Source organism: Tyto alba, unplaced genomic scaffold (genome assembly GCF_018691265.1).
Source record: "Tyto alba isolate M040663 unplaced genomic scaffold, T.alba_DEE_v4.0 Super-Scaffold_6, whole genome shotgun sequence".
In the NCBI taxonomy this organism is placed as follows: domain Eukaryota; kingdom Metazoa; phylum Chordata; class Aves; order Strigiformes; family Tytonidae; genus Tyto; species Tyto alba.
Genome location: NW_024881327.1, coordinates 35,017,172 through 35,089,260, shown reverse-complemented (window position 1 = coordinate 35,089,260; position 72,089 = coordinate 35,017,172).

Sequence of the window (72,089 nt, the reverse complement as noted above, 5' to 3'; positions counted from 1 at the left end):
AATATTATATTATTCTTGTATAATAAGGCATAATAATATAACAGAATAATACGTTATATAATGATAGATATAAAGATATGATAATATAGAACTATATATAATAAAATATGTTTGTTGTATAATAAGATATCAAATAATATATCACAGATTTAACACTGTCACTAGAAATATGACATATTTCTTACTGTTGAAGCCAGGGGTCAGTAAACTAATACATAATATTTTAATGTGTTACAATGTTTTTAATGCAGATTTTTTATTACAGGTCACAAAAAGTACTTTGAGTTAATCAAGAACACAGAAAGCAGAGACTTTCCATAAGAAAGAAAACTTCAAAAAAGAGATGAGAAAACAGAAACTTACTTTCAAAAAGGCATAATATATTTCCTGAACAATATATAGTACCTTATCTTAATTGAATAGTTTTATCCTGCAACCATTTATGGAATAGCAGAGTACAGAATGAGGTAAAAACCTCACATTCAGTTTTCTTGGTCTAATTTGCAAAGCTTAGCAAATTAGATTCTGCAAGAAACAGTCAACCTTTGCTCTTTGCAGACTATTTATTATTTTCATTTTGAGATGAAACTACAATAACTTCTTACTCTTTTCTTCATAGTCAAACTGTTGAACAGTGATTTGTTTAGCATTCAGCAAGAATAATACTGAAAAATAAGAAGAAAAGAAAAAGAAAAACAAGTCCATATTTTGTTTTCTCTGAAGCCAGAAAATAGAGTGAAACTCTGAAGAAAATACAGGATTATTTAATCTGTTGAGAATTTGGCAGACAGTGAGTGAATATCCAGAGACAAGAAAAAATACAATTTCACAATCTTTTCCTTATAAAAAAAAAGCCAGGATTTGCCTGGTGTCACATAGGAAGACATGGGGGCTTTGCTTACAACCCTGTCCATGAGGCACTGGACCAACAGTGCTTAAATTATGAGAACCCCTTTCTTCATCACTCTGAAAGATGGTGGTAGATTTTTAGACTTTGCCTACTGTGAGGACAGGTTCTTCCCCACAGCTTTGCTCTGGGGATTGTTCACAGCTCAGTGTTGCTCCCCCTACTCATACTGTTTTCCATCCTTCACTACTGATTCATCATGAATAATATTTATTATTCAGCATGGTATTAACATTCCATCCCCACATCCCTTCCTATTCCTTTCCATTCCCAATCATTTTAATACTATGGCAAAACTAAAATTCTCCCTCACAATGTAAAACAGACAATAAAATATTAAAATTACTTATGATTAATGTTTTTGAATATTTTTTCTCCTAGAATTATGTTAAAAAAAATGCAAATTCAGTAGCCTATGAGAAGCTGCTCACACATTCACAAAATATGCTGCAGAGGCTAAAAGAATTTTTAAAAAACTCAAAACCAAAAAACTCATTATCTTTTTATCCTGTGGATTATTCTTTATTTTTCCCTTTGTCCAGTTGCCAGTGCATTTTATAAGTCACAGAGCTTCTAATATTTCTCTTAGAGGAGTAACAAGGTAAATATTTCCCCAGTCAGGATGATTTCCACCCTCTGATATTTAGCAAAATAATCAAACCAAACACCCTACTTAATTTTATCTCATTATTCTTCCTGGAGCTATAACCCTTTTTTGTCACTTGGAATAGTGCCTCTCCTTCCATAATGTTTTCCCATGAAAAATTTGTAGGTTATTATTGCTCTCCTTAGTTGTTGCTTAGCTAAGTGATATATGTTTGACAGACTGTAATTGCATGAGCCCCTGGGAAGTGAAACTGCCAAGTTGCACACAGCTCTATTTGGGATACGTATTACAAGGTGTTTCAAATGCAGTCAGATGTAGTGCATAAACAAGAGAAAAAAACCTCAAACTCTGACTAAAAGAAGAGAGAGGGAGGGATATTTAAAGCCAGTTATAAAAATCTCAGTTATTTTCTCAAGTTTTCTAAAGGTCACTAGTGAACATATGCACCACTTTAGATTCACAAGCACTTCTATATTCATGGGTCTCCCCAAGTACCATCACAGGCTCTCTGTCCACCCAATGTCCCTGCCCAGATCCTGGGTCCTCTGACCTATCCCCCAGGTCCCCTACTCACCTACTGGTCCTGCGTGAGGTTTGTTAGTGAATACACACACCCCATACACATGATTTGGGGGAGATACAGACACTTGCCCCCTCAGCAGCTGGCACCAGGCTCACAGGCTGTGATCCACGGTCTTTCTCCAGCTGCTGGTGCTGAACCCCTCACAATCCTCACTCATGCCTGCCCCACTCACCCAGTAGCTGGCTTTTGGGACATGCACCGTTCCCACTCAAGTGGCTGGGGCTGAGACCCCCACTCAATCCAGTGGGTGGCAGAGAGACCCCACTGGCTCCAGCAGCTGACAACTCCAGCTGCTGGCCCCAAATCTACTCACTCTGGGCCCCCCAGCAGCTGGCAGCTAGTCCTTGCAGCACTCACATAGACACAAGATAGAGAATGAGAGTGCACAGAGAGATTGTTAAGAAAGGATTTAATCAAGAGAGAGGACAGACTGTGATGATCAGGCACAAGGCTGAGTCAGACAAGTATGCTGACCAGCTATGGTTTACATATAGCCATCCCCTCGTATACCTGATTCTGTCTAATCCCCTCTTTGTTGCTCACTTATCTCCTTCTCCTAATTTTTTCTTTGTAAATTTTGCATATTCCTACAGAAATATCTTGACTACCCATGTTTCCCTCTTCTTGTAAATTAAAAACTACAGGCTGATCCTCTCCACAGCTGTGCCTGGAATTTCTTAATGGTCCAGCAATCAGTAGCTGGAGATTTTTTGTCTTTGCCATTGTCTCTATTATCCTTTGTCTACCATGTTTTTCTTTGTGTGTTATCCCTTTCTGCTTTCCTTATCTCCTTTTGCATTCAAAAGGTCCTTGATCAGATAATCTTGTGAAGCAGATGTTCTTGCCTTCCACCTACCCTTGCAGAAGTCAATACAGTGAATCTCAGAAAATTAAAAAGCCCTGAAAAGTGAGTGAACTTCAAGGTAGGTGAAGTGAGAGACAAAGAAAGATTTGAAGAGATTATGAAACAGTGTTTAATACCAGTTTCAGATGTTCAAAAATAACGAAAAAACAAAAAAATCCTGGTCAACAAATAGATCAAAGAAATGAAAGACTGAAACTCTTGTAGAGTGTATGCATTTTAAAATAAAATATTTGAGGTTATTCTTATTTGCATATTAATGTTATAGTAATTAGAAGGTCATCTATATTAGACCTTACTTTCTGATTTTTTTCTGCAAAGCCCAGAGGTAAAAATGATTCATCTGACCAAATGTAATCATCTACAGCTGAGCTATTTATCCTGGGCTTCCTCTGTATCAGTGGGGAGAAATAGGCACTTCTTGGGTGCAGCATATCTCATCCTAAAATAGACTTCTAAAATAGATCAGAAGAGCCATGCTTTAAAATTGCCTAATTCTCTTCACTGACTATAAAGTCAGCCTAGGGGGTTAGCTGGGAAGTACATGTCTACATTCCACACATATTACATTAGGTGAGATGAATCCCACCCTTCATTTATTTTTCAAAGAATATAACTTGAGATTGTCACATAATGATATGAATATGAGAGATGGAGCTTCAAGAAAAGTATTAAAGATTACGAGAATGGTGATAAGATTGTGAGAACTGGCAATAACACTTATGCACAGTAGTGACCTGATGTTGCCAGGGTCATATGCATATAATTGTGTGCTACTGGAAATGAGCAAAGGATGTGTGAAAAGTAATGTGTGCTATGTTAAAAAAAAAAAAAAAAAAAAAGATAGTCAAATAAAATGTAGCATCAGACCTAGAGAAATAAACAAGTGCTTTCTTCTCTCTACTGATTCCTTCTCCATTGCTGCTTCAAAGTCCAAACACTGTCCTCAGCATTGAAAGCTTGTGTAACGCCTATCCTCTTCCTCATCTCTGCTTCAAACACTGGAACAAAAAACTAAGAGTGATAAACCGAAGAATGGAAAAATCTCTAATGTAAAGAAGTAATTCAAAGAAGGAAAAAGAAATAGAGAAAAGAGGAGGAGGAGGAGGGAACAAAGGGAGGACAATGAAAGCAGAACAAAGGAAACAAGTGTCCTGTCATTCTCTAGGCAGTATTTTCTATCTACATGTAAACCAGGTTTCTGGTGACTAATACAATAGACTTCCTAGCTTGCTGAAGTTGTCACTTGACCACTTCATTGCCTTTTATGTTTTGCTTTCTCCTGTCCTATATTATTCTCTATTCCATTTTCTTCCTGTCTATAATTCCTGTATGCTTTCTAACACCATAATATTTAAAAGCCTCTGTCAGTCTGTCTACCATTTGCTGCCAGTTGCTATTGTTTTTGCCTCACTCCAGCTAAGCTTGTTGAGTTGCTTTGGAAAGAGCTCAGCCTCCTATCCATACCTCTGGAGGCAGAGCGACAAAACAGAGAGAGCTGCGGAGAGAGGTGGCAGCCAGCAGCAAGTGAAGTCTGGGCCAATGGAAATGTACAAAACCCTATATCATTTAAATGAGGAAGGCACAAGGCAGAGAAGAAGCAAAGCAATTCTTTTGTGATCGGCACAGAAACCATGAGCAGCATGCCAGTTATAACAATGAACTGGAAAAAAGAACACTGACTGGAGATTGGCTCTGTTAATTATCAGAATTGAAAATGAGATGAACAGCCAAAAGTGTGGAAAAAGGGGAAGCTGCTGTGTCTCAGACACCTGCTTTTCTTAATCCACTTTCATTTGGAAACAAAAAAGCTTCCTTTTCAGTCCAATACATATCAACAAGTAGGAGCAGGTGACTGATTTGATGACTGAAACTAAATTTGGGGGCAATCATTCTCACAGAGCCTGTCATGAGTTGCTCTTTCCTTCAGATGCTGATTTTCTAAGTCACGTTGGTGCCCCTTGATGCCCATGAAGTTTGGCTCCCTGTTGTACTATCCTTGCATAAACAGAGAAAAAGAAGCAGTGTCCATGCCAAAGAGCTTGCTCTACGCAAGTCTACGGTGGGAGATAATTTTTCCATAATGAGCATGCGTGTCTTTGTGCTTCTCAGGTTTGTGTTAAGTTACTAAATCATTCTCCCAGTCTCCCACTTTCTCTCTAGATTGCAGCATGGATTTTGGAAAGGAGCTTTACCCTTTATCAGAGTTATACTACTTCTGAAGCGTAGCCAGATCTCTCCTTTAAATGTGAGGAGTTTTGGGGATGAGTGTTTCCATATTGAAGCAATAATGAGTTCCAGCTGAGAGGCCAGAGAGTCAGAAGATGATGGTGGAGACCAAAAAGCTTCAGTGACATCCTGCATCATGGCGACAAACTGAAGTAGTGGGGGACTGGGATGCAGATGAGGAGAACTGAAGAGGTGCAAACTAACAGATACCATTCAAAATTAATGAGATATATTGGGGTAGAAAATGTTCAGGGGGGAGATTATGATGAAAGAAAACAATGAGTGGTTCTAAAAAGATGGAATTCAAGATGAAAACAGAGAAATATTCTTGGCAAGTGGAAATCCATTTAGAACATGTTTATTAAGAGATTGATTTGGAACTTCAATTTTACTTTTTTTTTTTCCCCTTCAGGTCTATTTTTGGTACTCGGGAGGGATAGAATTATAACCTGCTACTTGCTTTTTTTGTGTGTGAGAGAATAATTAGATATCCCAGTTTATGTTTTTATCTCTCTTTTCAAATCAACACTAATTACTTGGGGAAACTGAAAAAAATGTCTCAACAAATGTATGAAATGGAATTTTACTTTTCTGGAGATCTGAGCCTTCCAGAGATTGTTAGCATATATTCTAAGGTATTCAGAGATTTCTGAAGGCTACTGGAGCAAATTACTGACCATATTTTTATTCAAAATCCTTGTGAAAAGATTTTTCTTACCATTGTCAAGGGGAAAATAAATGTTCTCTGAAGACGTGACAAGCCTTATACCATTTGGAATAGTAAATACTTTAGTATTTACTTTATATAAAGGCATTGAAATATGTATAAAACAGTAAAATACCTAAAATTGAAAATATCTAAATACAAGTTTATTCCTGGTATCTGTTATAAACTATTTACTTAATAACTCCCATGATTGTTTTAAAACTTCCCTATGAGTCTGAGAGTCTATTGATGTTTGAGTTAAACTTCAATCTACTCAGCTACACATAATAAAAGAAGTAGGACTTAGGTTCAGAAAAAAAAAATTTGATGATCATTTCTTCAAAGCAATTGATTCTCTTCAGTATATTACTCCATGTGTAAGTTTTCATGCAGCTGTTCTGAATTAAAACCAATGAGAAAAACAAACAGGTTAGAGTTACAAACCATTAAATAAATTACTGACATTAGGAACATTTCTTTTAGAAGGTGAAAAAAAAAAAAAAGCGTGCATTCACTTTCTGTAGAACAGGTCCAATTTGACTCTTTTCATGCTGTTGTACTCAATCATATGCTGTAAATCTGTGGAACAGTAGCTGTAAAACAAATAGTGTTGCAGTACGCCTGTATTTCTTAGCAAGAAATACACTGATTTAATGTAAAGGAAAAAAGAACAAACACTCACAGTTTGTGGTTCTACTCTGACACAAAGCCCTGGAAAGGACCCCTGTATAATTTCTCAGTCCCTTGTATAGTCTGTTCCTTATTTCCTGAATAGAAGGGAATTGCAGTTAGTTCTTTATTCATGGATGATAAGGCATCACCCCTGCTTCCTCTTTTCTCTGCCTTCCTCTTCCTTGCCCCATTTACTGTCTCATATATAGAACCCAGAAATTCCATTTTCTATTGACTAAGATGCTCAGAGTTCTTGCTTGTACATTATAGCTGAATCTGAGTACCTCATGCAAAACAAAGCATTTCTGTGTTGAGTCTTTTGCAGTATCACAGCTCATTCTGTACAGAAGCAGACACAGGATTCTTGGATGTCAGTCAGAGGCTCTTCTGTTCTGCAGTGCTCTTTGAGCTTATTAAACACCTGAATCCAAAAAGTACCGATCTGTAGACTACTGCCTTATGAATAATATGGATACAGTAGTCCTTTGCTGACCTGGATTCCTCTTTTTCAATTTGTACTTTCAGGCACTGTCCATGTAAGTCCCTGTTTCTTCCCATCATTGGAGGGCTACGGTTCTTTTGATAAGCCACTGCACCTCTGCACTTTTTGATAATCTATAACACCAGGCAGTGAGGTGGCCATTGATAAGACATTGCTCTGTGAACTCAGTATTGGCAAGATGGGAGGTACCCTTTTTATAACCCCTAGCTAAAGCAGCACGTGCAGTGGTTTTGTTGTATCTATCATAAAAGAGAATGATTTGAAGGTTACCTCTGTCATCTCTATCAAATCACTCACAATCTACTTCAATTATCGCAGCAATGCACAGCTGAGAGTTACTTTATCTTGCAGTGAAGCAAATGGGTACAGACGACCAATAGAAAAGAATAAGCATGGCTCTCACAAATGCAAAGCATACAGCAGAATAGCAAAATTATATCTTCTCACTCACTTTATATTCAAACACAAGAGATGAGTTCTTAAGCAGTGCAGACAGATATTTTTCTACGATTAACTTCCCCCACCCCCAAATTATGAAGAAACAGATTAAAGATGATCCAGTAGCCACTAGTTTGTGCTCCTTCTTTGCTTTTGCATATACAATTGCCTTTTTTTCTTTTTTCCTTAGGTGCAGAAAAATACAGATGAAAGACGTTCTGTCTCTATTCTTGCACCCTTCACCATTGCCTCTTATCATAACTTTGGAGAATTCAAGACCTGGATAACTGTAAGGTATAATGCAGAGTGGGACCAAGAGACCATCTTTACTGTCAGGTGTAATTTCTCTTTTTATAAAAATAAAATCTTTAAGCTATAGAACTCTTTGACATGTTATACTGTAGCTACTAAATGCTTACTTGGGAGTAAGGGAGGCTGGGGAAAATAATAGAAAAGAGATCCATGGCAGGGGCTATTAAATGCATGGAAAACACCTCTAGCACAGGATGAGCCACAAATGGTTGAAGGTTGGAAATGGTATGTTGGAGAATTTTAATGTATGCTGGTTCTGTTCTTGTATTTTCCCCTAGTCATACATATTTCTTACTGTGAAAGACAGGAGACTAAGAAATGCATAACAGGGAAATTCCAAGTTTTTGTGCCAAATTTTGTTCCTGAGATTGTTCTCAGGAACTTAAGTTGTGAGTGGGGAAACTGCCCTACCAGCACTGATCCTCTGCTCAAAGGGGAATGAGTTAATTCTATTAATGAAGGGAAAAGTCTATTAACATTGTTCCCAGCACATGGGTACTTGAGCTGTTACTGTATAAAAAGTTTTAGTGGCAATGAGGCTTTGGTCTGTATTGATTTAGGTTACCATATATCAAACTACAACATGACAAATCTGTCTGGGTTCAAACCCAGACATCCGGTTCCATCTCTGGCTCCAGCCCCTCCATTTCTAAGGAATTACTTAAGGGCCACCTGACCCCTGAAAGATTGAGACTGGAGATAAAAAAAAAACAGTTTAAGAATGCTTATTTAACTTTATTGCCTATAAAGTGATCCGATTGATGTGTTTCAGTTATAATAGGAAACTATATCATATATAGGAGAGAGGAATCCCTCCCAAATGTGTTCTCACAGCATTACATACATGAAGACAAAGACATTGAACATGAGCTTGTTGTATTTCAAGCAAACTATTTCACTTCTGTGCAAAGCATGTCAGACTTGTCAGATTTAACCTTTCATTGACATTCACCCCAGGATTCTTTCTTTTCATTGTACTGCTGTATGTGCAACTAACTAGATTACTTGAGTCCTGACAAAAATAGATCATTCTGCTTCTGTATGTGCATGATTCACATAACTCAGCACAGGAACAAAGGATTTATGATTGCTAAGATGCAGAGGCACTTGTATATCCTGAGTCCTGGCAACCCACTAAAATATGTATTCTTCACCAGTCAGTACGTTATTGCTACTATAGAGAAAAACAGGTGGAATTCCCATAAGAGGAATGAGAGAGGGCAGTTCTGTGAAGAATACTGCACATCCTAAAATAGTAAATGGTCCTCCTGGCATTTGTTTTTTAGGATAGCCCTGGCTGGAATATGCGTAGAGTATATTCCTAGTGTTTGTCACTCATCCCAGAGGACAGAGGTAGATTTATATGGTAGAAAAAGGTATACACCTTTTATTTTTCTTTTCTATTTTTCAGAGCCATAGTTATTGTACATTCAGGCTTCTGTCAGAAATAGAGTACTCGAGTCACTTTACTTTAAAAATCTTTTATAATAGTTATACATTTAAAGTTATAGAAACAAAATTGTTACAACAATTATTATCAGGAGAGGCTGCCTATTTCTTTCATCAGATCTACTGCATATGTTAAAATGCTGTTCTACATGAAAAGATCAAAATATTTGTTCTCTCTCCAAAGACAGTGTTACAGTCATACATAAATACATCTAAGCAGAATGTGGAATCGGGGCTGCCCTTTGGATGTTACCTACATTTTTATATTGATCTGCTTGATTGCTTTTCATTTTTTGAAACTACAGCAAATATGAAATTTCTAAATCTTTTCAGTCCCCAAAGCTTTTTAACTAAAAAAAGGGAAAAAAATACTGAAAAGACCAGTATTTCTGGATATGGAAAGCTTTTAAAACTGATTATATGTCATTTGCTGCAAAAAGATTTAAAATGAAAAGGTCAGCAGTGCTTGTTTTTTCCCTAAATGCATGAACTCTAACGGGTGTCAGTCTGATTTTACCAATTTCCTATAATATAGTGGTAAAGCAAAGGGAGGAAGCAAGGTTAATTCCAAATAGCACTGTGTTGAATTATATTAATAAAAAGTAAGATTAGGTTGTATCAGAGAAACCATGTCTTTTTAGAATATAGCTTTCTGTTAATTGCAAATGTATTCAGATTGTTCTCTAAAATAGAGCTGGATATAGAGCTCAAAATCACATTATGACCTGAAGTTACATTGGAAGCAAAGAAATTATCCATCTTTTTCAGCTATAAAGAATTTCAATATTCAGTACACCTGTGCTTCCTTTTCTATCCTTTAGGCCTTTGAATCATGAAGGAACGAGTAATGCTACGTAGTATAGGAAGAATTAGAAATGTCACTTCCCGCTAATTCAAGATTGCTATTTATTACTCTTTTTGGTCCCTATTCTTACTGTTCTGTTTGATGTCTGTAAGTTTTCATGAGCAAGAAAGCTGATTAAATCACAAAACACATTTTTTTTTTTTTTTTTTCTGGAATCAGAGAATTTTTGCAGCACATTTTTAGGGAATATTATGTGAATATTTGCATTGTGACAACATGCCAAGTTTGTTGTTCAGTTCACTCTACAGTTGTAAACAGTAGGGTTTCTATACCAGTAGGCTTAGAAACAAATAGAGTATATGATATAGAAATATGAAAAAATTGTTTGCCATTAATTGACCAAAAGCTTTTCTGTCAGGAATAGGATTCTTAATATGTGTCTTGATATCCATCCCAGTTTACTATGTGGTGCTGTGTGCTATGGCTTCTTTGTGCCCTTCGGTGATTGTGTTTCAGTAATAGAAGAATTGTTCTTCATGTGTACTGTATTGAAGTTTGTAAAATGTTTTGAGTTTCTCTGATATGGAAGCTGCTATGTCAGTATAAAGTCCAGACTATTAATGTACAATTAAACTTCAGACCTGGATTTACCAGAAGAATCTAAGACTGAATCCTCCTTCATAAAGTTTCCATTAATCTTGCACTAACAGAGATACATATGCCCTCCAGTGCCTTGATTCATTAACATGATTTCCATAACGACATACCTGGAATGAAAAAGTTCACCTTTCTACTCAGTAAATGAGTTGGAACAAATGTAGAGAACATTGACCTTACAGAGAGGCTTCTGGGTGATTAAATTGTTGAAACCATGTCAGTAAGTGCATTAGCCACTACAGAAACTTCCCCGTGGTGCTAATGAAGGAGAGAAGATAAAGATCTCTGTAAACCAATTGTCCATGTGTTTCCATCTGGCTAAGACAGAATGGAAAAATTAAAAGGAGTTTATCTAATCACAACTCCTTACTTTTTTGCTCCCCTTCTGCTGCTGTGAAACAAAATGAAAAAACATTACCGAGATTGTGAATCAAAAGGCTTTTCAGTCTTACATAAACACTCAGATACACTTAATTCATCTTCTGCATTGATTTTTCAGAGACCAAATCAGTGGAAATTCCAAGGTGTTATGGTGAAGGGAACCATATAAAAGCTTGGCGGATAGATAGGACTGGTAGTTTTCAAGTCTTTGAAAACACTTTACTTTTTAATACATCTGTACCACATATCTTCCCATAGATCTAGTAAAGGACAGAAGACTTTTAGGGGGAGTTAAAGAACAGAGAAAGCAGAACAGTTTTTCACTGGCACTTTTAATACATTATCCTTTCTAAGCTTAGCTTCCTGTTTGCAGATCTACAGTTCTCTGCATAATTCAGTGCCCAGCAAGAAATTCTGCATGCCAGTGCATAGAATATTAAATTACAGTCTAATACAAAAGGGAATCTGTCCCAGTGCACATGAAGACTGGGGTGTTTTCTATGCTGTGCTGCTCTTTCTCAGCTTATAAGCCTACGAAAATCATACAAAGACATGGCAATAGCAAATTCACAGGTTCAGTCTTTTAAAAGCTCACAATGGATATAACAAAATGTTCATGAAAGAGTGCTAACAGAGGTTTTCCAGAATCGATTTTTCTTATTCTCTCTGACCACATCTCAGTCAGAATGATACCCTTGTGACCTACAAAACGTCTGAGAGAATAAAAATGCAGCAGCAGCTGAGCAAAGAGCAGAACTTTCCAAGTCAGGAAAAAAAGGTAAAAAAAAAGCAGGAGAAACAGGACAAAGCATCTAACCTAATCATATTCTACAGTGTAACTTTGCTATGGCTGAAAAGTTTCAGTCTTCCTAATGTTAACATTTCCTCTCTGTCACATAACTTGCACCATGCCAGGTAATTAAACTTCTAGAAAATATATTCTTGTATGAGGCATACTTGCATGATGCAATTCATATGGTCCAAGATTATTGGCTACTCCATGAAGAGCTGAACTAATGAAGTCTTTTTTTCTTATAATTTGTGTCTTTTGTCTCTAACCTTTTCCAGACGAGTTCTCTTTCATGTCATCTATGATATCCCTTACAGGCAAGAGACAGTAATGCTCTACCTGGTCTGGAACTATATGTGCTGATCAGCCAGCCAGGATGCACTTGCTGACTCGCTAGAAAGCTGCTGACAAATGGAGTGTATACAGGCAGAAATCTGTTTGTCTTTCTCTCAGCAGGACAGCAGTTTATGCCCTACCCTTCCCTCTAACTGCTGATTTTCACAATATTTGAAGGAACATATTATCTTCAATCATTCTCTTTCATATATAGTTGAACACAGACAGTAAGGTTCAAATATTATGAAGGGCAAGGGGAGAACAGGCAGATAGCTAGACAGAGTTAAATGTGATATATCACATTTGTTATGTTTGTAGTATCCAATTTGTTTCCTTTAGGAAAACCAGGGAAAAAACCCACAAAAACAACCTGTAACTATTTGTAGAGGATAATAGTCTACAAAGTAATATAGGAAATGTAAATTATAGAAAAAAAAAAAAGGAGAAAGATTTGTATTTCTCCACTTAGTGAAACCATTCCTATTTGCAGATCTGCTTCTTGGCTGTCAGCAGAATGTTTTTCTTTAATTTCTCAAGGCTGCTCTTCACGGGATAATTAAGCTGTAGATTTTAGATACAGGTGTTTTAGGAGCAGTCTTAAAGATCTTTTGATTCCTATCTCTGCTTCAAAATCACACAAATGGCTGAAATAGGATTAGCCTTCTTGTTAAAAAAGGAAAAAGCTGGGTTATTTTGTCCCAGATCAGTTACTGATCCAATTTACTGCAGAACTCCAGAGCAGTTATTCCAGTAGAAGGGGACCACATATCCTGAGTATCTTGTGTGCCATGGGTCAAGGGAGGAAAACAGTGGTTGTGACTGAGGGAAAGGATAAGTCCTCCAATTGGCTTTCCTACTGAGCTCCTTGTACACAGAAATACCTCTGCAAGAGATGTTAAAGTGGTATTATTTTGAACCTAGTAATTTTAGCATTTTGCACATGGAAAGTGAAAGGAAATTCACCTCTGTGTTTTGATTCATCCTGTTTTAGTAGACTTTACATTGCTGGGAAAATCCTGAAGTCTTTGCTGGTGTTAAAAGACAACTTTGTTGTTTATCTAGTAGTATGTGTTGTCGTTCACTAGTCATATGATCATCAAAGAAGTGCTTTGCAGAAGAAACCCCATGGTGGTAAAGAAACTGGGTAAATAAAGCTCATGTGGCCTGAAGGAAAGTGAAATAATAATAGTAAAAGATCAGTATCTTCTTCATTTGGCCCTATAATCTCAGTGTCAAGTGAGAAATTAATCATTATGGCCAAAATAGTAAAAATCAGTTTGTTTAATGTTTTTGTCACTTACTGTTGACAGACAGTGATATTAGGAGTGTGCATCTTAGTATGATCATTCCTAGCTATAGGCTAAGCATTATCTTTTGCATAAAAACTCCACATAACTTCTGGTTCAGAGGGTAGCATAGATAAAGCCCATAAAAATGCTGCTTCAAGCATAAGTGTCTGGTTTAGCAGTAAGCATCAGTGCAAGCGAAAACTGCAAATGGGCAGCTGGGAATAACAGCACAAAAATCACATGCTGTGTAGTTGTCCTCCACATTGTGTCTCTGGCTGGTCCACATCAGTTATACTGTGCAACAGTCCAGAAGTCAAATACGTATAGAAATAAAAAAGGCATTTTTATTGGTGCCTACACACTTATTTTCTATTACAATATTATGCGCAAGTGAGGTGAAGCATTTAATTGCATTCTCTTGCAGCGCCTGTAGACCTACAGCAATATGTTTCACATGAAATAGCCAAGATAGAATCAATACAGCTTATGTTTTGTATATAAATGGTTGATGAAAATATATTGTTTACTTTAACACTAGTTTTGGAATGGGAAACTTTGATCAGGAAAACCAGCTGTACTCACTGTGCCTCAAAACACTAGCTGCCTTAACCAGGTACAGGGCTTTAGGAGGGAAGATCTGCTGAGAGCATGATATCCCAGGAGCTGCAGAGTTCTAAGGCACTGGGAGACCTCTCTCCAGTTTTAGACAGTACCTCCTGTCTGTCTACATTATGTTAGGAATCATTCCTTTGAAATGCTTAATATTGGAAAGATTTAAAAATATGTCTATCTCTGCTCCAAGGCTGCCAGTCGTAAGTTGAGCCTCTTTAAGATTCACCCAATGAGACTACATAATTAAATGCCAGCAAAGTTGCCTAAGGGTAATAAAATCCAGTAGTTTTTTCAATATTATCAAGTACATTGTGTGATTAAAATGAACTTTCTTTTCTTGTGGAGAAAGAAATTTGTGTGTTTACGAATTGTGTGAGATACAGTAAATCTGATGGTCATTACTAGTAAGTATGTGAGTTTATAGTTGAAGTATCTATGGAATTGGATAGCTGAAACAATAGAGGTGCCCACTGAAAACACAGGACTTCTCAGCACAAAGGCAACTTCAGCGCTTTTCTTAGGTGGGCACACTGATGACATTGATTGGTAAAAGCAAATGTGTCTGTCTCCAAGAGAAACAAGAGAAAAGGCAGAGAAGTGGAGAGAAAAGCATTCAAGGATGCAGTGAAAACAAACATTGAGAATGTAGCTTTGTGAAAAGCTTAGAAAGATCTTTTGGGCTAAGTGCTAGCTAGAAGGCATCTTGACCCCATGGGCAAAGGATCTGTATCTCTTGCTCTTTGATTTCTGTTGCGTTCAGGAGAACCAGACTTTGTTCATTCTTTGTAAATAAACAGGATGACACTGAAGAAATATATGACTATTATCAGCTTCACCACCTACCTGAAATAGCCCCTGGGCTAACCACTTAGGTCAAAAAGGGGTCCTTTCTACAATGCTTGAAATGTATTTGATTTCAGAAAAGCTTTGATCATTGATCTCTTTACAAGTGATATGCAGTTCCTACATAGCTGAATTCTTTCCTGTGTAACACATGTATGTCTCCATTAGAATATGCATTTCTCAGAAGGAAAGAACTTGCAGTGTTTGTGTTGTATGTTCAAAAGATCTATGTTTCAAGAAATTTAGTACTGAAGAGTTACGATTAAGACATGAGAAATGTAAGAACTGTGTTTGTCTGAGCAGCATTATTTGCACTTAGCAATAGGATTACTAACTCATCTACTCTACAGCTAAGAATACACAAAGGAAAAATTAATTTTAATGAAAAATATTGGACAATTTCATCTACAAGGTATCTATAACTTGTAAAATTTGAAAAATATTGTATAGAAGCATTGTTCTGAAGAGAATGCCTTTAAGTAATTTGACTCATTTTGTCTTCACTGATCCTTATCCAAATCTTGATTATTTTGCATTACATTCTAATATCTTTGTATTGTACAGAAGTTTGTGATATTTCTATTTAATTCCTAGTAATTTAGATTGAATTATTCTAAGTGTAAAATGCTTCTCATCTGAAATTTGACGCAAAGATAGAAACAGAGATTTTTTAGAAAACTCAGACTGAAATGGAAAGGCTGTCTGAAAACCTTAGGCAGTTCAATAAATTGCTAAGTGTTTAGTGCTGATCAATGTCTGATCACCTTTAATATGGCTAATATCTTAACTGTTCTCTTTTATTTAAACTTACTAAAATAATACAACTGATACAATTCCAGAAAGTGCAAGCTTGGCAAAATAGGGCTGAATATGCCACTAGGCTGCTGCTAGTGATTTCATTTCAATCAGCTTCTGGAGTAAACAGATACCATTTAAATGGACAAGACCATCCCTCTAAAAGCAAGAAACAGAGAATGGGGAAAGGCTTCTTGTGCTTCATGTACTCACTCTGTACCTCTGCCCAGCCTTTTAAGAGTATTGTGTCCTGTTCCCAGGTGACTGTAGATTACCATGTTCTTCAAAATCTTCCAAAAAGAAGAAAAGCAATGGGAGGTTTCCTGGGCAATCCACCAAATTAAAATAATATTAATGGAGCTAGTGGAATTGTCTTGTTTGGATTACCCTCTTGCAACTACTGACAGAATTGAAGAGAACGTGAATTGTGCCCAACACTTCTGCTGCCTTGAGATGAACCACTAGGTAGAATTAAACAATATTTTCTTAATATACTGCCAATATTTCAAGAATCTGAGACTACATGACTTATGATAGACTTGGGCATGTGGCAGTGATGCTGAAAATGGAAACTGACTACTTAATATTTGCACTGGTGTGTAGATCAATGGACTGTAGCCAAAGGTACTCTGTTTTATGAAGAGAGATTCTTTTTCTGTGTTTTCCCAAAACAAAGATATCTTCCATTCTTTTGTCTGCTTAAGTATTTTTTTTTTTTTTGTTTCACAAGGAGATGCGATGGTTGTTAGTAGGGAAAAAAAGATAATTAAAGGAATTTCAAAGAAGGTATTTAGTCATCCAAGAGTGTTGAGGTCAGTGTGGTTTGTTCAATTTAAAAAAGGTCCCTAGCTGCTTTGGGCCAAAGTCTTGTAACAACCAGTACTTGACAGAACATTACTTCATGCCAAAGGAATAATACGGGTATGGCTTACCCTGCTTTGAAGCAAGAAAGCAATCAACAAAAAGAACTTGGCCTCTTGAGCTTGAAGGTTCAGGATTCCATCTCTATGCACTTGTAGTCATGGAGGTGTTGCTCCCTTACAAATGGAAAAAGCCAAATGTTTAAGTGAGAGTATAATAGGTTCTAATATAATGCATTATTGTTTTTATGTATCAAAAAATTCCCTTCAATTTCTTCAGGCTTGATCGGGAATTAAATTGGCCTTTTGCATGTTTGAAATCTGTGTTGTCCTTTATGCTCTCCACTATAATTTCCATATAAACAGAAGTTACCATGTCGTAATGAGGGGGGGAAAAGCCCACACCCCAAAGCCTCTTAACATCCTACAAGATGCTATTTCCTTATTCCTTATCCTTATTCCTATAAGATCCAATTCAGTTTTTACTGAAGTGATTGGGGAGTTTTCTGTTGATTTTAAAGCTTGTCGTATAATGCTACTTAATAGTTTACTGTTGTGAAGTTTTTCACCTCGGTCACTGGTCAGTGCTCACTATGTGGATTTGATGAGAGTGAGACAGTTGCAAGCATAGCAAGGTGCTCTTTTAGATGTACTTGCATATAGTTGCAAGCACAGCATCTCATAAAAACTGTTCTAACCTGTGTTTAGGGACTTTTAGGCAGTGAAGAATATAATTTAATTCCCTTTGAGATTTCTTTAGGAGGAATTGGCAGCCCATCTTGCTTTGGGAAGATATTTGGCATGACAGTATATTGACTTTATAGACTTTCTTTCTCACTTCCAGTGAGACACATTTACCACTGAATGCTCAACATAATGACAATTCTTAAAGCACTAGAATGAGTTTCCCAAAAAAGATGTTTTCACTTTGCAATAAAGTCAAATTGTTTTCTGTAAAATATTTCAGTGAAGATAAGTCAATTAACCCTTTTCCCTAAATGAAATATGTACATGGAATGTATTTGTTAAAGAGAAATACCAAAATATTTCTTATTTAACTTGACAATATGATAACACAATATACTGCTGTATCTTGATAACATGTAAGGCAATAATCTGAACAGTTAGAAAAATGTGTGCAAAATTGCATCTATTATGCTGAAAACCCTTCTGTATAAAACATGTGTTTCCTTAGAATCATTGAAGGAAATCTTATTTAAATTGGCTTAAATTCCAACACTCTGTCATTTAGAATCAGATTTAGTTAGCTAAAATACACTGTAGCTAAAAGACAGATTCATAAATGGGCAAAGGCACTTTTTTTTTTTTTTTTTTTCTGCATAGTATCACTTTTAAAAACTAAGTTCAAAGATAAATACCCCAAACTGCTACTTATCTCTATCTAGTCCTGCAGGTATTTAAATATCCACTAGGAAATCTTCCTGGACAGCAATATGTCTGCCTCTGGCTTTATTAGAAGTGCTGAGCAGAAGAAATATTTGGGAGATTCTTGCTTTGTGTACCAATTATTCACATTAGAATCATAGAATATCTCAAGTTGGAAGGCACCCATAAGGATCATTGTGTCCAACTCCCTGCTCCTTGCAGGACTGTGCAGCTGCTCAAACCCAGTGAGCTGAGATTTGCTTTTCCTGGGTGAATTCCATGATTCCATAGCTAGAGTAATTTCAAGCAAGGTAGAACAGCTTGCAAAAGAGAGACCAAAAGATAATTCCTTTGCCCTGCTCTCCCACTGCTCTATCACACACTCTGATAGCTATGGAATCCTCCTGGTAAGTGAGAATGTACTCTTAATATCTCAGGTAACACAAGCTTGAGTCTTTCATATCTAGTGGGTCTTATGCTCTGTCTGTGCAAACAATGATAACTCATAGTAACTTATACAACTTGAATATTTTAATCCTCATGAGTTTTTTGTTTGTTTGTTTGTTTGGTTTTTTTTTTTTTTTTTTTTTTGTTTTGTTTGGATTTCTCTATTGCTGTTCCAGAAACACTCTTATCTGACAGGGAAGAACTTTGTTCTGAGTTTATTCCATGTCCACTCCTTTTCATCTTTTGTAAACTTTGCGTGCTAACTTAAATAGCTCTTCTATCTGTAATGTATAACTCCGTGATGTGTTTATGTAGAAAAAGCATATCTCCTCTTGGCCTTTCTTCTAAGAGATTCAGGAAGCCAAGCATTCTTTTAGTCTTCCCTGTAAAACAGGCTGTCCAAACTTCTGATCCTATTGGTTGCTTCCCTGTCTACTTGCTCCAGATAGAAAGGTTTTGTTCTTGATCATGAATGACCAGAACTGTGATGAGCTATTTAAAAGAAAATTTTGAAAGTATCTTATATAAAATTAATGAATACTTATCTGTCAAAAATATTTCACATAATCCCTTTCTAAGATGACTTTGCCTTTCTATGCGGTCACATTGTACTACTGATTATTAGTCATGACAAATTTATCTTCCATCTTCCCTTTCCATCTCAGAGGTTCTCATGCATAATGTAAATTCATGGAATGTAAGTAATGTAAGTTCCTGCATGTATAACCTTGCATTTTTGCATTACTTATTTTCACCCAATTTCTATTCCTAGAGTTCTCAGGGTGTGGTACTGAGATTCTCCTTTCTGGCCTTTTGTGGGACCTACCTCAACCAAATTTCAGTAGTGCAATTTCAAAGAAGACAGGGTGAAACCTCTTTTAAACTATGCTGGACCTGATTTGTCATTATTTTATTCCTTTTCTGAGTCCCTGCAACTCCATGGAGTTCAACTGAGTTATGGGAGTATAAATTTGGATTAGCAGATGAAGACCTTGCAATATCCATCTCCCTAATGGCTAGTCTTGCTTATTTTCTCTTAAAAGGCAATTTTTTCATTAAGTTGGAGAGTGTACATTTATTATTTGAACAAAGAGAAGCTAACATACTAAAATAATGAGATTCTGCATTTTTCCAGGATTAAATTCCAAGTGAATGTTGTTTCTAGTCTAGATATAGTGCAGTTAACCTAAAGGATAATTTCTGTTGTTTGTAGTCTAGGGTTAGCACAGAATAAGGGTCCTATGATAACTGTTCATAACTGTATCAAAGATATTTAATCATTCTGAAGTAATTTACTGAAAATTAGAAGCCTGATTAGACTATTCTCTGATTTAAGTACCATGTATAGAGAGAATAGAAATCTTGTGATATTATGAAAATTTCCCTTTGTTTGCAATGACAATTTTGAGAAAGATGGTTTGAGTGAGAGCTTGTTAGAAGAAATGACTGACCTTGATGCTCATGAAAGAACATGCAATTGGTTAATCAAAGGTTAATGCAAAAAATAAGTTGCAATTAGAGATCTCTGAAACTATACCACAGAAAAATACAACATTTCAACAAGATGATAATGATCTTAAGATAACATAGATTTAAAATCCTTTTCAGTCATGGAATTTTAAATCAGATCTCATAATTTCAGAATGTCATGTCATTCCAAAATGCTTCTGAGGTCCCAAGCCGCCTAGAGTCCTAAGAATCTATGGGGCAGCTCCAGATGGAATCTAGGGGCAGCAGCTCCTCACACTTCTGAGACAAGAAGATTTTTTTTTTTTGTAAGAAGTCTGCTGATGTACGTGCAGTGATACAATCAGTTATAATAAGATAACTTTACTGTCTGGTCTCTGTACCCTTTCCTGCTGCTAGTGTACGAGTTAGTTCTCATTCCAGTGTAAAGTTCTACTAACAGTAGCTGTGTTTAGAGCTGCTGCAAGTAGTCCTGCACTTGCATTCATTGTCCAAAACCTGACCAGCTGCAGATGGAAATTCTAATGCTAGTTACTGCTCAGGAGTGTAGTTATGTAGATTTAAGCATAGATGCAAATTTTTAGTAAATATCTAGATTTTTATAAGTGTAATTTTCAGAATCAGAATTTGTTGTAAAAAATGAGTGTAACCTGTAAAATATCAAGTAGGGCAGTGGCAAATTCTGGACAAAAACCATACAGCTTGTTTTAAAACAAGGTAATATACAAAATATAACCAAGTGATTCAGCTTAATGATTGTTTTCATGTCTGTTAGCATTGAGAAAGTTCTTTACATTCCTAGGTAGAAATTCATGCTGTAGTCCTTTCTGGAGTTTAAAACCTTTGTTTTCATGTGATATACCATTTATCTGACAATTAATAGCCCAATTTTAAGACAACCATCTGGCCACCGTTTATCTCTGATCACATGCTCCAACAAGGAAAACTGTAAGTAACAAATTTTATCAAACCAGCTGGAGTAAGCATGATTGATGGAGATAGTATCACATCCAATGTCTTAATTTAAGACTGGGAGGACTGTCGTATTCTGCAGTACATAAGACAGCTTCCATAAATAGATAGAGCTGGGCATCCTCAAAGATACTAGGGAGGGATCTGGTGGTTGGAAACAGGGTGTAAGCCCTCTGCAAATCTTAGCATTTTTGCTTATCCAAGGGCAAGTACTTCAAAAAGCACCAGTAAATATTTTTTGTGAAGTCTATAAGCACCTGGACAGATGTACCATATGTAAAGTTTGATATGGTTTTCAAAACTTGCATTGTGGTAAATGGCATGAGAATTTCACCAAAAATGGCAAAAGCACTAAGGAGCAAGCAGACTGACTGTAAATAAATGGCATGAGAATTTCACCAAAAATGGCAAAGGCACTAAGGAGCAAACAGACTGACTGTAAAGGTATTTAGACACTGTGCAATGAAACACAAGGCAATAGGCCATCCTTCCTTCTTGAGAAGGTAAGCAATCTTGGTGAGACAGATTATTCTTGAATCTCATGCTGGAGCATGCTGGGTATGTTGGTTGGAAAACCCTCCTCATTCTCCCACCCATCCAGGCAGAATGCCACGTGGTGGCACTTGCCAGCTCCATAGACACCCCTGGGGGCTGTTGCAGAAACTCCCAAACCAATTAACAATAAAAAAAAAGAGCAAAATTTATTTTTATATAGAATTAATCAACATTCTGCAAACATACAAATAACAGGTCCAAATGTCTGTGAGAGGAGAACAAACTATCACCACACAAACTTCTGGGGTTTAACAATGACCCAAAACACCCACAAGGAGTTTAACAATAACCCAAAATGCTCAGTCACTCACCTAATAAAAGGTGAGGACTCTCAACCTTGGGGGACATCTCAGGGCAGCCTCCCAACCCGTAGGAGGCCCAAGGAGTCTCCTTGGGTGGTGTCCCAACTCAAGGGGGGAGTCCTTACCCACAGCACACAGCTCCAGGCAGGACTAGCTCCAAATGGCTCCCCCCGGGACTCCATTTATACCCGAGCCGAATCTGACCTGTGGTCAATACCAGCCCCTATTGGCCAAAGACCCCAGCTCCCATAAAACCCTGAGAACAAGGGCACAGGAAAGGTTCAACAGCCAGGGAGCCACAATTTCATCGGGCGGGTGCACCTGCCACAGGGTCAGTGGGTGCTGTTAGGTTCGCTCTGCCAAGGGTTCCCCTCTGCTCCCCCTCATGTTTTCTCACATTTTTCATTGTTCCCTAGAAGTAATTGTTTTCCCTCTCTTTCTATTTCTTGTTGCACTTTGCTTTCCAGGAAGGCTTGAAGATTTGGCTAGGGCTGGACTAGCACCCAGGCCTCAGAGGGAAAATGAGAAAACAAGTGCAATGCAGAGATTCCATTTAAATAATCAGAATTTAGGCATCAGACCCATCCGAAAGAGAATTAACATGGAGAAATGGTGTAAACTGTTTTTCTTTAGTTTTCTTTGGGTATAATACTGGGGAGAGAGGAGACTGTAACAATAATAGCTACCAATTTTATATGCAAAACTGATTTTCAGAATTACATTATATTTCTTCTAAGAAATATACCTGAAGTTTGTAGCAGTGTCCTATGAGAGCAGAGACAACTAATTCTCAGCATTCTAGATTAAAATAGAACCTTCCACCCTGTTTATATTAAATTTAAAAATAGAGCTTTTAAATAATTTGAAGGTGAGATAACAAAACAGAGGAAATAGAGTCCTCACCCCTTTTTATATTAAATGTTAAAATAAAGCTTTTAAATAATTTTAGTGACAATTCAGAGGAAGAGCTAAGCTCAGAAACATCAATTATGTGTGAGATTCCTAAGCAGCAGAGAAGATGCCTCTAGAAATATGCAGCTGTTTGGATAAAATACAAGGAGAGCCCTGACTCCAGGAGCACTGAATACCAGCGCCTGCTGTGCAGCTGGCAGCAGGAAGCAATGAGGCCAGAGTTTCAATCACCACATGGTAGACAAAGTTAGATAGAGGAACTGAGGCTTCACTTGCCAAGGAAATTCAGGTATTCTCTGTAGGGAAGGTCACAACAGAGCTAGGAGGGTAAGAAAGAGGAACAGAGACAATATAACAGAAATCACTGCAAAATGATGACTCTAATATACTGAAATAAAATCAGTTTAATAAAGATGATTGTTTAAAAGAAGTTCCTCAGAAGTTTCCATGTTTAAATTTCTCAGTAAAAAAAGAGTAATACTATATAACCAATTAAAATCTACTTTTTGTTGCTTGAATCAATATAATTTCACATTTCTGCCCCTACATCATCTAAAATGAATGAGTCTGTAAATATTAGATTTCCATATTATTGATAGGAACTGTCAAGGCCTCTAAGAAAGTTCAGCAGTAAATATGACTTGAAAATAGTAATTCAAACTGATTACATCTGAGATACCTCTCATATCACAGAATGCATAAGTAAACATTGTAAATTTACTCATCGTATCAACTGTCTGTGTCAAAATATTTTCTCTCCAAAGAAGAGAACTATTTCTTTCCCAGGTATCAGAGGTGAAACCCTGGTGTCGTGGTTTGATCCCGGTTGGCAGCTAAATGCCACGCAGTCGCTGACCCGCCCTCCCCCCACTTGGGAATGAGGAGGGAATCTGAGGGGCAAAGGGAGACTCACGGGTTGAGAAAAAAACAGTTTAATAACAGTAACAGAATAATACACTGACAGCAGTACCAACAGGTAACGTACAATACAGCTGCACACCACCCACCTACTCCCAGATGGAGATCCCAAACACAAAGACACCACAGCAACACTCCCAGAAATGAGAGCCCCTCCTGACCCACTCCTGCCTTTATATAGTGAGCACAGTGTCACATGACATGGACTATCGGCCAATCTGGGCCCAGCCCTCCAGCTGTGCTCCCCCCGCCCCCGCACACAGGTGAGGGCACTGCGACCTGGGGAGCCCCTGGGGTCTCAGGGTGCTGCAGCACTCCTCCAGCTACTAAAACCAACGGGAACTCTAGTCCAGCCCCAACCAGGACACTGGTCCCACCACCACCAGTAGCAAAATACTCCTTGGCTTCAAAGGAGCAAAAATATTGTGTGTGTTACCCTGATCAACAAAATTTCAGAATTAAAACCATGAAAGACTGACATTTGATTAAACAGCTTTTATTCTATTATTACAAGACAAAAACAATAATTTTGTCTGACATGGACATCGTACAGACAGTGACACTATTTAATTTCTGACATCCCTGTATAGCAGAGACTTGGATACCTCAGTAGTGCTCTGCACAAGTAAGGGGAACTATGTGGAACTGACAGCACCGCCTGGACCACAGTCTAGTGTACCTCCTGACCTGTGATAAAGCTTAAGTTTCTGAGGGTTATTCCTGAGTAGGCTAAATAATCAGACTATCTAATGCCCCCTAAACCTTAGACCTGCCCCTGGAAAGGGTGGTATTCTGAAATCAACAGTAATAAAAAAATGAGGGAACATAAGTCCAAATGTATCAAGTAATATAATTTATTGGTTTTCAAAAACATATATAACCTGCTGGATGATAGATACTCTGATTTAGACTTTTTTCTTCCTATTAGAAAAACTTTTTAGGAGAACATAAATGAAATTACATATTTTCAGAAGTACCCCTTCCCCCCAATATTTTTTTTCCATTACAAGTGTTTGAAACTCTAACATTGGCTGTATAACTCATTTGCATTAATGTTGTGTATAAATCCTTTGAATCTGCACAAAATTATCTTGAAACATTCTTAATTCTAACACTTAAGCATCAACATAAGATTTTCTCAAAGTTCTCAAGCTACTTATATTTCTTCATATGCATCTATAAATTTAATAACACAGGGCTGATTTCATAACCTACAGAACTTTTTAGACTCCAGAATATAAGTACTGCTGTACTGGGTCAAACTGAAGATCCATCTAAACCAGAAGTCTGTCATTAACGGCGACCAATGTTGGAAACATAGAGAAAAAGTTTAAAAATCCTAGGAAGACAAAATCTTTCCCAGGTTTTCTCTCCCAGCTTATATCGAACAAATACAGATAATTTTTTAAGCCAATATTGGAACAAAAGCACCATGTTTACTAGTCATTGTTGGCTCTGTCTCCTGTGAATTTCCTCAGTCCTTTCTAGAAATCACTTTTACTTTCAGCTTTCACATCAGTATGTGGCACCATCCCACAATTTAAAAATGTAGTAATAATCATTGTAATAAGTGCCTATAATTAATAGTTATGGTGCAGTTATATATATAACTAATTGGTATATATATTGTTAATTGTTATTTCTAATTGTTATAATTAATATATATAAACTGCCATAGTAATTTCCTATTAATCCTCTTCATACTATTCATGATTCGATGATCAGAGTAATATGTACTGTTTTTGTAACTATTTATTCCTTGCAAAACAGTTTTCCAAAACATCTTAAATCATCCTTTCTTCAGGGACTCTTTTCCAAGCTGAAAAATCTTAGTTTGCTTATTCTCTTCTCATACAGAAGGATTCCAACCCCTGACCATCCATCGTAGCCTTTTCCCACTTATGCTTTCTACTATGCCATGGCCAAAACTGTATATGTTGTTCAAGGAGTGGGCGTACTCCATATTTACATGGTGGCATTGTTTTTGTTCTTTTTGTTCCTCTCTTATTGCACGTTTTTTTTTTTTACCTTTCTGACTACTTCTAACTATAGTGGTTATATTTTCAGAAAACTATCCACAATGACTCCAAGATCTCTTTCTTGAGTGGTAGCTCATTCAGAGACCATTATGTTATGGGCACACTCAGGATTTTCTCCCCATGTACAATTCTCTTCATTTATTGTCAAATAATTTTATCTGCCATATTCCATCCATTTATTCAGTATCTTCAGATCTGATTCTCTGCAGTTTGAAATTTAAATGTTATGAGTAATTTTCTGTCATCTAAAGACTTTGTTACCTCATTACTAATCCTTTTTTTCCTTACCCTTTATTTCATATTCATGTTGAACAGCATGCAACCCAGCGTAAATCTGTGTGCACTCTGTTAGTAACCTCCTTCAAAAAAGTAGTTAATTCTGCTTATTGAGAAGCTGAAATGAGCACAGATCACCCACAGCTTCTAATAATTAGGCTCCTAGGCAAAAGTAGGATAGAATCTTCTTCAGTTCGGCGAATCTGGTCCTTTATCTAGTTTGCTTTTGTACAAGTAGAAGAAAATCAAACACCAAATTTAATTTCAGACAGGACATTCCATAAGTAACTTGTTTTTTAATTTTGTAAAGAAAAAAAAGAATTTTAAAAATCTAATTTGATTATCCATATGGAATTCTTTGTTTTTCCCAGCCAGACCCAGGAAGGTGTTTATTACCTATCCCCAGTCTTAAAACCTGTCAACCTTTTTTTTTTTTTTTTTCTTTTTTAACAGGCATTTCATGGCAGAAATTTCCATTCCCTATGTCACTCAGAGCTAACTGCTTACTCTATTCTACAGCTACATCTCCATCAGTGATAGATGGTAAGTCAATTAGTGCCGTAAAAAGTTTTCTCTGTTTGTCCTTAATATCTGATACAGAAGTCAGAGAAGAGCTACCCAGAAAACAATTGGACCACGTTTTCTCTGATGTTCTTTCCCTGTTAACTGTGGTTTGGAGAATCAATAAACAAATTCTGTTTGACTCAAAGTGCTTGGTGCTCTGGGCCCATAAGCACATCGGAAAAAATAAAGATGATATGATTTCTAGGAGGTTCAGTAAAGTAGGTCCAGAAATATAGTACTGGAAGTAAGATTTCATAATGAAGCTTCATATATTGGCAAAGTATTTGCATTAAAGTATTCCTTTTTCAAACTTTAAGCACTAATTTGTCCAGAAATTGTCATGTTTAGAGGAATGGAAGTCTTAAGTTCTAGAAAGAATGTGACATGTTCCTTCCTGAAGCACTTCAGTGAAGGTGTGAAACTATTCTGTGGGCTTTAAAGATGTATCCACAAACCTTTTCCACAACTAGTGCTCTGCTTTAGGTAAGTTTGAAAAAGCTGTGAGTGTAATTTTATTAATTCTAGTTTTGGTTTTGCTCTCTGCATGTGATAAACACAAACTTTACTCGTTTATTTAAAAATCAATATCATATAGAGAGCAAATTGCTTTTATGTCTTACTTTGCAGTGTTATGTCTCACAGTATTATTGCAGTAAATGCAAAAATGTTAGCACTGTTTAAATCAAAAGTGAGCATTATAAGTTGTCTATAGACAGCAAGCTCAGCAAATAAAAATAATATTATGGAAAAGAAAAATACACTGATAAAGTACTTTGTCATCTAATCATTCTCTGCAGTTTGTTCAAAATTAGATTTAAAGGTGTTGGCTAATTAGGTGGACAACACATTTTTACCATACATGACTTTAAATAAGGCATATTCTGCTTTTCTCATATAGAAACAGTTATCTATCAATACATCTAGAAACAGTGATGGTGCCCAATTTTCATTAAAAATAATAATACCCATCTATTCGAGATTGTCCCTTGCACTTTATGTGGTTTGCAGAATTGTTTTTTATTGTTCTGAGTCAGTGACCACAAAACAGTTTCCAGGCTTACCAAGAGTAGTGGCTAGGAGAGTCTAGCTCTGTAGATATGACATATTAATGCCTAAATGTATTTATATTACATTCCTCCAACAAGTCATGTGGAATTCGATTACATTGTGAGTAAAGGGTAGCCTGTAGATTTAATGCTTCAGCAACGTACAGGATTTAGTGGACATAGGCCACCACTGATTCTTACTTGCTGTGAGAGGGATGGGAGATAATGAAGGAAGGCGACCTTTTTCTGTATATTGGTTGCACCTCTTCTTATTCCATGTGCTTACTCCCTGTGACATGTGGATTTAGCAGCCCCCCAAGGGCTGCTTTCTTTGGCATGCTGAGATCTGACCAGAAAATGATACAAAGGTTTTCCTTTCACAACGGTATCCGTCAAGGACATATGCTTTAGGCCTTGATTATCAAGGAGAAAATTCCACGTACTCCTCAGCTGGACTAGCACCTTTCCTCTCCCATTAACACTGCTCAGCACAGCAAATGCACAGCAGGTTTTAATCCAGTCTGGCCCAGGGCTTAAAATAACTGTCTGCTACAATGACAATAAGGTGTGCTGCAGAGCAGGGCAATTGCTTAGCTGTGTGTTTACACAGAACATAATTTAATCTTTAACCACATCCCATCTGAAGTGAGGTCAGTGCTGGTCCTGCTGCACTTGCGGCTGACATAACCTTAAGGAGCAAATATATTTATGAGAGCTTCAGAGCTCCATTCAACCATTTGGCACGATTAGCTCTGCACTACCTTGTGAATGGCACATGTTCCCATAAAGTTAAGGCCTTCTGTAGAATTCACCAGAAGTACTGCCAGTGATCAGATTTTTACAGAACCTGTTATTTATTGTGTTTGATATGGCTTGTAAAATGAAATCTTACAGCAGTTTTGACCACTAGTAAAAAAGGTTAGGATTCACAAAACATAATAGAGTTAAAGGTTCAGCTATCACAGACTCTTGGAGTTATATTAAAAAATATTTATATAAAATTTTTATATAAAAATTTAAAATTATTTAATATTCTTTTATGTCCATTTATTTTAGAATATCTAAATGAATAACAAAAGCCGTTTCATTCAAGTATAGTATCATCATGCCTCAATGTACTTAAGTATATGCATAATCTCAGGATAGGACTAATTCAGTTTAGTTTAAAGGGACTATGTGCTTAGCTTTAAGCATTTTGTTATGTAGAGGGTGATACTGCAAGAAAAATATCAGCTTCCGTGCATAAAATAAATGTTAAGATATCATATAATGTACAATCTACATTCTACTAGTAAAAATATTCACTATGAAAAAAAAGTCGTGTCATTAGACTATGAGTTTCTCGCTACAAGAAATTTTTAAAAATGTGTTCAATTATCTGGAGGTGTCATTTTATATTCCCAGTCAAAACTTTGTCCAGGGGATTGTTATGGACATTGACAAACTTCTTGCTTTACAACTTGACTGATATTTCTTCAATGACATAGACAACTGGTAGTTGAAGTAAAACACCTGTGAGTGTGTACCAGGAAGTCCAGTAATTTCCTTAGAAAATAATTTCTTATTCTTCATATGGAAAAAGTATAATTAATATGCTGTAAGATTTAAATTTTGTGTATTGGTATTGTAGAGAAAATTATAGAAATGATGATCAATGGACAAAAAAGAAAAAGATACCTCAGGAGAGATAGAAGGTTGACAAGAGCAGAGAATAGGGAGAAGTAGACGGTGAGAAAGCACACGTGGAACAGAGCAAAAATTTTGTAGCCTAGCAGTGACAGAATTCAGCTTGAAGTAAGGTATAACTAAATTCGATCTTAAATATCATGTTAGGTTTAGTGAGATGCCATTTTAAATAGTTCATTACGTAATTAATATTGGCATTTCGGTAAGTAATTAATGCTGAATTTCATATAGAATGGTTTAAGTATTAGGATTTTATTCTTACAGATAAGATGGCATAGACATGAAATGTTTTCTCCTCTATTAATTCCTCTGATTTGGAAAATCAGAAAAAAAATAAATGTGTTTTATAGAAAATGGGGGCAGAGATGCACTCCATTTTATGTTTCTCATTCTTATATAATTCAGTTAAGGACTGAAAAATAAGTTGTCACAGAAGTCACTGGAGAGGGATGGTGGCTTGCTGAAGACAACTGTACTGCAGTGGTGTAATTTATATTGTACTGAGCTGATTCTTGTTGAAAAATAAGAAAAGAGAGAACCAATTTTCAGTGATGCTGAATAGTTTCAAGCTGAGTATGAATAAATAACTAAAGTCTCTCCTGTTCAGAATTGTAAACCTAGGTCTTCAAGGTAATACTCCTTACAGCAAAAAATATTTTTTTTCTTTTTTTCATATTCCTGCATGAGCAGGAATATGAGAAATGTGTAGTATCACTTGTATTAAGTTGTAAGAAATTAAGGGAGGGAAATAGTTATATAAACAGTTGTGTTTTCCAAGGTTCTAATCCACCAAAACTTGTACATAAATAGTAAGCATTAAGCAATTCCTTTATCTGCATTCGCTGTAGCCCTTCAGACTTTGCACAGGCCTGTGAAGTGAACAAAATATAAGCATGCATTCAGAATAAATATTTATGAAGTTTTGAATATTCAATATCACCAATCCCAAATTAAAAAACAGATTGAGACCATAAATATGACTTTTGTCACTCAATTCCTCCTCCTCTCTACACAGAGAAAAGAAAAAAAATAAAGAAGAAATTCACATTTGTCTCATTCACATTTACCCTTAGAGCCTTGAACATCCCCTTTGTTCACAGACCCTCTGCAGCTCTGTTCCCAAAGACATTATTATCAGACTGGATGGAAACACTGAAGCAGCTTGTAGCAGCAAAGAGCCCCAGTCCTTCCAAAAGTGGCAACTCATCTGTTTTCATATCAAGCTATGGGGAGCAGGGACAAAAGGCAGTCAAAACTTGCCAACCTGGTGGCTTACTCCTTACATCTATTTTTAGATTGAGGCGGAGGTTACTCTATACTCTGATCAGATTCTGGAAAGCCAATTGTTTTGTGTCAATCTATCCAGCAATTATACAGGTTATTAGCTTTAGCAAGAGATAAAGTTTGTGGGTTATGTTCTTATTTCCTGTTGAGGCCTAAAAATAATGTCCAACTTTGATAATCCTTTTCTTTACAGCACTTATTCTAGCATTTAATTGTACTGTGGAATTTTTAAACCTCAGGCATCTCCTTCCTGAACTTCATAAATTGCTATTATTAGCCCATCTACCTTTCCTTATTTCCTGCAATATATTTGCCCAAACTGCCTTATCTCTCTCTATGTGACCATTTCAAAATCATCTGATGTACCTTGAGTCAAAGACAATGAGATGTTCCTTCAGTGAAACAAGTCATTTTGGCTATTTGCAAGACTGGCAGGCTCCCAGGATTTCCTTTTTTTTTTTTTTTTTTTTCTCCACTTGAGATGTAGTACCTCCAAGAAAGATGAAACCTGCCAACATAACATTCCAGAGTAAGATTCTCCATGAAATGAAGTTAGCAGTCTCTTTTTCCTGTATCTCCCCTATATTTTTTCATGAATTTGTCTTGTCATCATAGCTCCTTTTTAAATCAGAAAAAGAGGCCGGGGAGATAAGGAAGAGAGATTATTCCATAAATTCTGTGATATTCTATTTGCTCCCTCCCCACAACACTACACCTACTACAGTCCTTCTGTTGTTAATGGAGAAGACTTGATGTCCTTCTAGTATGCTAGGTCTGGTGGCTAACAGTCTCCACTAATACCCTTTCTGGAGCAGCTCCACTAAAGTGTCTATTATTGTTAGAACACTGAGATTTTAAGCCCTGGGTGACTGAATATGTCAAGATTTGGGAGCAAAAATGTGCATTCTTTTCTTTCTATGTCATTGTTTCAAATATGTGATATCACAAGTTTAATTCCCGATCCATCAAACATGGATAAAACCCCTCAAATGACCCTAACCTAATGTTGACAGGATGAATTTGTGATATGTAAAATGACTGTCATAATGAAAGAGACTGTGTTAGTGCTGAGATAGACTGACCCATTAAAACCTCCAAATTTAAAAGTATGTGTCCTCTGTCATACTGAAAATAGGTAATTAAGTCCTCTGTGTCATGATTTGATTTTTAGATTTGAAGAGGACTCTTCTAAAAAGAACTCCATTTTACCTAGATTGGTACTGATGATGACAATCTTCTCAAAGAATTCAGCAGTGTAGTTGAAGTTTCTATCATTTATCTTTTATCCTTTGCTACCTATTTCATTATAGATGTTGAGAAACATATCTTTGCTTGTTTCAAAGGTTTTTTTCCTTGGTCAGATTCTTCTTCTATTTTTTACCAAAATTGTAATAGGTGTTACTAGTTTTCAGTCATTTATGTTTCATGCTGAAGGAAAATAATAATCCTGAGTAATAAGTAAACTACATGTACTCTAATACGCAAAATAGCAGGTTTCAATCATCTTTAATTATATTTAATCAAGTGTATCTTTATCTACAAATTGTTTAAAAATCATATTGCACAAAAGTTGCTTCACAGTTCTGGTATTCTTGTTACTCTATTGAGTTCAACCTGTCTCATGGTTTATGTGTATTCTGTTTTCTGTCTGGAAAAGGGAGAGTTCATTCTTGTCTTTTATAGCTACATGCTATTATAATGTAAATAATAAATCATGTAAGAGCTTCAAGCATTTCTCTTATGAAAGGCAAAAGTGTTTTTCTGAAAAAAACCTCCAAAACAGCAGAGAGACAGAATTAAATTATGAACATGTTTTAAAACCAATTTATTTCAAAATCTGATTGTTGCTAAATAACAAGAAGTGCAACTACATTCCACATTAAAGACCAGCAGTTCATTAAAATGATTTAAACTTTTCTTGGGTAAAAGTAAAATGAAATGGCAAAATATCAGAGCTGAGAATAACACCCAGACTACTGCTGTGCCAGTTGCTACAATGGGTCTAAATGGGTTATTCTTAAGCCTCTACCATGAAAGCATATTTAGCATTTTTAAAATACTTTTCTTTGGTTGTGAGGCAGTTCTGTAAGAAGTGCTATGGAAATCTAAGACACAGAAAAATCTTTTAAATCAGCAGTGCTTGAACATAACTAATGCAAGCAGGCTTTAAATTGTCTCACAGACAGATGATACTTCCTGCTGAGTTGACCCATTCTATGACACTATTTAAGTGGATTTTTTTCCTGTTTATGATCTCTTATTTGTTCTCTTACACTTCAAAGCTGTGTTCCATAATTTCAGACAGCTTCGGAAACTTTCATCTTCAGGACCTTGTATGCTTTACTTAATTAAGTGATGTACAGGTTTTAAGATCCGGAGTTTGGACATAAGGGATTATGTTAAATGACATGTTAAATGACATAGAGCTGATCTGCTCTGAGGTACCATATGATGTTGTTATTTTGATCTCAGTTAAACAATGGTCTGTCTCTAACTACCAAATGGAGATGACTTTTTCCTAATTCAATTCACATACAGGGAATTATATCTTATTATGACACAGCAATTTTACAGTAATTTATCTGAACTGTATATAGTCAGAATATATAAAAAATATACTCTGAATAGACAATACATTGTCTATTCATATATATGAATACATACTCTGAATATGTAAAAGAACACTACCATCATGGAGAAAGAAAAAAAAAATCTTTTAAAAAAATGTATTTTTCAACTTTCAGAAAAAAACAGAAGCATGCTTGTTTGAGGAAAAGCTATCATAAAACCACGATGTATGTGAAAAGAATCATCTACTTTAAATGCATTTCTAATCCATTTCAGATGCAAAGATTGCATAGATCGCCTTTTCAATAGCTGCCTTCACAGAAGGCATATCATCTTTCAAAGTGTAGCCTTCACAGAAAGCTATATATAGGTAGAAGCTAATGTGATGTAGTATATCTAGTACTGAGTAATTTATAAATACTATATGATAAACATAAACTCATTATAGAGAATTATTATCTTTGTTCATCTCTTTATTGGGTATCCATTATTAAGTGTTTCTGATGAAGTAAGAACAGTAGCATTTCATCTTATCAATAACTTTCAGAAACTACCTGCCTGAATCTGTTGATATAAAACACATCAAATGTTAACAGTGAAGGGGAAGAAAAGTTAATATCTACCATAGTCTGTATGATAGCAGAAAGTTCTGTATTCTCAATTTGTGTGTCATCATTGGAATGATTCCTCTGATATATGGCCCTAAAACGTTAGCCTTGAAGTTTATGTGTGTGTGTTAGACAAGCTTGTGAGCATACACAAAAGATGTTGTTCAGAATCTCTCTTTGTGGGTCAGAAGATCATCTCAAGGCAAGAGTGCTAATGCTACCTGAAAATAGAAATTCTTATCCAGTGTGATATTAAAATTTCTTGACTCTAATTTATATCCCGAATTTGGTTGAAATGTAAAGAAAATGCTGAATTCATAAAAACTGTGATTAGGAAATGTTAAAATATAGCTGTGCTCTTAGTTGCAACATACAAATGAAGACTATTTATATTTCAGCATTAAGGAGATTTATTTTCCTGTGTCAAAAATCATCAGAACAACGTATTCAGCTGTCTTTGACGTGAAACTGAATCTCTCTGTATTGTCTCGTAGAAGTTGAGGATCAAGTGGCTCACTGTGTGGGCTAGCCTCCTCAGCTGGATTGCCCGTAAATCTTCACTGAATAAAAATTTCATACCCTGGATATAAAATGCAGCACAAAGGCTTGATATAAACTTACTTCCATAAATGGGAATATTTGTCTATTCCTTGTATAACTGTATATATTCCTTGTGTAACCTTGTATAACACTTTGTCCTGGTTGGGGCTGGACTAGAGTTCCTGTTGGTTTGGCAGTGGGAGGAGTGCTGCAGCACCCTGAGACCCCAGGGGCTCCCCAGGTCCCAGTGCCCTCACCTGTGTGCGGGGGCGGGGGGAGCACAGTTGGAGGGCTGGGCCCAGATTGGCCGATAGTCCATGTCATGTGACACTGTGCTCACTATATAAAGGCAGGAGTGGGTCAGGAGGGGCTCTCATTTCTGGGAGTGTTGCTGTGGTGTCTTTGTGTTTGGGATCTCCATCTGGGAGTAGGTGGGTGTTGGTTGGTGGGTGGGTGGTGAGCAGCTGTATTGTACGTTACCTGTTGGTGCTGCTGTCAGTGTATTATTCTGTTACTGTTATTAAACTGTTTTTATCTCAACCCCTGAGTCTCCCTTTGCCCCTCCGATTCCCTCCCCATTCCCAAGTGGGTGGAGGGTGGGTGAGCGACTGCGGGGCGTTTAGCTGCTCAGTAGGCTCAAACCACGACACACTTGTAGAACCTGGGCAAAGAGATGCCTCCTTTCTGATTCTGATCATGCTTCAGTATGGTAAAGTTAGTTAACTTCTTACGAAGAACAGCAGAATTTTAGGATATTCAGACATACTCGATACATTGATAACTTTAAAGATAAAAAAAGGAAATGTAAGGTTAGTCCTTCAGATTAATACAGAGGCTCGTGTTTTTTTAAGGATCACAGATTGGTGTATGCTGTAGTTTTGGGCAGTTTGAAATTTCAGTGTGTGCATCTAGTTCTGTCTGCATATGACCCTGAATTCCTTGTAACAGCCAGATTTTAATTTGGCCACCAAATAATAACTTGCCTAACCCTGTAAGGTTCACTACTCCCCTAAGAAAGTCTGTAGAATGTTGAGTTGTAGAAGTAATTCAGAAGCATAATTTATTCTATTTCTTCATTATTTCATCTTTTAGATGAGGCTGGTAATGACTTCCAGTGGCAGAGGGTTATTGGAAAGATTAGTTAATATTCATACAATGTTTAGAATGTATAATAAATTGGTTTGCCAGGCTTTGTTTAGGCAGCAGATGGAATGATCAGGTACATTCTTTTAAGCTGTCCTACTGGAGACTACTAAATGTGCCGTATTATATGCTGACATTTATATAGGGAAAAAATACATATGTGGATGAAATACAACTGCTTTCTCTGATGGAAAGCTATTTATTCACCTCTTGTAGTGGAAAATAATAGAAGACAGAAGCATGGTTGGGCTGAGGAAACAATTGTCAGCCAGTTATGGAAGGTGAATGAAAGCTAAAAAGAATCAGCTAGAAAATATACATTAGATGTTAGATTCAATCCAGTATCTGTGCTTGTTGACACTTGTACAGGCTCTGGGAGAAAGTGCTGGTCATCCACTGGCAACTCTAACTACCCCAACATTACTGGAGGACTACTGTATGATGGGTAGATCAGCTTAGATCAAGAGGTTGAAATTTGTAGCCAGCTTGTTGAAAAGTCAAGTTCAACAAAACTGTGTGTGTGTGTTTGTGTGTGGAACAGGACAGGAAAATTTTCTTTCAGTATGTAGTAAAAGGAAAATGATTAATGATTTGGGATTCTTTTCACACTGCAGTAAAAATTAATTAAAGATGTGCTGCCTTTAGGCAATTCTATGCTTACAATGATAAATATGGAAATGTGGTGCATTTTGCAGAACAAAACCCATTGTCTTTACAACACACAGAAATGAATTGTATCCACATCAAGTTTTATGTAAACACTCTGAAATTCAATTGGTAAGGGTTCAGATGAATGTCCCTCTATGATTAAAGAAAAGCAATACTGGTGGTAGTATCTTCAATAGCAATTACAGTTTTTCACTTAAGAAGGAATTGGAAAGATTTTTGTCATCTGTGTACATAGGGGCAAGTGAGGGGGAGAGGAGGGATCAAAAAACACTTTCAGCAGCTAAATATATTACAATAATTGTGAATGTGTGGCAGGGTATTTTTGGTTTTGTTTATTAAACTTACTGTGTTAGATGAGAGCTCAGAATCTATTATCACAAATAGGCCCCCAAACTCTTACCCCTTCTGTTCTTGCAAAACGAAGCTACTGGAGTAATCTTCCTTTCTATTGACACAGAGACATAATTCCTCATTTCAGATCCTGTTGGCTGTCTCTATTATTGTATTAAATAAAACCTCTTGTTACCGGTTTCAAACTTTGACAGAACTTTGAACATAACTGCAGCTTTCTTTCCTCAGTTCCCTTCTCTTTCTTCCCTTCCTGTAGCTGCCTTCCTGAAGATGTCGGGAGTATTCCCGTTCTTTCCTGCTGGTTACCTGCCTCCTGCACAGCAGCTGCACAAGGCTGTCCTAGAACCTGCCCTAGGACCACACGCAGCTCTTACCATCCCCGCCTCTGACTATCCTCTTAGATCAACCTCTGCCATGCTGCCAGAAGTGACTTGTTCAAGAAGTGTCTTTCATCTGCTTTCTGCTTGCTCACCTGTCCTTCAGGCTTGTAAAGCCTGCTGCCGCTTATAATGATGATAAAGTAAACCAAGATAAAAAAAAAGTATATAGAAAATCCTCTTCATTAGGAACCTGAGTATGCCCCAGCTATTCATATTGAAAAATGCTTTAATACTGCTACTGATTTACTGTTGAGTGAGTGTGTGTAGGTCTGTGTATGGCACATCCACTAGAGAATTTAATTGGCTAAATGAGAATAGAAATATTCTCAGGAACATTTCTTGCTCCCTTAGGGATCTGAGGATAAAGGGAAGAAAAAGGAAAGAAGAATGTAACTGAGAGCTAAGAATGTAACTGCTTGCCAGAGAGAAAAAAGAATTGTCGGAGGAGGTTGAAGTATCAGTAGTGGGTGGGGAGCTGCCTGTGTGCTCTCCTGCAGCCATGCCTGTATTTTCTGTTTTGAGTGAATTATCCTTATGTCCTCTCTGTGTTGACCAATCTATTGACAGAGACTTGCACAGCTGTACCAAGGTAGTGTAACTATGCTGTCATTAGGGGAATTACCAGCTGAAGAAGCAGTCCAATCTGTCTGCTTAAGAATTAATGAAAGACATAGTTAAGACATGGAGAGAAAGATATACTGGGTTCATGCAAATAAAGCAAAACACAGCTATCATTCTTGGCATGAAAGAAAATTCTCCTGTAATATGGGTGACGGTGATACGGAACTAAAAATTATAGAAAACTGACAGATGACTTTTTAGCACCTTGGAGAAGGAATGTTTTGATGTGGGTGTAATGTGCTAATGAATTAGCCTTTCAAATTCAGAGGGGGCAAATCTGCCTTATTCTAGTCCTAGAGCATGGGAAGTATTTGCTAAGACCTAAAATCTATCATATGCTTTAGCAAACTATGACATGAATGGAAATTTCCACTTGGTCAACAGCAAGTAGATTTTTGGTACAGGCTTCAGAGGTGACAGTCAGTAAAATATATGTAGTCTTTCATAGTTTAAGGTCATACTTACCTATGTTTAAAATGGTGATGTTGATGCTTGGACAGAAAAAATGAAACCAGATAGATGAGAACATTAGCCAGACTTGCTTGTGAAGAGTGCACTGAACTAGTTTATCAGAGACCTATGACCAAACCTACTCGATAAGGTGTGTGCACTTGGCATACATTCATGGCTGCCCAGAAGATTTGCCCTCCTCTCAGAGCAAAGCTAGGTCTGTCGTTCAAAATCCTCCTATAAATCTTAGAAGCCAAGTACTGTCCAATGGGTGAGGACATTAAATCTGTTTAATTCTGAAAACAGAAGTATTTATGAAAGACTTTCTGACTACAAGAGAAAAAAAAAAAATGCTGGAAGGGTACATAAAGTTGTCATGGAGCCCTTTTCAGTGGGAGATGTTGGGGACTTGGTCCAGCATCCATCATCCTCAATTACTGCCTGTAGCTACACAAGTCTGCAGGCTATAGTTTAACAAGAGGTTTTTCTGTGCCTGCTCTCAGTTTGCAGCCCATTCAGTTTTGTCTCTGCCTTCATAAGGCCCTAAAGTAAACCAGATCACTGAGATGATGTCGGTTAAAAAATAAACTCCTTTTAAAAAGGGAGAAGTGAGAGGCGTTATTGGATATAACGCTTTACACTGGCAAGGGAACTGTGAATTGTCTTAAATGGCCAGCAGCAGCTCAACCTCTCCCAGGCAGGGGAATGAGTGAGTGTTTGCACTTACAGGCAGTAATTACAGCTGCTGCTCATTCGCTACTCTAGAGAAATTAAGCTGCTCCTGATTTAAGCTGTAGTTTCATAGTACAAAGTGTTATATCTCAGTGTCTGTTGACTTTTAGTTTTTCTCCTTCCCTCCCTACAGCACCTCCTGGCTTTGTGCTGTGTCAGCACAAGTCTTTGTTCATCTGTCAGGTGAACGGAGACTTAGGGAACTAATCTGACTTTAAAAAAAAACACAACAAAACCAATTACTTCCATGCCTAAAAACCCTGAAATGTGAGGAATGAGGACCGAGTGTACAGGATGAAATTACCATAACATCCCTTTTGGTGTTGGTAAACTTGGGCTTATTACATGTGCCTAAGACAGCCTTATTCTGTGCTCCACAGAGATAATGGAGTCACAGAACAAGTGGTGTAAAAAAGGATGACTATCCATCAATTCCATCCTTTCTGCTAGGCATACTGTCACTAAACATTAATAAAATCTTATTGGTACTCAGCTTTAAACCTCCTACATCAGCAGTACTATGCCATAACTAAGTACAAATCTTATTAGGAAAAAAGCATTATCTTTTATATTTTCCCTTAAAGAAGAAATATTTCACTGTTGCATTCATTGCTAATAGAAACACTGTTATTTCAGTAAACAGTTTATAAACATTAAAAGAATTTGAGTGAGGTTTATGGGATTTAAACACACTTTTCATTATTTGTTAACAGGATTTAGCTTCTGCATGCTACTTCAAACATCCCTCTCGCATAGACTTTTCTTCAGTTTTGTGTCTTGTAAGACTGAAAAAAAATCTGTCTTACCTGAGCTGGATTTTCTCAAAAAATCAACAAGACCTGATGTCAATTATAGGATTAAGCAGCTGTACAAACATTGTACAATATGATAAAAAGCATTTCATAAATGCTTTCTAGTTAGACTATTATTTCTGTCATGAATATTTCAGTTATAAAGTTTTTAAAATTGGATCTAATTAAGAGGCATGCTAAGAGGAAAGTGGTTATAACTTAATTTCCCTTTGACTGGCCTCATAGTGCATTCAGCAGCATATTATTTTCTTGACACAAGTATGATGTTTGCTGGTGTCAGTTAGTACCACTACATAGACAAATGTTTATGGGCTGAAAGGTTAATATACCATACATTGTACCTTTGCAGTGACAAGGAAAATTTGCAACTATCTTCTTGATATTTACAATAAACTATTTATCTTTGCCATAGACAGGAAAAGCTGCAAGCATTTATTATTTTATTAACAGATTAACAATTCATTTTTAAAATGCATGGTCCTTATACAACAACTCTTATTTTTCACTGTATTGCACCACTTTAATATTTCACTCTTGATGGGGACAGGGTAAGAGAAGTCAATAATAATTTGATTAAATATGTCATGCACGAAGTTTCATAGTATAACGATCTTACAGAGAAATCCTCCTAGCTGGGGTTTATCGTGTTATGTCCTCTGAGAACTATTTGGTAGTCTCTTTAGGATGCACAGGAGCATATCTGCAGAAGGAGAGATGACAAATTCACTGACCTCAGTATAAATGCTCTAAAGATGAAGGCCTGAAAATCATGATAAAAAGGAATGTTTGCTGGTAAAGAACAGGAAGGAATGGAAAGTTTCACTTATCTGAGAAGATGAAATTCGGTGGCTGATAAGATCTGACCATTATGAAGACTGTAAAATCACTGGGTATATGGGGGAATGAAGTATATTTTAGTAGCTGACAAAGCAGTGGTATAGCTAGATCAGTGTATAAACTAAATTGAAACAAAGCCACAGCAATGCCTTGTCAAGATTTCACCATCAAGCAAAAATGTGGCAGCAAATGAGACAAAGTGAAGCAGATTAGAAGCTTTCGACAGTTTCTGAGTCAGCTGGTGGCTGTTACCAGCATGGAGGTTTGCACAGTGCCTAGCTGGCCATTCATATCAGCCATTACTTTGTAGAGATTATTCTTACTTTTTTGATCATATTATAACTTCACAGAGAGGGTTTTACTTTCAGCCAATGAGCAAAGAATGTAACAATAGAAAATTAATAGAGGACTGCTGCATGTTTCTGCAAGATGATTACAAACTGGGGTTTTTTATCTGTAATTTTTCAAGTGCTGAAAAAAACATCTTGGGTGGAACGATTACAGTCAAGAAAAACCAAATAAACAGATTTGTGTCCTGTGGAGTGTCTCAAGTGTATTAATCTTTATGTAAATGCTGCTTTCAAGCAGTCAGAGAAAGCCCCTTTACAGCCATTCCTCCCTGAAAAATTGTAAATAAAAAGTGAAGGCTATTGGTGGATTCAGTTTTTTGAAGTATTTTTCAGCTTTCAGTCATAATCAAACACTTTAAGAAAAAGAAGGTAGTCTCTATTAAAAGGTAAAATTAACTGATAACCCAACATTTGACCCTGCTGATGAGCCTTCTGTGTGATATGTTTTCTGTGTCTGTAGTGTTCTTAAAACAAAGTGGAAATTACATTCAAATGCTGCAATATTAAGGTTGCAAAGTCAAGCACTCAGAAGATAAGAAATACCAGTTTAGGTTCCTATCTGTGTCTTATTTTGTCCCTGTCTACTTATGTTGTTAGCCATTTTTTGATAACATGTACAAATTCTATTTTTTGTTACATTATTCTGGCATATTCAAACACATCTCCTCAGACTGTGCTCCCCCCCTTTGACTACATAGCCACACTGTTAGAAAGTCCTTATTTCTGTAAAAATATTCGTGATGTGCTGGCAGGCTGTTTGCAAAGCAGTAGCATGCTCCAGAATCGCATTCACAAGCTTACCAGGTCTTCCTGTTCCCGAGCAGGTCTGTCTGCACTGACATGGTCCTGTCTGGGCTGTCTGAGCCTCATTCTTCATCTGTGTCCTACCTATCACTCATGCTTGTTTTGAAAAATATTGTATTATTAACCATATGCAAAGTGAAGCCTTTCTATGATACAGGGTCTTTTCAGGTTGCTCTGTATTTCCTGAAGCAGTGAAGGGGAGGTGGGAAAGAGCTGTGCTTTGAGTTTTTTTTGTGTGGTGGGAATGGTGCTGACTGCCTCATTGTACCCTGCAAAGCTGAGAGATATGCCAACAAAAGGAACAGGGTTAGGGTCAGAGGAGAATGTAAGCGTTACTGTTCCTGCAAAGTGTGTCGGGATTGCAGGGCAGGGAAGTCTGGATGACAACAAGGATGGAGCTAGACTTCGGGCTTTATGGGTCACCAAACTATGTGGGGGATAAACAACATGCTTCACTGTTTACACTGCCACACTACCAGCAAATAACTTCATTTTCTAGTGTTCTTATGCTGTAATCTGTTGGCAAAATATAGCTTGTCTCCGCTTAATATTTTCTCTTAAAGTAACACCTACAGTTCCTGCACCATTATGTTGTTGTAAAACAGCGATCACACTTTTATGAATTCAAGAGTAATAATCTGGCATTGAACAAAAGCATAAGTACAGGGAATTATCAAGTTTAAGATGAGGTGTCAAAGTGAATAGACTATACATAGAGGATGTTTCTTGTTCAGTATTTTGTACCATTGACTTGAGAAATTTGGGTCCTTGACCCTGACGGATACAAAGACAGCATAAGTTAACTTTATGGTTGACCCTAGTTATTGGTGTAACAGCAACCTGTATGCTCAAAAAGGTGGACAACCTACTCTGTTGGTTCCTGTACTGTATTACAGTGAACCTGGACCTCAGAATCTGAATGGGACCAAATTTCAATGAAGAGAAAGGGAAAAAATGTCACATCATTACAGAACTATTAATTTGAGCTCAATAACCTATAAGGCTTTTCTATGTTTCTTGGAGGAAAGAACAACTGAAAGTACTTGAGGGTAATGGAAGACAAGAAATTATCCCACTCAGAAAAAAATTAAAATTAAATACGTATTTCCTCAAAAGTATAGTACGCCTGGTTAACCTGTTGTCTTTGTTTGAATAAGTTCAAATAATTAAATCTACTACACTATTACCCAGGCAATTAGTAGTTAAACTACTGAAGACAGAAATTGGTTCAAGAATTGTAAGAAAGGGACGAAGCAGCTAAAGCAGAGATGATAATGGATTTTGTTAAAGGGGAAATATTATTAATGAAATTCCTTCAGGATTAGTCGTGACTGATGTAATGTAAGATTTTCATTAATAATCTGGCTACAGATTTGAACATGGACACAGGGAAAATTCTCAGATGACTCTTCTGTGAGGCATGGGTGAGATTTTCTCTGGGATAGTCATAGGTGCCTACACCAGGAGGTTAGTCAAGGCAGTGGAGAGAAAAAGGCATTTTCAGAGGCTGGCTCATGGCACCTAGGTTAGCTTCCTGCTCTGAATTGGTCTTTTAACTGCAGAGAGGGAGTCAAGATGAAGCAGGAGGCCTATCTTCCCGCTGTAGGGAATAATGACATTGTTTATTACACATGGTTGAAACCCCTACATTCAGGTCTGTTCTAGTTCTTGTTCACAATGTTAAAACAGGGCTTGAACACTGGCTGCAAAAACTGCCAGCCCCCTCTGGAGACTCTACTTGAATCCATAGATAATTTAAATGTACATGAAAGGACTTGCCTAAAGCCAATGTATTCCAAGTACTCTACTTCTTAGGTATTTAAAGGATGCTTTTGCAGTAAGTTTCCTTTTGTTCCCGCAGAATACATTTGTAGGACAATATCTAATGCTCAGTCTCAACAATACCCACCTGCTGCTTCAGAGGGTGCCATGTACCTGCTTAAGCACTAACCCTTCCCCTCATAAATTAACCTAATTAAATTAAAGAAAAAGAAATTGCTATCAGCTTCTCACTTACCTTCAAGTTTGATGGTCCTTTTTCAGAACTTGCTGTGTTTAAAGAAAAACAAAAACCAACTCCTTCCCCCATGAATAATTGTGAAGAATCTAGTTGAAAATCAATAGTAAAATACTTAGAGCAATACAAAAGACACTGAGGATTAACAAAAGCTAGTTGTAACATTTTTGTATCTTATTAATTTTATTTATGTCTACTCTCCAGTTCCTGGCTGCTTGTTGCTATCCTCTGTATCATAGCCTGTAACCTCCAGGGTTGAGTGCATGCGGTGAAGGGGATCAGTGGGTGGGGAGGACTGCTTGGTTTTGATTTTTCTGCCTGGAGTCAATTTAAACTACCAGTGCAGGCTTCAACACAAAATACCAGTTTGGCAGTTATAAAAAATGACCTATGCTAGGTATGTGTAACAAGCACCATTGTATACAGAGGTCTGATCACATGTTTTCTAAAAGGATTTGGAGAAGGGCAGGATATCAGAATCAGTAGAAAATACCTATCTTACAGTATGAGACTAAAATAAGCTACTTTAAACTATAGAGCAGAGACTGAGAGCTAGTGAACGTTCCTTGTAAATACTCCATTTTTAACAACAAAGAATGATAGGAGCTATTTAGCTTTTAAAAAAAGAAAAAAAAATGCTGTAGGGACAAAGGGATGTGCACTGTAAGGCATTGAAGTGTGGAAGAGAATTCCAACAAAACTAGTGGAGGTAAGAAATGTAACATTCTAATCTGAAGATTGTTTGGTTTATGAAAAGCATAATTTTGTGGCTGTTATGATATACACGGTTTTGTTGCCGATGTTAGGAAGTGTTCTAACTCACTGACTCCAATGACTGCATATTCTAGTTTCCTAAATTATCATTATTTACTCTGAACAAAATCATTTACTGTTTTAACTGATGTGAACCAGTTAACAAAAGAACTTGCACTTTCATTTGTCTGCTTAATTTTGAACTTTGACCCAGGTCGTGCAAGAATTTATATGAAATTAATTTAAGAAATACAAGCATCTATAATGATTGCAGTAAGTACAAACTCAGCATATTGTGAAGTACATATGGGTTACAAGGAAATGTGCTATCACCACCTATATTCAAATAAGATCTCAGAAGACTGTGTGCTGTTAGCTGATAGAATATTTTTCAACTATTCGGTTTACAGAATAGCATTCCCAGCAGCTGTCACCATATTAGGGTCTTGAGCTAGACTCAATCTGAGCAGAGCATAACGATTTGACAGGAATCACAAATGAGCAGCAGTCATTGATTTACTGCTTAGAATATGAATGGCAGAGTACTTCGAGGGTTAACCCTGAAATGCAGCAGATAATTTGAGAAAGATTTTTTTTTTAAAGAAATATTTGAACAAGAGACTTCTTCAAAACAATAGATACTGAAATAAGAAATGTGTAGATAAATTATGCATTCAGCATGAAAGATCTCACATCATATAAGAGTGTTATGTCTCTTAGAATATCATGCTGAAAGGGAGACATCAGAAAATGGAGCAGTCAGAACAATCCATATTTTTACATCCAGTTTAGTTTCGCTACAGTCCTGCCCTAATTATTTAAAACCAGTCTAAGACAAGAGTGTCTGTCAGTCCCTCTATTTACACCACCTTTTTCTGTGGAGACAGTGAACAAAGTTGCCACAGTGTTCTGTAACTTAGATTCTTGTTTTAGAAGTGTGTACATGATCACCAGATTAATTTTGAAGTAAGTTATTGTAAAGCCAGCCAAATAAAACCACTTGAGAAGTTTGGAAAAGACTGATTCTTAACGTACAAATGTCCAAAATCCATCATCATGCTGCTGCCAGTAGGATACTGTTAGCACATGCTTAGGCATATGCCTTTCTGAATTTGCTGATGTCACTGGTGCTTCAGAGGTTTTGGGGAGTAGAATGCATAAATAACAGTTATCACTATGGTAATAACTTCTGGGTTTGGCAAGTCTTTTGCATTATGATCGAGAACTTTTTTCCAGACGACGGCCAGAGGCAGTAAAAGATAGAATCTTTAGGGAGATAGGACCAACACATAATTGTATGACAAATTATAATGACACAGTTGGGCTTAGGATCTGTAATGTGATGTACTGAAATAAAATCCATTTCTATATAGTTCATGCAGGACTACTGCCATTTGCAGTAACCATTTTGCAAAGCACAATATCCTCTCTTTGCACCAAGAAACACACTCTTTTTCTGCATGAATATTTATATTTTTTTTTCCTCATAACCTAATCTAATTCTGAGATATAAACATAATTTGCAGGGGGATCCATATGGGTTCAATACAGCTTCAACAGACAGTCCAATAGGAATGGGATCAGTTCCTTAACACATTTGTGGATAAGTGCTGACATCAGAACTTACATAAATATATTTAAAAATACATTATTTTGCATCATTATATTTTTGAACCATAATTTTTATATCTAAAATTAAATCATTGTAATTCTGCCACAAAAGAGTAAATGTGAAAAAGAATAATTCATCCAAGAATCACCCTTTATGAAAGATATCGCTTACCTTTGCAGGTAGCAAAAGATGTTAACCTTAAAATAGCCAGCAAAAAGTACAGGCTATGCTTGTCAGTAATTGTGATCCTACCTTATGCTTATGAGTAGTAAATCAGCCCATCTGTTTTCTTCGCAAGTGCTAGAATGTTTGTAAGTGAAATAGTCTGCATCTTTAGGGCCTGGTGAATTGCAGGTTCTTGTAATCTGGAATGAGGAAGACATAACTAGTGTTACAACCCATTTTGATTGCCACCAGTCACCAGCCTGGGTTGCTGATTGAGGGAACACATACCATTCACCAACTAGGCTTGCTAATTAAGAGCATGCTTTCAGTTCACCCTCTAGCTGCAGACTGAGGGAGAATACTCACAATGAAAGCAAATTGCTATTCTCTCATTGAGAGATGTTAAAGCAGAACTGTGCTAGGTCACCCCTTGTACTATTTTATTATCAAAGGCTATAGGATACATTAGATTTACTTAGCACCTACTACTAACAAGCAAAGCTATGGCTGAGCAAGATTTGCCAGGTCTCATTAATTGCTACAGAGAAGTCTAGACCTTTGTCTTTTTTTATGATACTGTGTCTGTATCATCTTTCTTCTGTTTTTTTACTCTTTTCGCTTAGAACCTCTTTGTTAATCTTGTATAGATCTCTGGCTCCTAGTTTGTTTACCTCTCAGGAGCTCTGGCAAATCCACCACACAGTGCTGACACTTATTTTTCAGATCTTGAAGTTCTGTCTGTCACATCACCTACCTCATCGTTCTTTGTGCCCACACGTGCTTTTAAGTTGCCTGACTCTAATCAATATGATTATTAGGTTAGATTGACCCCAGATTACATGTTTTTTGTTGTAGCATCAGTTTTCCTTTGTTGTTTCTTCTCTACCTAGGTTATCTTGGTATCCACACTAGCTCTGAAACTCTATATAAAGGCTGGCCTCAGCCTTCTGGAAATGTTTGAATCTACTGTATGAATAGAGATGTGAATGTGGGCTCATCTCTAGGACTTGCTCTGGAATAAAGATGGATATCCACACCTTTCTCCAGGTGTCAGAGGATATCTTTGTCTCTGGCTGTGACAAGAGAGAAAATATTTTCTTGGTAGATTTCGAGTGGGCTGAAATATCAAAATTGTATATCCTTGACTACCTTAACTGATAAGGTCAAGTCAGTGCCTGGTGATATAAATTACTTTCCTGATATTTTCTAATAAGCAAAGAAAAATATGAGGTGTATCATAAATAAAGAGGTGCTTTCCTAAGTGCTTAAGATTTGAAATAATCACAATTAGTGAAAAGGTGGTATGACGTGAAGGGCTTCCAATGCAGATTTGGAAAAATTTGTCCTGACAGGTACTTTGTGGACTATTTATTACAGGAGGTCATAACCCATACTTATTCTTCTTAGAAACAGTACTTCTGACATCACAAATGGTAATATTAGACCCTTTTCTTGCCAGAATGTGTAATTAGATTATACCTCTTCATTACTTCCCACTGTCTCTTTACTTTTCCCAAAATATGCAAGAGCATAATGTAGACCTTTTAGTTCTATAACAGGAAGACTATTATTTTATAGTAATATTTAGAAAATAAACAAGCAAAAAAAGTCCCTTTATTAAACCTGAAACTTGAAATAATACAGAAAGTTTTAGGTGGGTGTGTTGACTATAAATGCAGAGGTCTATTGACTAGTATATGGTAATAAATCAAAAAATCAAATGAAAAAATACTGTATGTATAAAAAGGAAAGGTATTATGGAATTCTGGCCAAGAATCAAAGGAAGTTTGGGAGTTACTGCGTGAAAAGTCTGTCAAGTCCTGAGTTTAGTGCAGCTGTAGTGCTGAAGACAAACACGCTTCTTTGTTCTGTTAGGAGGATAAGTTCAATGATGAATATACTATTTCTATTTAAAACTGTGGCTACATCTCACCTTAAAGTACTGATGTAATGCAACTTTGCAGTGTATACCACTGACTTTGAGAGCACAGAATAGTAAAAATAAAATAAGCACAGATTGTAAGAATCTATACAGAAAAAACGTTGAAAAGACTTTATTGAAAAATGAAAAGATTCACTGGAATATACTGAAGTTTCATATTTATGGCAGTAGTTAGAAAATATAAAACTCAGTGGCATTGATGAAATACAATTATACAAAAATACCACAATGTATAATTTGCTAAACTAGTGGAAGCAAGCAAGAAGTAATAAAAATAGGTTCAGGAAGATGATAGAAAGCATAACATTATACTAAGGATAGCTGCTGGAAGAACCAAAAATAATGAGAATACAAGGGCACAGTCTCCGGTAGTAAAGACAGCTTCAGATCTTTCTTCTGCATTACCCTTTGCTGGGGAGCAATGACCAGTTGAGAGGCTGGTCTATAAAATAAAATGATGTGAGATAAAAATATTTTCTTTTGTCCTAGAGCCTTTTTTCAGTGATCCAATGGTTGTGGTGATTTACAAACAGGGAAGGGCAATGAGCACTTGAGCAATGTGGTAAAGTCAGTCAACAAGTTTCAGTGAGGAGCAAATAGGTTTCTACATTGGAAAGGCAGAAAGGGCTAAAAGCAAAGTGAAAGGAAAAGAAGACGATGGTTAAGAGCATCAGAAAACATTTTGTTTAGTATTTATTTTGATATAAGTAACAAAAATATTGATTGTATGTGTCTCTCATCATAATAACTGCATCTTAAAAAATATATTAATTTATCTTCATAATGTGACTTTGATTTGGGAATTTTGCCCAAGTAGGGGAAGAAAATATTGCTTACATTTGCATAGGAAGTCTGAGTCAGAGCAGGAAACTGTAAACAGCCTAATCTTCTTACTACTGAGCAGTCTTTCCAGTTTGCTCATAGTTAATCTATTTCTAGAACACATTTTTATTGTTGTTTTTTGTTTGAGTTTTAAACTTCATGCTCCTGGAAGCATGTCTGAATAAGGGAAGTGGTGGAAATACTCACACATATAGTCTGATTTTATGGAAATAATGTTTTTAATGTGTAACCAGGAAATTTAATATTGCCAGGAAGGCAGTCACTTTTGACTCCAGACTGTAGAAAGGAAAATAATTTTTCAGGGATCTTATAAAGGAAAAGGAATTCTTTACTCATATGAATGGAAAAAGGTTTAAATTGCACAATAGTTTAGGTGATTTTGTTTGAATCATGGACCCAAGGTGGACAACATGCTCCATGTAGGACACCTGAAACTCTGGACAGGAGTTTTGTATTTTTCTAGGTTTCCTACTTGAAGAGTTTATCATCCTAAACTGGCTCAATGTTGCAAGCAAGCAGACAACATATAATGTTGCTGTGCAGCAGCTGAGGTGTAGATAGAACTGAAACTGTGTAATCTGGCTTGGTAGCTGAAGGTTGGAGTAAAACTTCACATGAATCTGTCTGGATAAAAGAAGACACAAAAGAAAGCAACCTGTAAATGCCCCATTGGCTGTAAGTGAGATGATTTAGTTTCATGCACATGGTTGTGAGTGAGATGGTACTGTTTAAGACTTGTCGACATCAGAAAGTCATAGTAATTAACCAGGGTGCGAGTATGAGATTTCAGTTGCATATATGAGTTGAGCTTTGTTAGTTTCATTTTTTTATAATTACTTTGATTTCCCACATAAAACCTGCAGTTTCATAAACCTGAGGACTCATTAGTAGGAGCAAAATATAGAGAAGACCAATGTTGTAAAATATTTGACTCTTAAATTCTGGAAGTAAATATGATTTTAAAAGGATAGTTGAGGTGCTCAATTTATTTACCACCTGGGGATTACAAATGAAGATATTTTGGGTAGAAGGATAGCAGCATAGGGTGTTGTTGTTGAATGCTATGAAAAACTCATTGTCTATGCATAATAACAAGTAATGTAAGCAGTTTAAATGAAACTATATTTTCTTTTTAATGTATGGCAAGAACAGTAGCTCCTATACTTAGTGTTCTCAAGACTTCACCCTGGAGGAATACTTTTGACTTCCAGCCAAAGTAAATTATTTGGTTTTTACAACCTTTTGATTTTTGTTTATTCCTCCAACCTCACCAAAGGCTCAGTTTTCTGGGAGGAAGGGGTTGGGTGAAAGTGAGGGTCCAATCAACTATCCAAACATCATACAGAAGAAAATGCTTTATAGAGATGAGGAATCCTTCCCTCTAAAATGATAAAACCTTTCAGTTGATGCTTGATAATCTATGGGAGAAAAAAAGTAACCTTTATGTGTATATATATATATATATATCTTGAAACTGAGATTACTATAATTTTTTTGAAAAAACTCAATATTTTAAAAATTTTTAAAATATCTGGAAGCTTTAAAATTGACATAAGTGCAAACAGTAAGAAATACAATAAAATCAGAAGCAACTTCAGCAATGACAAAGCTGTGAGTTGGTGAAGAACAGAATTCTAGTTCCCTGCACAAATCAATATGCCCATATTTCTGACTGCATAATTACAAAATACATTATGTTCTAAAGTGAACATTTACCAAAATTGATGAGAGAATTAGCAGTGTAGTTGGACTCTCTTAAAATGTGTTGGTGATGATCATTACAGGGATTTTGCTGGCAGGCATTCCTTATTACCAGAGCTGTAAGGCTGCATTTTCTAGAAAGCCATCAAAAAAGAAATTTTGTATGTTAAGATCTGAAAGAGAATATGAATCCTCCGCTATGTTAGTAGCAGAGCTGTGCAAAAAATGTGATACCAAATTAAGCTGTGCAGAGTTTGCAAAGTTTCATCTAAACTAAAATATTCCATTCTGCTCTTTTAGTAGAAAACCTTTATTGGGAATTTTTGTTAAAGTTGGGTGCATTGTTTTTAGTAAGTTACCGTAACAGACTGATAATTTTAACAGATGTATTGGTTTTACATGGCAAGGTTTTGGTAGTGGGGGGAGCTGCAGGGGTGGCTTCTGTGAGAAGCTGCTAGAAGCTTCCCTTATGTCTGACAGAGCCAGTGCCAGCTGGCACCAAGAAGGACCCGCTGCTGGCCAAGGCAAAGCCCATCAATGATGGTGGTAGTGCCTCTGGGATAATATATTTGAGAAGGGGAAAAAAAACCCTGCTGTGCAACAGCAGCCAGAAGAGAGGAGTGAGAATATGGGAGAGAAACAACTCTGCAGACACCAAGGTCAGGGAAGGAAGAGGGGGAGGAGGAGGTGCTCCAGGCGCTGGAGCAGAGATTCCCCCTGCAGCCTGTGTTGAAGACCATGGTGAGGCAGGCTGTCCCCTGCAGCCCATGGAGGTTAATGGTGGAGCAGGTACTCACCTGCAGCTCATGGAGGACCCCATGTTGGAGCAGGTGGGGTGGATGCCTGAGGGAGGATGTGACCCTATGGAGAGCCCACGTTGGAGCAGGCTCCTGGCAGGACCTGTGGAGAGAGGAGACCACACTGGAGCAGGTTTGCTGGCAAAGCTTGTGACCCCATGGGGGACCCACACTGGAACAGACTGTTCCTGAAGGACTGAGCCATGTGGAAGGGACCCCACACTGGAGCAGTCTGAAGAACAAGGACTCACACGGGGAGGGCTCATGTTGGAGAAGTTGATGGAGGACTGTCTCCTGTGGGAGGGACCCAATGCTGGAGCAGGGGAAGAGTGTGAAGAGTCCTCCCCCTGAGGAGGAAGTAGTGGCAGAAGCAACATGTGATGAACTGACTGTAACCCCCATTCCTTCCCCCCTGTGCTGTTGCCGGGGCAGGAGGTAGAGAATTCAGGAGTGAAGTTGAGGCCAGGAAGAAGGGAGGGGTGGGTGGAAGGTCTTTTAAAATTTGGTTTTATTTTTCTTTCTTTATTTACTCTGATTTGACTGGTAATAAATTAAATTAATTTCCCCCAACTGAGTCTATTTTGCATAAGATGGTAATTGGTGAGTGATCTCTCCTTGTCCTCATATCAACCCGTGAGACTTTCATTATATTTTCTCCCCTTGTCCAGCTGAGGAGGGGGAGTGATGGAGCTTCAAAGACCTACTTCACAGCTCAGCTGTGTGTCTTGGTCTTTCTCTTATTTTAGGGATAGTCAGCCTACTGACTTTAGCGAATATGTTCCAAATAAGCCATTTTGGAAATGCTTTTGGAAAGCCAATGGAAAATGCAGATGAGAGCATACAGGCACAGTTTTTTGCATTTATCTGGAGATCAAAGCTGAGAAATAGCGAGGCACATTCCAGCCAGTGATTCCTCCCACTCCATGAAAACTCAAAAGTGGTTTTCTGTCACACTTTACAGTGGTTCAGGAGGGAGGAATGCTCCTTGCAGACACTTGAGGTTGAATAAGAGCATCCATCCAGAGGTTAGGAGAAAGACATAAAGAGGGATGCTGCCCTAACTGTTGATGAAGCAGCCAAGCTGAAAAGTTTTAACATCGCAACCAGGCCTTATTTTTGTCCTCCCTGCCCTCCTCCCCATAAAGGCAATACAGGTGGGAGACAAAGAGGCTAAAGAAAGAGATATGTTGATGGAGCTGGAATGCATGAAGTTCCTGGGACTGGGTGTGGAGGATTGTGCAAGGGGCCCCAGTGAGTTCTTGGAAGTGTTGGACCTGTGGGTGTCAACCCCCAAAAAATTAAGGCACATGTGAAGTTTCTCCACTTTTTGGATGTAATTGTTGTTTAAAATGTTAATTTTAACTAATATTTAGTTAAACTTTCTGTTAACTTTTTTTTTTTTTTTTTTTTTTTTTTAAGATATCTTTGTAATACTGAAGTTAAGGTGTTTGCTTTCTTTGTAGAATATGAGGTCAGGAGAATTACAGTACTCATGAACATGATTAGCAAAATAAAAAAATGAAATATATATATATCCTGAATTCTCCCCAGGTTCTGACAAGTGAATTTTGAGGCTTGATTATTACAGTCATGCATATGAAGCTTGTTAAGCTCCCATAAATGAAAATGGCTGCATTTCACATAGTTACCTTATATATACATTTCTCTATTTTTTCTCCTTTTTCCCATTCAGAAGTCTTACCCAGCTAGAATTTGAAAACTGTGAGCACTTATCTTGGGATATCTGAACAGCCTGAAGTCATTCAGGCAAGCTTGTATCTATGCCTGAGGTTATATGGACAGATCAATGGAAAAGGACTTTGTGCAGTGACTGAGATGCACCTTGGACAAATCAAACTCACTAAATATATACTACACATCTCAGGCAGATTTCCACCTGTGAAATCCTGGAAATAAATATGGGAATTCTGTTTTTCAGCTCTACACAGTTGTATTGAAATGGAAGCAAAGTCCTGAATTTATTTTACCTTTTGCTTTTGACTAAATATTCCAGTCATATTACTTTTTTTCCAGCAGCTGGGAAAAAATATGAGAGGGAGGGGAAAGAGGCAGCACTCAAAGAAGATTTGGGAGACAGGTTTTATTCCTATCCATGCTATATATCGAATTGAAATACCTCTCTACATTTTGTGATCCTAGGGCTAAAAGAGGTTCTGTAATGAGGCTTTATTATTATTATTGTTCATATTTAAACTTTCTGCACTATACTATGGCTCTAATTAAGAGCAAAGTAAGTACTAGAGTGACTCACAAAGAATTCTTATTCAGTGTGGTTTCAGGTTTGTGACTTCTTTATTGTAAACTACAAGTTCTTTTCTTTCAGAGACTGCAATCAAGTATCCAACTTTAGAAAACCAAATTCAGTTAAACAACTGTGCAACTCTATATTTTAATTGTAATATAAGTCTTCTTTTTAATTGTTCTAAATAATTTCCTCTTTTTTAGTTTTCCATTTTCTTACTCTATGGAGGTGCAATGCAGGTCAGAACATGAGTTTTCTGCTTCTTACAGAATATATTTAGAGGCTTGTTGCACTCTCCAGAAATACAATTGGTAATTGAGGTTTTTTCTTTGGCTTTTTTTTTTTTTTTTTTTTTTTGGAGGGTGAAGGGGTGGTGGGTGTTTTTTTTTTTTTTTTTTTTTTCGGTTTTAGTTTTTCCTTAATAGACTGTGAGCTGAAAAAGACACTCCATGTTACTTAAATAGTTTTATCTGACAAACTGTGCTCTTTAATTCTACTTAGGAAACTGTCTTTTACATTAACTAAACATCAACCCTCCTCCCCAGCCCTACTTGACATTTAAAGCTTAAGAAACTGCAGCCTACTTCTAACAAGTTCTCCTTCAAACTTAAATTAGAATGACGTGGTGTTGAACAAAATCATCCAGTGTCAAACAGTGCAGTCCTCAGGGTGGTTTTTTGTTTTTTGTTGTTTTTTTTTTTTTTTTTTTTAATACTGTACAAGTAAAGGAATTAAATAAAAGATAACCCAAGGCACTTTGCAAACTCAGATTATTAGCAGAATGTAACGTAACTTGTCAGAAACTTCACCTCATGTATTGTTGTATATATATATATATAGGCACATATACATATATATGCACACATATGTAGGCCTAGAATGTTCCAAAACAAAGAATGTCTTCTGCTCTCATAATTTGTGATGGTTTTATTTTAATTAGGACTGTCTCTTGCTTTAGTTGGCTCATTTAGACTTACTACTGTGAGTTTCCTCAAAAGCAGTATTCTGGAATTTTAATTTCTGTAGGATGTAGTTATGCAACAGCTTTTCTGGGTTTTCCTATTTCTACATTTAAATAATTATCATGAAGGTTCCTTCTGGTAGCTTGCAAAGTGTATGGTGTGGATTAAACTCTTCAGGTTTTACCCAGGCCCACATCCACTAATTCTGTTTTATCTTCTACCTGGTGATGACAAATCCTAAAAATGATGTTTGGTACTTGAAAGTGCCACTGAATGAATGACTTCTGCAGATTCTCTGTAACTTGCCAAGTTGCTCAAAGTCAAGTCTGATCTCATTTGAGCCCCTTGTATAGTTCTTTGTCTTTTGCAGAACAGGAGCACTTAGATCAATTTCCTCCCAGCATGTGAAGAGAAAATGGACTCATCTTCCAAAACAGGTTGAGACATAATTATGATTAGACTCTTTGAGTTCACTTGCAACCATCTCTGTGCAGTTTTCGATTATGTATGGCAAAGATGCCTTTTTTTTTAAATTCACAGTTGTATGTTAAACTTACAACATACATCTGTTGAGCTCTGCTTTGTTTTGTTTCAAATGCATTGTGAATGCATGTCGTATTTTTAAAATAGATTGGTAATATTAATGAAGAACATAGTTGTGCTTATATAACACACATTCAAAACTATTCATTTGTGAGTTGATAACGTACTTGCAACAGATCGTTACCTGTAGTTCTTGCAGATCCTCCCTGTTTCACTATTAATGGTTTCTGTGTCTCAAGTGGAAAGAGCATGATGTCAGTGAAGTAACTTGAGATTGAAATACTGAATAGTTAGATATCTAATATGTTTAATTCCTGTTGTCCACCCATGAATTGTAAAGACCAGACTAATTTTACATTTTCTTGTGATAAAAATGAATAAATTACAAATGCACCAATGGAAACTCCTCTTTCCATGTCATTTCTTGATATTTTTTTTAATGTCAGTGACAGCTCTTCCTTTGGGTTAGGCATTTCTTTGCATTTGTGAGTATTTTCATTTGATAGCTAAACCACAACATTTTCTGGAAAAGGAGTAATAGACTTATTGACATATTATTATAAGCAGAGAATAATTTGTTTATGTAAAATATAGTTGAAGATGTTTTTAAATTATACCCTACCTTAAAATGCTCTAAGCAGCTGTACTTCCAACAGATGGGAACCCTTGAGTATTGAGCTTCTTGTATGTGGTTTAAGCAAAGGACTGACTGATATGTTTTCTTGAATCTGATGTGCCTTACATGCATACATTCAAGTGAAGCTCCTGCTTGTTTTTCATTGCTTTAAAATATTAAAAATATTTTGAGAGACTAGAAAGTAATGGAACATTGTAAGTTACTCTCAGACGTTATTTTTCCATAAAATTGATCCTGAAAACCACCACAAAAACAAGACTTGCCCAAGAAAATAAACTATTAATCTAATAGTTTAATTTAGATTTTTTTCTGCAGCAATACGCTATTTGTAAAGATACTGTCCCATGTGAATCAGTCTTGAAGTCCTAAAAGAATATTAGAGAAACACCTAGGTTGCTTGCTGATATGGCATACACAGCTTGACAGTGATAGGACTAATTCTGGGAAGTACTTAAACATGTGCTTAACTTTAAACACTGCTTAAATCTCATCAACTTTAATGGAACTTAATTACATATGCAAGCACCCTCAAAGAATAAGATAATTTCCTGTAAATATTTTTTTTTTTTAAAAAATAGTTTACTATGGAAAAAAGTTTTAAATGTAAATTTCCAACTACAGTACTGTGTCTGCCTAGTAAATAAACTGTTTTGAAATAATTTTAGCTGACTTGCTTTAGGAATAGCAAAAGTAGTGAGTGTTTATCTATTTTATTCTTTCTTTAATGCAGATGAATGGAAAAAAATCAGTAAATATGAATCATAGCTGGTCACTTCTATCCTTGGTGCAACTCCATTGGCTTCTGTGGGGTGTTGCTAGCGATCAATTTGGTCCACTGTTGGCAGAATACTTGTTCTGACAGCACAAGACAGCACAATTTAGTAAAGGCATATTAAATACATCATTTAGGCACCACACTTTTAGCATTATTGAGATCCATAGGAAAGATGTTGAAGCACATATGGTAAATTGCTCCCTGGAATTAATGGTCTGTTTTGATTGTTGTCTGTGAGATTAAAAATAAACAGGAAGTTTTTGAATCAGGAATTTCTGAGGAAAACTGTGAGAGTTGATAAGCACACTTAATATAGTATCTAGATGGACCATTGGTTTGATCTGGCCTGTCAGTTCGTATGTTCCTGTAAATAGCTTTTCAGTACACAAATGCCAAAAGGAATTTGGTCTCAAGCAGAGGTTAGAACAACTTAATTTTATTTTAAATTCTTGTGGTTTGGGAATATTAAAAAATAGAATGATCAATTTTAGTAGACTGCATACATCTTAATGCATAAGTCCCATACATTTAAGAAAACACAAATTACTTCAGCCTTCTACCTTTCTGGTGTTGTGGGAATTCAGCTGCTCCCAGACTCAGACCAACAGTTGCTGTTGATTTAGAAAAGAAATGCAGACTCCAAGCATATTTGAAGTTTAACTTATTTACTGTACTTCAGTGTCAAAGTGCATGAATGTTCTGTTTTCAAAAGTGATCAATGTTTTGAAACTGTTTTGAACACTTAATCAGCATAGGAAGTATCAAAAGTGATCATTTTTTGTGATCCAAGGGGCAACTACTGAACCATTCAAGCATGTAATTTATGGGAACTGATGCTTTTATTAAAGATCTATGAAATGCTCAGTTCTTTTATCCATAGACAGGAATAAAGTACAAGATGGATGATCTTTTAAGATGTACTTGAGTACTCAAGGGTTGTGAGGGCTGCACTAGTCATGTGTTAGTCTCTTGCATGTGAGTTTGTTTTAGATATATTGCAGATTTTGGAGCAGTGAATCAAACTGACTTAAATGTAAATTCAAAGTAGATCAAGTATTGCACCAAGGCTAATATTATTGCAAGGCAACATCTACTACAGTCAACAAAAGAACCATTTGATGGTAGAGTTTGGTTGACATCTGAATGAAGTTAGCCAGCTGTACCTTTGTATCATTTATTTCTTACACATTGTTTTAACTTCCTTAAATGTTAAGATGGAGGAACATTATTTTTTTCTCAAGTTAGTATCCATTTCTGACAAAAATTTAGTTAGGGCAAGGTAATAGAATAGTGGCAGAAGACAGCTATAAAACATGTTTTAGGAAGTTCATATGTAGCAAAATCACAATGCTTCAGATTTGCTCCAATGAAGAGCTGTGATTTCTGTCATGAAGTCTGCAAGTTGCCTTAGAAGCTAATTGAGCTACTTAATATTATTTATTTATTTATTTATTTTTCCTTTTTCTTTTACATGTGGTAAATTCCCGCTATGCCCTTGAATGGCTGCGACCACCTGTTCTTCCACACCTGTTTCAATTTATAAACCATATGTTGCCGTCACAGACTAGAACCACTATAGACGTGATATGCTTTCTCGTAAATATTTCATAGGCTTCCTAGTAGTCTCTGTGCAGCAAAATAATTTGAAAGCATTGATTTTGCTGAAAATCAGGACTGAGACAGGATGTTCTCTCAATATTACCTCTGCTTCTTAGGAAAGGAGTTATAACAGTTGCTGAAACATAAAAAGTCCTCATAGAACTATCAGCATATTGCTATCAGATACTAGCAGTATCATTTCAAAATGAACCCTATTGTGATCAATGGTAAAGAAACAGAAGATGCGATAACTCTCGTCGTAACACAATTACATTTGCAAATAATAATTTTCAGGAAGATACTTCCTATGCTGATTAAGTGTTCAAAACAGTTTTGCAATAACATGTTCAGGTAGAAAATTTATTAAAATTACTTTATGTTATGTAATTGGATAGTTGACTAAATCCTTACCTGGTGTACGCTAGAACTTTCTAAATTATTTTCAATGGAGAGGTAACAATTTGTACATTAAATTTACAAAAGTACCATAAGTGCTCCATCCACTGGTATGGACATCTATAAATTCATAAACTTTTGGAAACATGGTAGGCTTGGATATTCAGGTATAATATACTTTTCATTCTGTTGTCAATGCAGTAAAACCTCATTCAAATTATGTTCTATCCCTTAACCTGTCCCCTGAATAGGAGATCTTCCACACACATGGAAGAGTGATAAATGCTGATGGTAGATAGTAAAAACATATCTCATTAAATTAGTAGGCTTTGTATTACATTCATTCTTTGGACTTTCAGTCACTTCCTACACTGAAGTGTGGATCCCATTGCCTCCCATAGTCATATTTCTTCACCAGCTTGTGCTGAATTGATTTGGAAAGGTAAAGAAACTCTTGTGCATAGATATGCTTTCTGAAGCTATTTGCCTGTGGTGGAGATTGAGATGGTCTTATGAAAGCCCTTTATGCTTCATTGACTTTCATCTACTGTAAAGCATTTGGATAAAGTGGAATTGCTTGCAAAATGATTTGTTATGGCATGGACTCTATGCTTCACTTTCACCCTTCACAATGAACTAGTAATGTATATTTATTACACTCTGCAAGGGTAGTGAATCATCATGGGTGATGCAGAGCTGAATGTTTAATTAATGTCATGGATAAACCAGAGGAATATTATGCTCTTTGCTTATTATTATCAAAAGAGCAGCAGCTGCCAACATAAAAAGTCAATTATGTTTGTAATAGCTTGTACTGGTGAAAAATCAAGGCTGCTGGAGGTGGTATGCATTCCTTCTTTGTCTCTTCTTTCTTCACTCCTCTTCTGCTTGTCTTCTGCTTCTCCTTTTTTCTCTATTATATATTTGGTTCACTGATTACTTATTCAGAGGGAAAGTTGTAGTATCAGAAATAAACCACTGCTTGCTTTCTTATTCTTTTTCCTCTTCGTCTTTTTTGTGTCTGTCATATCCCATTCATCTTTACAGTCATTCAGCAACTGTATTGGTTTAAATTAAGTCAATGGAAATGGTAGCATGGGGAAATGAGATAAACAGGAAAAGATAGAACTTCAAGCAATGACTATTGTAGGTTAAAATTAAATGGAAAACCCATGTTCCTAAACACAAAGCTCAAGGATTCCAGCCCTACAAATTTTCAGAGTCTGAAAACTGAATTTTACCTTAATTTGCTCATTGATCTACCAGAGGTTCCATTAATTACTTGTACAATAGTGATTATGAGAAGTTCATAAGAGAAGTTAAAATTCCTTGTGTTGCTCAACATAGAGTATCCACGCAGTAAAAAGAGAAATCTTCATCCTTGTTTGGCCACAAATTTTGTTTTAAAAAGACTTCTTAATACATATTGTAACATTATTTCAGAGAAGAAAAAAAAAGTCTTTGCAATATTTATCTATTGAAAGTTTAAGGATTAAGATAGCTTAACTTTTCCTCATTTGTTTGCTATTATTTTCACCTTGACCTATGGTAGAGTCCTAGATGGATGGATTTTAGCTTCCTGATGGTGCCTCTGGTAGTTGGGATCTACTGTCACATTATCTGGACCTATCTTCAGACAGGCTTTTTGATGTATTGATCTCCTGAATGCACAAGGAGAATTGGTTTTAGCCACTGGTGTCAGCACTGGACTGGTTGACTTAGAGGTTGCTTTCTGCTCCTTTTTCCGCTTCTCTTTAAAAAAAAAAAAAAATCAGCTGATAATGTCTGGCTCCTTTGTATTTAATAAAAACCTTGGGGTTCCTTATAATTCAAGTTTAAATTTATACCATTTCTGCTCAGAAACAAAGGACTATGGCTCAATTCTTGGAGCTATAATTAGTGAGTTCTATCCAATGGAGATAAATGAATTGAAACTGATGGAACTTGGGTTATCATTCATGGCTTTTCAATATGAATTTTTTTACCTTACTTTGTGATTGTCTTGATCTCTAATGTCACAGACTTGCTGAGATATTTTCATACCAGTGTAGTCTTTCACTATTTCTTCTAAAATCATGTTCTCTCTTGTGTTTTCATACGTATGCTTAACCAAAATACCAAAATGCCTTCCTCTGGCTACTTATTGACATTGGTACAATGCAGAAAAACAGAGTAAGCCTTTTAATTGTCAGTTTGGTGTATGGAAACAAGCTTTTGATACTGTGCTGGGTTTGTGTGTGTGGTGGGGTTTTGGTAGCGGGTGAGGGGGCTACAGCTGTGGCCCCTGTGAGAAGCTTCTCAAAGCTCCCCCAGCTCCAAGTTGGACCGACTTCTGGGTAAGGCCAAGACAATTAGCAATGGTAGCTGTGCCTCTGAGATGACGTATTTAAGAAGGGGAACCTGAGAAGACATTGGGATTTGTAAAGAGGATTTACAAGGACACCTATGTGAACACTGAGATCAGGGAAAGGAAGGAGGAGGAAGAGGGGGAAGTGCACCAGAGCAGAAAGCCCCAGTATATCCCATGGTGAGATGGCAGGGCCGGCCCCCGCAACCCATGGAGGTCCATGGTGGAGCAGAGGCTGACCTGTGGCCTATGGAGGACCCTTCACTGGAGCTGACAGATGAGCTTAAAGGAGGATGGGTCTCTATGGGAAGGAGTCCCCGTTGTTGTAGTTCGGTGCTGGGGGGACTGCAGCATGTGGGGGGGACCCACTCCAGAGCAGCATGTGAACAGCTGCCTCGCATGGGAAGGACTCACACTGGAGAAAGTTCATGGAGGACTGTCTCCCATGAGAGGGGAGCCATGTGAAACAGGGAAAGAATGTGCGGTGTTCACCCCTGCCCTCCTGAGAAGGGGCAGGACTGACCATCAACCCCATCCCCTGCCCCCTGTGCCATGGAGGGGGAGGAGGTAGAGAGATCAGGAGCAGAGCTGAGTGTGGAGGAAGGTGTTTTTGGGGATGTGGTGGCACTTCTCATTGTCCCCACCTTGTCTGTTAAATGTTTGTTTTGTTAGTGTTTGAATTAAAGTGATGTTCTTTTTTTACTTCCCCTAACAATTCTGCTTTTTTCCCCTGACTGTAATGGGTGAGTCATCTCTCCCTGTCCTATCTCGATTCCAAAGCCTTTTGCTCTATTTTCTCCTTCCCAGTGCTGGGGGGGGGGGGGAGGGGTGAGTGAACAACTGCATGGTGCACAGTTGCCCTCTGAGCTCAAACCACGACAGAATCCGTGTCAGGGAAATATATCTAAAGAAGTTAGGCTGGGGCTGACAGTCTGGCTATGGAATCTATACAGACAAGAGCTCAACATCACAATCTTAAGGTGTCATTGCCACAAAGCACCAGGCTGGAGCCATCCTTTAAATGAAACAGAAAATTTAACTCAATTAGGAAATTAAATTGTTTGATGTAAGTGGGAATGTGATGGAGACAGTGACTAAATACCCTGGTTTAGTGCTGAGCCTTACATTCTAAGAATTAACTACTGGGGAGATACATGTGCAGATAAGTTTCTATTTGTTCATGCTATGATTCAGACAGAAAAACTTTATGTATTTGACTGAACTGTGCTACTAGGATGCAATCCATGTTTTGTTTTAATACTACTATAGGAAAAAAAGACAGTAATACTCATATTTGGACACTATAACTTTTCTTCTTAAGGACTTGCCTGTCATGCTTCTACCCTTATATCTATGTTCTATTGTGAAGCGATCTGATAAGCAAACTTTAGACGGGATGATGAGGATAAACCAAATATCATGGTGAAACCTGGAATGCTCCAACATTTTCCTCTCCAACTGTACTAAAACATGTCTAAAACCTGTTCCTCAAGGGCATTTATATAGTTGTTTACCATTAATCACACAAGGTGGAGATCTGAGGCCTTTTTTGATCATCTCTTATTTTTCTCTCTTTTTTCTTTTTTTTTTTTCTTAAGTTTTATTTTTATTATTTTTTAGTGACTGCACTCTGTCATCACAGAACTCAAATAGCTAGTGATTTAAGGAAAAATAAGATATTGTAGTATTCGTAGATAAGTATAGTTCTTTCCACAAACTTTGCTTTCCCAGCTTCTAAAAGCAAAGTGTAATTATAAGGTTACTGCTGCCAGGAGGGTCATCCAGAATAACTCTCCTTGCATTTGAGTGAAATGAAATGTATCTGTTTTTGCTTTTTTTTTTTTTTTTTTTTGTGTGATGCTATATGTCCAAGGTTTGACAGGGATGTTTTTCCAATCAGATAGAAACAAACATATATTTTGCTACTGGAATATAGTTTCATTCTAGTGAACACCATAGTGACAAAAAGACAGGGTACTTTCCTACAGCCATAGGGCTTATACGTCAAACAGCCTCTTGTTAGGTTAAACTTGAAGCCAGTGCAAGACATTCAGTGGGAAGATTGAAGAAAGATCCTCAAAGATATAACCATTGATTCTGGTTAGTGATATAATGATTAATTACATGTGACTGAATATAGCCATGTGCCAATAACAGCTTGTTGGACCCCAATAACAGGTATCATTAAGTAAAGTATTAGTGTGATCTCTAAACTGTCCTACTGCTACTACCTTTCATGGTAAAGCTTAGAAGTCCCCAACAATAGCAGAGCTGCTTGGCATTTGCTCAAATTCAAATGCATAACAGAAGATCATTTATTGTTAGTGGTTCAAAACCATCTAGAAGAGGCAGAAGAAGGGTAGGAAGAGAGAGACAGAGAAGTGATGTAGCTAAGGTAATAAATCGGTCTGTCCTGGGAACATTGGGAGTAGGCTAGCCTGAGTGTTTCTTCATAGATCTGACTGTAGTGAAAGCCTGGAGAATGTATGCTACAGCTCTGTCTCACGTTCTTTATGTTTGTAAAGATCTTAAGGAGCAGGAGCAACATCCTAATGATGGAAGCAAGGTGTTGTAGGGGCATAAAATTTTTCTTTGATTCTGGCCTGGAATGACTTTTGGCTGCTTTCAAAATTCAGTAAGATCAGTGATGGACATCAGAAAGTTTCTGTGATCTCCTGTACATAATTCAGGCACCTGTATGCTAACATATCTCAAGAAATTTCATTTTAATTTAATTCACTGGTCCTTAATAAACATGTGTTCATGTCCAGCCAAAAGGAGGAGAGGTAAAGATGCAATTAATCTGTAACTGCTAGGATTTCTTAACTTCTGTTTGATTTTGGGGCTAGCATTGAGAAGCCTAAGCCACTTTGAGTTAAGTAACATTTAAGTTCCTCACTGTGTCTGTGAATCTGGGTCTTAGTAGGTTTTTATTTTTAATGTATCATGGAAAAATTAAGTTTCACTCTGGGATGAGAAGCAGTTTATCTCTTGACAAAATGAGCCTTCAGTTTAGAAATTACGTACAGGTGGATGCAATTAACACACAGACCATGTAAAATCCTGGACCTGGAAACTTAAGCCTACAAGATCCAAAATACTCTTTCTATTAAACCATCTGCCCTGATGTTACTGGTGTGTAATTGTTCTCAAAACTTTCTGAATGCAGAATACTTTTTTTCTCAGTGGAACCTCAGCTTGTGGTAGGGAGTTTAGTAATTTCTACTTACTTGTTTTAAATGAGATAATTCAATCAAATATAAATTTTGAATGAGAACATTTACAGATTTAAACCTCTCTGTTTAATAATAACTTTAAAGGTAGATGAAAAAGTGACTGTGTATTCCTGCTTTTGAGTGCATTTATCTGTCATTGTAAAATTATTTGCATAATAGTTAAATGAATTCTAGATATCAGTCAACTCCACAAAAGCAGACCAGTTTATTGTCTATCTTGTCATATATGGTTTTGAATCAGAATTTGTTATGCTATAGTAACTCAAGCAGACACATTTGCTTTTCCTTGTTCTTTAGTGCGAGACCAGAAATACTACTTCAGAGGGAAGGTTTCTGAGGAGCTGAAAAGAATCAAGGGTATGATTACACATTGGCCTTAGTAGCTGTCTGTGGTATATGTTTACCTAGGGGGTGTCTCTCACCACTATAATACTTGGAGAAAATGATTTTCTGAATAAACCTGAAACAAAATGGCTATTCAGAAAGTATAATGAAGCAGTGCAATAACTAGTACTTTTTATTATGGCATGTCCTGGTTTGGGCTGGAATAGAATTAATGTTCCTTTTTGGTAACTAGAATAGTGCTGCGTTTTGGATTCACCATTGGGTTTGATATGAGAAGAATGCTGATAGTACTCTGATGTTTTTGGCTGCTGCTGAGATTTCAAGGACTCTCCAACTCCCCATGTCCTGCCTGTGCGCAAGTGCACAAGAAGCTGGGAGGGAGCACGGCCAGAGCACCAGACCCAAATCGGCCAGTGAAATATTCCGTATCATATAACGTCATGTTCACTATATAGAGGAGGGGCGGCTGGGAAGGTGTTCTCTCTCTCTCTCACTTCTGGGATTGCGATTGTGGGATCTTGGTATTTTGGGATCACTAGCCGGGAATGGGCTGGGTATTGGTCAGCTGGTGGTGAGCAATTGCATTGTGCATTGCCCGTTTATATTTTCTACTGTTGTCATTGTTTTCATTTTATTACCATTATTTAACTGTTTCTATTTCAACTTGCAAGTCTCCCTTTACCCCTCCAATTCCCTCCCCCATTCCCAGGTGGAGGGAGAGGGTGGGTGAGCAGCTGCGGGGTGGTTGGCTACTGACCAGGCTCAAACCACAACATGACATTATTTTAGTTTTTGTTCTGTCTTCCAATGTCCTAATAAAAGAATTCCAAAAAACCAAAATGATATGTTTTTGTGAGAGTCCCTTATTTTTCTTTTCCATGGGATCCTGCAGTACATTGACAGTGGTGATCTTAAATAAAGTGTCTGACATACAAGGTGATTTACAATTTAGAAAGCTTCACAAGTCAGATATAATTTTTTTTTTTTTTCAGTATTGATCTGTTTATCACTGATATAATGCGTATCCATATAATGATACTAGAAAATGTGTCAATATCTTCAGAAACAGAAATTACAATATGTAAAATTGGTTTCTAGAAGTTAAATAATACTAAAGGTTAAATATGGGAGGTTGAAACTGAGCAGTTACAAAATTAGGTTCCTCTGAACACATACCCAAGAAAAAGGAAAAGCTTTTTTTTTCTAGTTTTGATAAAACTTGTAATAAAGATGGGAAACTGTATTGAATCTTAAATATGAAATCCTTTATTGTGGCAGTTTATAAATGGTAATTTTATGTTCATACACAAATAAGCATAGCTGGGATTTGGGTAATGGTTCAGACCTACCTGAACAGTACAGTTCAGAACATTCTGATTTCGGTAGTAGTGTGATATCCTCAAACATTAAATAACCCCCCACAGAAATGGTAAAAAGATCATGAATGTGAACTGTTACAATTGTTAGAGTGCTGTAGGAAGAACATCTAGGAGCTTTTTTCTTGTTTCTTAAATTTTCTTTGAAGTTCTTAAGTATTTTTTTCTGCATGTTACACCATCACCTTGAGTGATCTACAGTTGTTAAATTTCATGGAGAAAAAATACTGGGTATTAAAGGCTCCTTCAGAGAAAATCATAACAAGAGCTAATGGCTGGATGTTAAAAGCAAACAAATTCAAGTTAGAAATAAACCACACATCTTTACTGTTGATGGTGTTAACCACAGGAATTAGAGAAATGGTGTATTTTCTACCTCTTGATATTTCCAGATCAGACCTGGATGTTTTTTCTGAAATGTATGATTCAGTCAAAACCCATTTATTACTGATGTGACTTCAGGAGTAATTTGGTATATTGTTTAGCTTGAGATATGTGCAAAGACAGACTAAATACCACAGTGATTCCTCTTGATATTGAAGTATTTTATTAGACAAGTCTGTTCAAGTGGAATATAAATATTTTAAGAGTTGAGGTTTTCTATAAAACATTACTGTTTTTATTTTTATTTTTGAAAGTATCAGTTTCTCCACTGAGGCCATGTTTTGCCATAAATATGTTGTACCTTGTGTTGATAACGGTCTATGGTTTTAGTTTTTCCCTTTTAAATTGACTTCTATTAGCCGTACAATAAAACAGGGAGTTTGATTAAATTGTATCTATCTCTAATGATATTGCTTTAGAAGTCTTTAGACATCTTACTTTAGATATCTATATTATATTTTTCATGATCTTTCTACATTTTGAATTGCTTGAATCTGAAGCAGTTCTGAATCACAGGCCTGCAAGTGGTGTGGGAGAAATCCAGTCTAACATGATTTGTTGAGAGCATTGCTTTAATACAGCTACAGAAGCACATGGTTCACAGTATAGGTGGAAAAAGCCAAGGCCATGTAGACCAGAGAGCTTCTTGAAAAGTGGCTTTTGTCCCCTAAAGTTTTCACTTAAGAATTTTGTTTACATTTCTACTGCGTAATTTTTAGGACATTTGGAAAGGAAGGGCAGAATTTTTTGTCAGAGAATCTCAGAATAGCTGAGGTTGAAAGGGACTCCTCAAGACCACATGGTCCAAGCCCCCACTTAAAGCAGAGTCAGCTAGAGCAGGTTGCTCAGGGCCATGTCCAATGAAGCTTTGAATATCTCAGGGATGGAGAATCTTAGGAGTCATAACTCAACTTTCTAACCTCAAAAAAGGATTTGGTGACTCTCTAAAATACATCTACAGAAAATAAAAGTGGTAACATGGCTGCTTCCAGTCTTCCAAATTGTTCTGCAGGAGTTGCTAGAGGCAGCCAGATCTGGTGGACCAGGAGGCCCGGGGGACCCTCCTCTCCCAGCTCATGCATGCAAAGCTGTTGCAGTTCCCTGTCTCCAGAAGCAAGGTACTCCCAGTACGTGCACTCAAGGCTATTGTGACTGTGGCCACACAGACCACCATGAAGAATGGTGCCTGTACAGGCACCCACAAAATCACACCTAGCCCTCACATAAACATGAGTCTCACAAGCAGACTGAAGCTATTCCTCCCCTCTATGATCAGGACAGGCAAACCTGCCGTCCAGCTATCCGTTCACATGAAACTGATTTTGTCACATTTCCTCTCTGTTTTCCCATATGTGTTCCTTCCCACTTCACCTTGATCACCCTCCTTTCCCAGATTTAGTCCTTAAGCATTCTATAAAAAATTTTGAACATTCTCATAATTCATATGTAAAATCCCATAATAACTTTTACACAGTCCACAAATCCTCTTACCCTGTCCTACCCATAAAAAATCCTGTACCCTTGTAGGCAATAATCCCCTTTTAGTTTGAAGATTTGTCAGAGAGAGAATTTCTGCTGTTGACTCATCTCAGTGGTTTTCACACCAGGGACAATCATTTTCTCTTGATAGTTGTAGGAGCAGCTGATTCAGTGTGCTCTAATTTTCACTGATTAGGTTTTCACTGATTATGTTACTGCGGTTCCTCCACTCATCACTATTCCTTAGATCCTTGCTGGGTCTTCTTGTTTAATTTGCTTACCCTTTCATCAGAGAGTCTACCGGGAAACTTGCTTTTAAAGGAAGCAAATGTGTAACTTTTAAAAGGACTGGGAGAAAAATTCACATTTTCCTATCACCAGCCTGCTCTACCTATTTAAGCAAGATGTTACCCAGTTTGGGAACTGAAATAATAATCTATCCCCAGCTTTTCATTCAGACTATAGGAAGAATAGTGTGGGGAGTTCAGTTTATTTCAGGTATTCTCTAATCTGCACCAGAGAAGTAACGTCTGCTATTAAATTAATGTCTCTATGTTCAGTAATGCTGGATTTGTGCACTCATTTCCCTGATGGTCCCAAGCTGATCAGATATAATACAGTTGCATTTCTGTTCACAAAGACCACCTGACAGTTTTATGCAGGCTTTCTGCAAGCAGTGGAATGGGTGATATGTGATCTAGAATAATGTCTATATGGAAAAAAGTTAGCTCTTCAAAATTTTGGAATCCTTCTGAACCGACATAGTGAATTTTTCAAAGCTTTGTCTTGTGTAACTGACTTATTTTACTTCCATCTTTGGTACCTTTCTACTTAATATCAGATTGACTGTTTCGTGGTACCATAGTGTGAGCTGTAGCTCTAGAGAGTGAAAGTGGGTGGGAGGAATGGATACAAGAAGTAGCTGCTCTTCAGAATTGGGAGACACTATAAAAAGGGAACATTAAAAGCAACTTATTTAAAGAGCAATTAAGTATACTTCATCTGCTTTCCATTAATTCTCAGAAAACAACTTCCTCAATATATTGAGCAATATCTAGTGTCATATAGTTTGCAGATAAATTAATTCCTCCACTTAAAAGTAATAGGATGTTAAGTAGGTCTTAGAAAGGCAGTTTAGGTTGCACTTCAACCCTTGAGTTGCAATTTACAATTTTTGATTAAACACATGCTTATAAATTTATTAAGGGTCACTCATTGACTGATGTTGTTAATCGTTAATTTGTAATGCTCTTCAGGAGCACAGCTCCTGAAATTTGATTTGTTTATTCATTATGGGTTGTGACTTTTGAAATGTCCTCTGTGTGACCTTTATATTTGACACTGGTAAAGAATTACACAAGTTTGCTACTTATCCTGGACCTGAAGTCTTCTACTTGGAAAATGTAGGTTGCCTGAGATCACTAATTATAATTACTATGTGTTAGTAAGGAAAATGTTCATAAATAAGTATCAAACAGTAAGTGGCTGAAATTAGTGTCATATTTTATGCTAGAAGATGCTGATTAAGGAATTACGGGGTGACTTTCATTTCTTGCTCTTTCAAAATTCATCTAATTTCACTGACTTTAGACCCTTTCTAATTGCTCATGGATGGTTTGATGTTTCATGAAGCTAGCAGTTAGATCACAGGACTGAAACACATATAGGGAACTTCATCTTCTACAAAACCATTGTGTCATCATTATTGGTGTTACACAGGCAGAAACATATTACTGTAATACTAATACATCTGGCTCACCAGTTTAACAAAGTTTAAGGTATGGAAAAATTACTTAATTTCTCTTCTATCATATATTATAAACTATATACTATACTTCAAATATAGTGAAGTTTAAAGGATCCCTTTACTGCTTCAAATCGTTCTGTTATAATAAGACAAAGAAGCAAAGGCAAGCAAGTACCTTATATAAGTTACGTGTAAAGTCATACTGACTAAAAAGATGGTCTGTAATAGCATTTATGCTCCCAGTTTAAAAAAAAAAAAAAAGTTGCTTCCTAGTTGATATAGCAAAATGCATTAAAAAGTGTCCACATATATTAGAGGAAAATGATTATGGTTTTAAAGCCTCGACAACCTTAATTTGTTTCCTTGTTATCACTATTAATAATGTGTTGTTGTCACTGTTTTTATGGGATACAGAGCTGCATTTTCTGTAAAGCCTTTGCCTGGTCTGTTATATGTAGCAGAAGACTGTTTATATTAATAATATTAGAAAGACAGAGGAAAAGAGAGTCCAGTTTTCCAATGCTGCTTTTTGGAAATGAATTCTACCCTTCTTTCTGCTTCAGAGCTCCTACATGGTCCTGTAAAAAGTGATTCCAGAGACTTATAAATTAGTCATATGTGAATGAGGTTCACTGGGGAATCAAAAGGCTCATCCATGTCATGTAGACTTTTGGTTACCTGTTATCATCATCACCAGCGTTTTGATGCATTAGATGGCAATATGGTCTCACTGTATCTACTGTGTGTGTTTTGTATGTTTCTGTTCTGCTACTAAAAGCTTTGCAATTCAAAGAAATCTTTTGAATTTTATTTAACAAATTTGATCATGGTTACTCCTCTTGAACCTCACAGAGCGTCCTTAAATGGAATTTACAGAACATCATTCTGTAAACTGAAGCTCATGTCTCCTCTGTATCTCAACCTTTTGTGACTTCTGGCAAATTCATACTTGGAGGAGAGCCTCTTTTTAAATGGATGATTCTCTCCTTTTCCTGTGTTACTTTTGTGTGACTTCGAAATTTTTTTACTTGTTGTGTGGAAATCCTTCACTTTGCTGGTAGTCAGGAATGGTCTGTTTACTGGGTGGTGCTTGCATGAAATAGAAATCCAGGCTTTAAACAGTCTTAAAAACAATTAGGAAACTTAAAACAGTTTTGCCCTTTGAAACAGAGGCCCTGTGAGTTGTCCAATACAACAACATGTTGTTTCCTACTAGTCCATGGTAAAAAGTGAGTTTTTCCAGTGCTTCAAATTCTCAGTTATTTCATAAAAGAGGTCAGACTAAAAGAAGCTCTGCTTAAGGAAAATGAAGAGTCATGGTCAACAAACATTTTGGAAATTTTCATTTTGATGAGTTAGTATGTGAAAAGGTTTTTAGAGTTATCAGACAGAAACTCCACATAGTATGGAGACAGTTTTTCAGAGATTTCAAACTGGAATTTGTGATATGACTTTGTACCAAACAAAGACTTAGGTGAGATTTATAAGCACAACTTCAATTATGGGATCACTTAGCCAATATTATATAGATAAACAATTAAATAAAATAACCTGATATTAAAGGAATGATTATTTCTGAATTTAATTGTACATATTAAAATGAAATAGAAGCATGCAATTCTTTTTGAGTGCAATATATAGCTGTTAATAAACCATTATTTTAAAAGGATTATAACATGTTTTCTGTAGTGTTCATTTCTCTGATGAAGCTGTAACTAATGACTGGAATGTTAAATTAGTTGTCATTGAGGGAAAAGTAGTTTTCAAATAAAGTTTAATGTTCTTTTATAGGAAGTATGAACTCTTCTAACTATGTTATTGTTACATAACTTTGTGGATTTTATGTGTATGGAATTGATAAATAGATTTTTCATTTAAAATGTATCTCTACAGGAATGATGGATTACTGAAGAAAAATTTAACACTTAAACAATTTGTTCCATTATAAAATGTTTTATAATTATACTATCCTCACACTTTCTTAATAAACTAGTTATTTATTTATTATTGCCTATTTTTAAAATGACCATTATTGAAATTTACTGACATTTTTTTTTTTAAATAACCTTCATCAAAATGTCTATTACGGTTTTAACAATAGCAGAAGCAAGTCTGAACTGTCCACATTCAAATGGCTAGCAACTAAATCGTCCACTGATACATAAAATGTTCTGCCCTAAAATGTAATTTGAACATGTAAATACAAAACCCAGTAACTGCAAATATTTAAGCTTATAGTTTGGGATAATGCTGTGCACAAGTCAAGTACTAAAGACTGTATATTGGAATCTTCCTCTGATAACTGACCGGTACCTCTCATATCAGTCTATACTGCAAAGTTGTATTACTTTTTTATGATTGGTCTCTTCTCAATATGGACATTGCTAGAAATGTAGCTACAAGTTATTCTGGTAGGGTGATGGTCTCTTCTGTCTGCCCTAGATACCAGAGGTGATAGCATACTTCTATTTGCATCTACCAGTGGTGTACAGGGTGGTGTTATTTCATACCAGCAGACCAACAGAAGAAAGACAGTAGTAAATGGTGCCTTTACACTATCATATGCAGTGCTGTAAAGCTTTCAGTGAGCTTTTTTCAGTCAGTGCAAAGGACAGCTACTGAAATCTAGAAGGGATGTTATTATATTTTATATGTGCATTGTATGTGCTTTTTTCCTTCTTCCTTCTATTTAGGAACAGTAGGAACTTTGGCTTGTAGCTACCAGTTCTCAACTAGCTCCTCTCAGAGCAGGTATTTTACTGATGTACTGGTTTTTTTCCTACCTAATTTTTGTATGTTTATATATACATATAAAG